The sequence below is a fragment of the Schistocerca gregaria genome, chromosome 1 (assembly GCF_023897955.1).
Source record: "Schistocerca gregaria isolate iqSchGreg1 chromosome 1, iqSchGreg1.2, whole genome shotgun sequence".
Classification (NCBI taxonomy): Eukaryota; Metazoa; Arthropoda; class Insecta; order Orthoptera; family Acrididae; genus Schistocerca; species Schistocerca gregaria.
This window is the reverse complement of record NC_064920.1, coordinates 590854614-590926702: the sequence shown is the minus strand read 5'-3', so window position 1 is coordinate 590926702 and position 72089 is coordinate 590854614. Positions and strand designations below refer to the sequence as shown.

The 72089-nt window shown below is 39.0% G+C and overlaps 2 protein-coding genes across 3 annotated transcripts in view; one reads left to right on the top strand and one right to left on the bottom strand.

Moving 5' to 3' along the window:
* Window positions 1–22250: 22250 nt before the first annotated feature.
* LOC126357696 (kelch domain-containing protein 10) lies at window positions 22251–43770 on the top strand. Its single transcript, XM_050007479.1, has 2 exons — window positions 22251–23212; window positions 42113–43770. Exons 1-2 carry the CDS (start codon window positions 22544–22546, stop codon window positions 42599–42601), a joined length of 1158 nt encoding a protein of 385 aa, XP_049863436.1. The 5' UTR covers window positions 22251–22543; the 3' UTR covers window positions 42602–43770.
* Window positions 43771–62801: 19031 nt separating this feature from the next.
* The window catches only part of LOC126357627 (serine/threonine-protein kinase unc-51), a 141144-nt gene continuing 131856 nt past the window's right edge, over window positions 62802–72089 (bottom strand). For both annotated transcript variants that reach the window (XM_050007474.1, XM_050007475.1), the window contains exons 20-21: window positions 66956–67091; window positions 62802–62961 (exon numbers count right to left, since the gene is read on the bottom strand). In XM_050007474.1, coding sequence (XP_049863431.1) covers window positions 62897–62961; window positions 66956–67091 — 201 coding nt within the window. In that variant the 3' untranslated portion in view covers window positions 62802–62896. The remainder of the gene's footprint in view (window positions 62962–66955; window positions 67092–72089) is intronic.

Below are 72089 nucleotides of genomic sequence, written 5' to 3'. Positions count from 1 at the left end.
ACAACACCGACTTCATAAGCCTGGAGCGACATTGCAACGGATTTGCGGGCAGTGCTACTACTCACATGGCACTTGCGTCGCTGCAATGAGCGCGTTAAACAACGAGCTGCTGCTGGAAATAAGTACAGCGTACAATGGGAAACCATGTGCCGAAAGGACACCTTCTAAGAATTGCCAATGAACAGAAAGCAAATGAGAAAAACAATTTTTAAAACAGGGTGGAAGGATAATTTAAAAATTTTCCTCTGTTCACACCATACAGGTTAACAAATGTAAGGATAAATAACAAACTATGTCGGTAGCACAACATGGATGTGCAGTTATGTAATATAAATCTATGTGAAAGTATTTACGTGTATGAATTTGCAACAGACAAAGAAATGAAGGTTTGTAAATATACTTGTAATAGCATGGGGTATTAAAATTCTATTGACTTTAACCAAGTAACCAAACTATGAACCCCAATGTAAATAAGGCTATTGTGTAGTGTCTCCCTAAATAGTGAGACTTATTTCCGACAGTATACAGTGGGATGGGCATTTGTGATGTACCTTTTGCATTTATTGCTTTTATGTTTTCGTTTTTTTCAAAGGCGAAGAGAAAAGTCGAATGGTAGCCCAGTGTACAGCCTGCGCCTACTATAATGTATTTTTGATTTTCAAATGTTAAAAAACCTAAGATGTTTTTCCTGTTCCTCTGTTAATGAACGAAGGAAGAACCACCTTATTTTAGAGCTTAATCGGCGGTAGCCATTTTGATTGTGAGAATAAGTACAAAGTCTGTATTTTTGATGTGGATAAAAGGAAGAATATAGTTTTATTTCACCAGTGAAAAATTGAGTCATTATTCCAAGTAACACTGCAATATATAAAAACCCAAGAAGTTTACATGTGTACTTAGGAGTTATCACAAAGATCCAATTACAACATGTCGGCAAGCTCTCGATTCGAATATAGAACCAATGTGTACAAAGTTGTAACACAGCCACCACAAGGTGAGTCAGTAAGAGAAGTGAATCGGGCACAGCTTTACCATTTACTATGACAGGAGAGGGCACTAGGGCATGATGTACGAGTGACAGTACTGTCCGCCAGGAGAAAGCGATGCATACTGTAACCATGGCTGCATGCTACAGTAGTATTAGACCACAGTCTCTATAACAAAGTATGATTCAACAAATTGTTTCTAACACGGAAATTAGTCATTTCCGGACTAAATTTATTAGACTCTTTTTGTTCCATATCCTCTCATCGATCAATCCTCAGAGTTTGCACACGGTGGAAAAAAAAATATCCTTCATGTCAGTTGACAAAATTCCACGACATTGTTCCAAAATTTTGATGCTAATGCTAATTTATCTGTCTTAAAGCATTCTCATCTTGCGTTTCTAATGTCAAAGCGTAAAAATCTTAGAATTTCTCCAAAGCGATTCTTCTGCATTGTACCACTGAAGAATTGTGCCCCCGCTTTTAGACAGCAGTTCATCACAAACACACAATAAGGCAATGAAGGCTTCCAGTTTTTTCCAAAATTACGCTCCAAAATTCATTTCTTAGAACGCTTTTTGCTTCCATTCGCATTCCGTACTATTTCAGCATTGATTCACTAATAAAAAGACGCCATGCACTTGTTACACTGACTTCAGAAAAATACTGCTCTGAATATGGAGTAAGTCCTAAATTTTCTTTCAAGATGTGTGATTCGCCAGTCTACCAGATGTGGTCTTTCTAAAATCTGCTACAGTCCACTCTATGATGCTTTCTGTACATAGTAACATATTACATGGTCCTGGGAGATTTGTATTGCTGTGTCCCTTCTGATATCTTGCAATACATGTTACATTTTCTGCAGCTGTAATAGTACAATAGAAAACTTCAAGTTGTAAGAATCCATTCATATCAATTGCAATCTCAACAATGAATTTTACACGAAAGTTGAATGTTGGCATGAAGGTAACATGTACCATTATTATATGTAGGCTGACTGAAAATCAGCTGAATCATTTGCATCATTTGAATAACTGCTTTCAGAATGGACATTTGGTTAACAGTCATCTTCATCCACAGCTTTTTCTCCCCAGTAATCTACACCTACATCCCACCCTGCTTCAGCTAGTTCATCTGGAATTCAAGCAATATAGCAAACAGTACCACATCGGTTAGTGACAGTCATCTATGAGCCATGATTACTTTACCATGACAAGCTGACAAATAAGAACGCTACTGGAGATGCAGGGGAAAGAGTGTATGTAAATAAAATATAGGAGTTTCGTGGTTGTGCATATTACTGTAGTTTAGAGAATAACTATAGCAGTTTTAATCTCAGACAGAAGAAGAAGGACACATTGTAACACAATTTATTGTAATGATTAATAAAGCTGTCAACATGATTTTTCCAGCAGTTCTAGGTATACTTCTTAACAACGTCCTACGCAATTTTCAAAAAATAATGATACTCAGTAAGGTTCCTTCTGAGTGGTAATCTGAAAAAGTCACTAAAACTCATAGCAATACAACAAAAACTGCAGTCAAAATAATGTTCTGAAAATGTGCACCGGTCAGTTCAGCAGTTCTAGTGTTAAGCAGCGCGATAGGAATATCATTCTAGCATTCAGTAACTCCTTATAATCACTTATTTTTGAAAGAGTAATATACCATCGTGTGAAGTAACGAAATGGATTAAAAAGTATTGAAACTGGCAGTGTGAAGTTACTGAGATTCATACTACTGCAGAATGGTCAGGACTGTAAAGGTATGTTGTATTCCAATATAATAATAATATTTTTTGTTGTAGCCATTGAATGTAAATGTTACCATGGAATGCAAATTTATTTGTGGCTTTAAATATTTAAGACTATGTTTGATCCTCATTGAAATCCTAAATAAATATAACATTGTTTGTATTGATGCTATTACTGAGTGATGACTGTACTGCACAGTAGTACAGTGTTTGGTTGCATATTTAAGTATCATGCAGATAAAACAAAGAAGTATTTACAAACCTGTGATTTGTCAGAATCTTGACTAACTCTGAAACTAAAACCAAAGCTGTACTGTTGAGACAAAAACCATACTTACCTATGTACCTTCAGTGCATTGTAGATAACACAAAAACTTAGAAATAGTGCTCTTTGTAATGCTATATGTATATAGCAGTGACTCCAGTTGCCAGATAGTTCAGTGTTACTTGTAATTAATGCGAGCTGGCACAGCATCTCACACATTTGTATTAGACTTTTGTACAGATCCAGATCTAGAACATATGCCCATGGGAGGTTTCTGTTTTATTTTTTATTTTTTCATACTTTTTATTTTTTTATTATTTTGTTTTATATTTCAGAATTTTGTTTTGTATTTTATTGCTTTTCTTAATTTCTGTTGCATAGTTTACACATATTTTATTCATATACATGTGACTATATGCAAACATATGAAAATACTTAACAAAGCGCACAAAATAACAGCAACATAAATAAAATACTGAATGAAATACTAATTACAATGCAAAATGTGTGACAATAATGTATGTAAATAGTTTGTGTTGTCATACATCTGACCTTTGTATCAGCACAGTGAGTGTACTAATGTGTGAAATCTTAGCTTACCACTTAGCATGCAAATGGACAAAACATCCGAACTGTCTCCTCAAGCCCAGGGTGTCAAACAGACATTCTAAATAAATATGAACCAGGCCCTGTAAGGCAGCTAATATCAGGTGTCGATCATAACAAAAATCATTAAAAATGCTGGTTTCATGTAACTAGAATGCATGAATTAATAAAAGTGAAAGTTAAGAGAGTTCACAAAACCATCAGAATAAAAAGAAATGAGACTTTTCACCCATTATTATAAACAGGAACCGACACAGATGTTGTGTAATACGATCTTTAAACAAAACAATTTGATACTTCACAAAACAGACAATTTTGACCATAGTCTCTGAATTAATAAAACAAAACAAAAAAGATTTTAATTCCAATCAACTTTTCTTTCAGTCTTCTAAAAGCAATACTTCAGAGAGGTTAAATTACAATGTCAGCAAGTTATGATATTCCACATCAATATGCTTACTACTTCTTGACTTATGACCAGATAATCATTGCTACTGCACTTTATTTGTCCACACAAAGCATAATTTTCATGTTTTTATTCAGCAATGCTTTCATGTCAAACTTTCATCTCTTGCAACATTGAGCTGCAGATATGTAATAAAACTCCTAACTAGAAGCCAGTGGCAAGGCTTATGTACAAACTGTAAAAGACAATGAAATATTTCTCATTTTCTGTGAGTGGCATCCAAATTGTCTATTTAGTGGGGGCGCATATTGGGACATGAAACAATGTGCCCTAGTCATGAGGTGAAAGAATATATATATATGTGCCAAACCCAATAAAAATCGTCTCACTACTGAACAGACTGGAAGGTACCAAAACTTTAAAGTCCACACTATCAAAAACTCCTACACCAAGCAAGTTTGACCTTGCTGATTTAATTTGTTTAATTTCTCCTCACAGTGAAATTGGAGTTGTTACAGTTTTTTTTTTATTTTTCCGTTATGTAGCTTCTCATCACTTCCTTAGAATATCGTTCTTGGTGAATATAAATACCTCCTTTCGTTCTTTTAATTTCTAGTTCAAATTACAATGTTGGTTCTTCATCAACTATAATGTCAAAATTTTTCTTCTTTTTGCAGGACTTTTTCATGTGACAGATGCCTTCTGCAAATAGAATCCCACCATCACCATGTACAATAAGATACATTTTCTTCTCAATGCCTGATTTGTAAACACATTGGTCAGATGTTGGATGAGTTCTTCATTCTTAAGAAACTCTTTTAGTGTCTTGCTACATTGCAAAGGAGCTTCTTTCAAACCACACAGTGCTTTTTTAAGCAAGCAAATTTACCAGGGGCTTTGTATCTCTCTAGAACTTCCGTGAAAACTTTCTCTTTTAAATCACCAGTAAGAAAGTCTGTTTTGATATCAGATGCGCCAAATCTTCTAGTGCAGGAAGACCAAATACGAATATCAAGGAATTGTTTGTGCAACAGAACTACAAATACGTTTAAAATTTAGTTTTACTCAATCTTGTCGAAATCCTCTTGCAGTTAGATTAACCGTGTTCTTTCCAATATACTTTTTCTTGAAAATCCATTATCCTATAGTTATTTCTTTTCCATGAGCAATTTCAATATCAGCCAGAGTCCATGTTTCATTTTTCTTCAATGATTCTTTCTCTTCATTTGTAGCCTTTCTTTGTCTTCACTTTCAATGCACACCCAGTTTGTGAGCATAACATAATAATCATATCTCTTTGACAAATGTATTTCACATCTTGGCCTCTGATATATTTTTATCTTCTAGTGGCGTTTCTTTACTTTTTTCTTCTGGTTCTTCTCTTCTTCCTTCTTCAATAATTTAATTTTCTACAGTTAGTTTTATTCCTTCTTCTTTGCTTTCCTCCTTTTTGTCTTTATATTGAGTACTAAACCCAACATCTCTTGCTTCAGAATGTTTTCCAGTCTTAGGATTCCATATGACATAGCTGCTGTCTTCATATCCTACAATAACACCTCTTTAATCTCTTACACTCAGGTTTTTATAGACCCACGTTGTTTTGTGAACACCACAAATACAAAAATATCCAATATTGACAAGTTTGGTCTTCTACCATACAACACTTGAACTGAGTCACATTGACAGCTGCAGTAGGAATTCTGTTCATGAGATAAACTGCATTCTGAACAGTATAACCCCAATTTCTTTTGTTTCCAATTTTTGAATAGAACAACTTGACCTATACTTTGTTCATGATAGCAAGATTTATTCTTTCTGCCCTGCCATTCAGTTAAGCTTTTGTGCATTGCATTTAGGAAGAAATTGAGACAAATTTTTGTGACAAGTATTATTGTGTATGTTTTACTGAACTATCAGTTTTATTAGCTATGGCTGCAAAATACTAACATGAATTCTTTACAGACGAATGGAAAAACTGGTAGAAGCCAACCTCGGGGAAAATCAGTTTGAATTCCGCAGAAATGTTGGAACACGTGAGGCAATACTGACCTTACGACTTATCTTAGAAGAAAGATTAAGGAAAGGCGAATCTAAGTTTCTAGTATTTGTAGACTTAGAGAAAGCTTTTGACAATGCTGACTGGAATACTCTCTTTCAAATTCTAAAGGTGGTAGGGGTAAAACACAGGAAGCAAAAGGTACAATTTGTACAGAAACCAGATGGCAGTTATAAGAGTCGATGGGCACAAATGGGAAGCAGTGGTTGGGAAGGGAGTGAGACAGGGTTGTAGCCTCTCCCCAATGTTATTCAATCTGTATATTGAGCAAGCAGTAAGGAAACAAAAGAAAAATTCGGAGTAGGTATTAAAATCCATGGAGAAGAAATAAAAACTTTGAGGTTCGCCGATGACATTGTAATTCTGTCAGGGACAGCAAAGGACTTGGAAGAGCAGTTGAACGGAATGGACAGTGTCTTGAAAGGAGGATATAAGATGAACATCAACAAAAGAAAAACAAGGATAATGGAATGTAGTCGAATTAAGTCGGGTGATGCTGAGGGAATTAGATTAGGAAATGAGACACTTAAAGTAGTAAAGGAGTTTTGCTATTTGGGGAGTAAAACAACTGATGATGGTTGAAGTAGAGAGGATATAAAATGTAGACTGGCAATGGCAAGGAAAGTGTTGCTGACGAAGAGAAATTTGTTAACATCGAGTATAGAGTTAAGTGTCAGGAAGTCGTTTCTGAAAGTATTTGTATGGAGTGTAACCATGTATTGAAGTCAAACATGGACGATAAATAGTTTAGACAAGAAGAGAATAGAAGCTTTCCAAATGTGGTGCTGCAGAAGAATGCTGAAGCTTAGATGGTTAGATCACATAACTAATGAGGAGGTATTGAATAGATTTGGGGAGAAGAGGAGTTTGTGGCACAACTTGACTAGAAGAAGGGATCGGTTGGTAGGGCATGTTCTGAAGCATCAGGGGATCACAAATTTAGCATTGGAGGGCAGCGTGGAGGGTAAAAATCGTAGAGGGAGACCAAGAGATGAATACACTAAGCAGATTCAGAAGGATGTAGGTTGCAGTAAGTACTGGGAGATAAAGAAGCTTGCACAGGATAGAGTAGAATGGAGAGCTGCATTAAACCAGTCTCAGGACTGAAGACCACAACATGTTTTACATATGCCATATGCATTGCAAAAGTTCTTTTGCAGCCATTGGATGAAAAATAAAATAATGATTCCAAAAGGCATCATTGTCATTGAAATTCACCATAAGTAATACTTAAGTTTGAAGTAGTTTGTATAAACACACAAAATCATTTCTTATTTACTTTATTAGAAAGTATTAAAACTTTTTATTGTTTAGTTAAGGAATAAAACAACATGTTACTTTGAATCTTACATTTATTTTTAACACGAAATTATGCAAAAATGTGATTTTTACTGATTTTTTTACAATGAAAATTTCAGAAACTGTTGTGCTGTTTGTTAAAACACAATGCAAGATTGCATTTGGGGCATTTGAGTCTTGAATGGGCCTTTATAAAAAGTGTGCCTTTTGATTTTGAATCTAAATGCTCTGGCCAGTGCCCCACTTGGTCAAAGCAGCAACTGGGCCAATTGCCTCAAGCTTTCTTTTGGAACAGGTGGTCTTAGAGTGTCTGTGGCTGACAGGCTCCTCTTTTTTGCTGGTGAAGCAATCCATTCTTCAGGAAGACACTTGTTATGTCTGCTCAAAACTTCAGCAGTGTTTTGTGACTGCAATATCATCTGTAAAGCAGTCAGACATTCACACAAGCCATATCTATGAACTGGAAGATAATTCTCAGGTAGTATCTCTTGCTTTTTATATTTATTCGCTATATATATATATATATATATATATATATATATATATATATATACTAACATATCATGGAGAACCACTCCTCCCATGTGCATATTATCCTCCTGCACAAGTTGGGACATGGAACTTCTACATAAAATCTGTTTTTTTGAGCCCAAGAGTCCACTTTTGCAACAGATTTCTTACCCTTTATAAGCAGAAGTCAGGTTGACAGCTTTATTGTCAAACTATTTCAAAACTATGGCTTTGTTTGTTTTTTTCATCCACCTTGTAATGCCTTCTTTTTTCATCTCTGCATCACTTTTCGGTTGACATCCATCCAATCTGTTTTTTCTTGTGGTTCCCACAATGTATACAGCATTCCTTCATTTCTAAACTTTAGTGCTAGGTTGAGGGAAGTAAACCAGCTGTACTTAAGGACTTTGAAACTGACATACCTAGGCAAGTTCTCAATCAGCTGCATCGCGACGTTTCCACTCAGTCCTAAATTAGGATTGCTTGTAGTGTTTATTCCCTTCCCAACATACACTTCAAAATAAAAAATGTAGCCACTTAAGCCAACTTGAGTAAATACTTTCATGCTCCATCTGTTTGGGTTTGATTTTATTTACTGGTACATAAAAGTTTTAGAGTAAATATGAATTCAACTTCAGTTTTCAGAAAATTGTTCTTTAATTGATATAAAAAATGGCCTTACCTTCAACAGCTTGTCAAGATATGGGTCACCCTCTGTAAAATATTTGCTTTGTCATTCATGTGCAAAAACCTCCTCAACTGGTAGAATCGATAGAATGGCATCACGTCAGCTATCTGATTATACTTTGTCTCATTTCTCCAATACATCTTGTAACTGGGAACACTCACAACATCACTTCATAAATGAATGCCAATGAACTATCTCATTTCATTGGCATTAGCGCTTATACTTTGGCCTATTACTTGAGTTGAGTGTGGATTAGTCTGTGTAACTAAATTGTCAATTACAGTCCCGTCAATAAAGCTTTGAAAATATTGGAAGGGAATATGTTCTTCACTCGATGGATCTGAAAACTGCATAGCACACTGATCCTCCATAACCTGCAAATTATTGCTTACCCACATATAGCTTGGGCAATGTGCATTTACGAGGGGCATTTGAAAAGTCCATCCAAAAATAAAAACTGTTTACATGTTTGGGGTAAACATTTTTTTATTTTTTGACATAGTCTCCATTTAGACTTATACACTTCATCAAACTCTGTACAAATTTGTTGATCCCTTCCGAATAAGAGGAATTGTCCAAGTCTGCAAAATAGCTATTGGTTACTGCAATCACCTCCTCATTTGAATGAAATCTTTGTCTCGCCAGCTATTTCTTCAAATTGGGGAACAAATAGTAGTCTGAGGGAGCCAAGTCTGGAGAATAGTGGGGATGTGAAACGATTAGAATCCTGTTTCCCTTAATTTTGCGACCACAACTGCTGCGGTGTGATGGTGCATTGTCAAGGACTTTTTTGGGGTCAAATCGCAACTGTTTTTCTTGCAGCTCGGTTTTCAAATGGTCCAATAACGATGAATAATACGCACCTGTAACAGTTTTACCCTTTTCCAGATAGTCGATGATTATCCCTTGCGAATCCCAAAAGACAGTCGCCATAACCTTTCTGGCCAAAGGCATGGTCTTCGCCTTTTTAGTGCAGATTCGCCATTGCTAACCCATTGTTTAGATTGTTGTTTTGTCTCAGGTGTATAGCAATGTATCTATGTTTCATCCACAGTGACAAAACGACGCTTCAAGTCCTGTAGACTCTTCCTGAACAGCTGAAAAACATCCTTGCAACAGTTCACATGATTCCGTTTTTGGTCAAGGATGAGCAATCGTGGAACCCATCTAGCGGATGGCTTACTCATGTCCAAGTGTTGATGCAAAACATTATGTACCCGTTCATTTGAGATGCCCACAGCACTAACAATCTCACGCACCTTAACTCTTCTGTCATCCGTCACTGTATCATGGATTTGATCGATGATTTCTGTAGTTGTAACCTCCACAGGGCGTCCAGAGCATTCAGCATCGCTTGTGCCCATATCTCTTTGTTCTAATCGAAGGTGCAGAGTCACCATAATGTTTATGAACCTTCTCTTTAGTCTCATGAGGCGTTTTGCCTTTCATAAAGTAATGTTTAATCACCACACGAAATTGTTTTTCGACCATTTTTTGACAACCACTCGACTTCCTTGAATCACACGACCAATATGGCCGAAACTTGGCGTGCGGTTTTTCCAAAAATGCCACTAACTAAACAAGACCTCATTATGCGCTGGTGGTTCCATCTCTTCGACTTTTCACGGACTTTTCAAATGCCCCTCATACGGCTCCTAAAGTTTCAAGCCATCCTACTGGGGTAGTTTCATCACCAGATCGGCTAACTATTTAGTTCAACTTCTGTTTATTGAGGCAATGCTTGCTATACTGATGGATCATCGTCAGTTTCATCATCCAAAATAATTTCATCGCCTGGTATTTCAGGTTCATCACCATGCAGATGAAGAGGAAATTCGTCGTCCACGCTAAACCTATAAACAAAATATGATGCAACAATGAAAACTACGAAATATAATAGAGGAACGAACACAATACACTCTTATGATACAAATTCATTTTTGCATACTTCATACATACTAACACATTAATGACTCCAAATGGCGTTTTATAAATTAATTAATAATTACTGCAAACCCATATGTAATGTATTGTAAGCTTGCCGTATTTCCCTCCCTTCCCCTGGCTAAACTAGGTAAAACTGGCCCCATAGCTGTGACTTTCAGTTACACAGAACAAAACAAAACACAATACTTGCTGTTCAATAACGAATGCAGCAGCATAGCTTACGACTCTTCTTTGTGCTGAACATCAAACAAACGAGAAGACACGAAACCAAACGCCACTGCCATCTGTTAGCCAAATGCAGAACTATGTGAAGCCATGCCAAGGGGACCATTGAAACAGTCAAAAGCCCAATGAAGCTGGGAATACGTAATGATACAGGAAGGGTTAAGGAGATTCTTTAATAGTCTAATCAATAATCATACCTTCCTTTTTATGCCATTTCTTGAAGTCAATACTTCTGTTCTCTCCACTCTGTCACATCTTATTTTTTCTGTCTTCATACTGAAATGGCTTGATACTCACTTACATATTTGTTGATGTCTGCTTCATCATTTGTGTGCAGATGCTATAATCATCCATACACACTAAAAATATTCCTTATTGAGGTAAGTTGATAGGCTCACTGTACCACATACATCAGTGTGGATAATCTCAAGGAGTCCCCATGCTCTCTACTGCACAGTATTGAATGGTTTTCTTACTTTCTTTGTGATGATACATGTACCACAATAAGGGGTGATAACTTCCAACACAACTTTGTCAAGACCATCAAACAATTCTGGTATTTTCTTCAGGTAACTGACATTCAGATGTCTTAGCTTTTTATACCAAAGAACTGTTTTCTTCTTTTGTGTCATTAGTGCTTCCTTTTTACAAGTCACTTTTGATGTCAATGGTTTACAGTCCATTTTCTGATTTGTTGTCATCTAAAATACCATCTCCATCTTTTCACAATCTTCACATTTTTCTTGTCAATTATTGCACTCCCAGTTCTTCAGTAATACCATGCACTGACAATAAACTTCTTGACATTTAGGGACATGGTACACATTTGTGAACAAGCCCTTTTATGATTCAACTTCATCAGCAAAATTAGAAAACATGAAATCTCCATTTGCACTCATAATTTTAGAATTTTTGCAGCTCTTCTTTTTCTTTCATGTTACATGTGTTCGTTCTTCAATTACCTACCAAAAACTTGGTATCTATTTTATCACTCTTTTTTCTTTCTTTTCTGTGACAAATACTTCCCAAAGAAAAACCGCCCTTTAATGCTTTCTTTGTCTTGTCATGTTCATCTTTGTACTAACTTTTCCGGGTGGACGATTTCTTTTTTTTTTTTTTGCAGTACTTACAAGGAGGCAGATCCTTTACGTCAAACACTATCCTAGATGATATTTACCACATGCACAGCAGTGCATTTTATTCTTTTTATCACTAAGTTTCTTTTTTCATTCAGTTACATTGCGACCTGAACCTCCACATCTAAACCACTTCATTCATTTGTCAATTTTCTTATTCTGATCTTTCTTCTTGTTGGCTGCAGCTTTGAATGCAGCACATATTCTTCTTTATTTTTCTTCATTTTATCTTTTTCTGATTGAAGTCTTTATTACAGGTTTTCCAATGTTTTCTCCTCCTTACTAGGCGAGTCCCAAGCACTTCCAAACTGTTTATATTCGTCAGTAAGTTTTGTTGCTGTTCTTGTGATCAGTGCTGTTTCGCCAATATTCTGCCCCAGGCGGTTCAGTCTGAATGTTACAATTAGGACATCATATCCAGATTCATGTGATATTGGAAGTTGTAGAACCCTCCAAGAGAGTCAGTTTTCTGTTTTGTACACTGTTTAATGCTGTATCTTCTGCTGATGAAGCTGTGCACACATCATACACAGATCTTCTTACACGAAAAAGTACAGTCACTTTACAGTTGCAAATTACTGTTTTTTACTTCCACAGATTTCCAGTGCTACTGGGCCCATAACCTTTTAAGATAACTATCAAAATTCTGGGGATGATTTTTATTTGTATTTTAAGAGTATACATAAAACCACAAGATTAAAAGCAACAAGAGTCTTCATCCATAACTATCTACATCAACAACAATGATCTTATGTTAATGCACAAAGTTTTTTTTCTTACTTCGGCTATACACCATTCTGTATTGCTATGTAATAATAATGTTCTTGTTCACTCATTGTCAGTTCTCTTCATTCTTTTAGTGTAGCTTCACTTTTCCTGCCCCTTATAAAATACTATTAAACTTGATATCTTTATCTGTCCACCCCAGTAGCTGAGTGGTCAGCGCGACAGAATATCAATCCTAACGGCCCGGGATCAATTCCTGGCTGGGTCGGAGATTTTCTCTCCTCAGGGGCTGTGTGTTGTGTTGTCCTAATCATCATCATCTCGTTCCCATCAATGTGCAAGTGGCTGAAGTGGCGTCAAATCGAAAGACTTGCACCCAGAGAATGGTCTACCTGACGGGAGGTTCCAGTCACACAACATTTTTATTTATTTATATCTTTATCTGTCCATTACATACGAATTCGATTATCTTCATGGAATTTTAATGTTGGCTTTATATAGCAAAGACTGACTGACATTGATTACGAGATTTTATTCTTGATAATAAATGCTAAAAACTCCGTCCTCTCCTCACTATAATTTCTGCATTGAAATTATACATGGTTCTTATCTTGCTCAGTATTACCATCACTGTCACAGGCTGGTGTTTGGTGTATATGCAGTCGGCACAAATGCTCTGGTAATGTCTCATGATTCAGCTTTATTCTACTAAATGTGAATGTTGCTTGTCGGGGTTCATAAATGTACCCCAGGCAAGGCAGTTTGGGAATTTTCAGTTGCATTTGAACAAAGGTGTCTTCTTTGTGTTGTGAGCTATGCGTTCATTCTTGCTGCCAGGATTCGAATGCACTCTTCTGAAAGTTGTCCACATTCCAAACAGGTAAGTTCTTTGTCTAGTGGTGTTGCATTGTTTGTAGCCTGTTTTGCCAATTGATGTATTTTTTCATTGTCTGGGATTCCACAATGGGCTTTCACTCACATAAACACAATTTGTTTCTGCCTTCTAAGGTATTCAGAACATCGATATCTAAATTAAAGTAGGTATTATTGGTTGGTTTTTAGACTTTCATGCTTGATATTGCTTGAAGTACACTTTTAGAGACTGATAATGTTGCACTTGGTGTTTTTTCCTGGTTCATACACCACTGTATCACCTTTAATTGGAAATCTGTGGTAAGATCTTATGGGACCAAGCTGGTATCACCTTTAATATTGCGACTGTTTCAGCCATATAGGTGGAGGTAGTTGCTGGTAATATATATTTGTGGACTATCTGTAGCTGTGGACCAAATATAGCAATCCTATATTGTCTTTGATCCATCTGTGGATTGTTTCCTACATTTATCTTTGCAGTGCTGTAATTGTCTCCAATAAGTGAAACTTTCTCTCTATGATTTGGAACGAGATGTGATCCCTGCTGATGAAGTAACCATATTGGTAAACAAGCCACTGTATACTTGTGACAGTATCTTTACACTCATCTGCCAAATCATTATATACTTCCCACAGAAGTACAGTACGGCCATAGTTTGATGAATAGGATGCTGTGAGCATGATAATTTCTCTACTATGTGTAGTACCATGAGAATCTTCCTCCTTATATTGAGGGGTTATCTCTTGCACTTCCCACTAGGAGTGCATTTGTTGGTATGTATTTCATCACTCATAAGCATTGCATGTACAGCAGTACTACAATCTATTCTGCTTTTCTAACATTTTGCAAGTTGTGTATTTGTAGTATATACATCTATAATCCAATCTGGATCTAATGAGAGAGAAATATAGGAGAAGCAGCATTGAAGGATGCGCTCTGCACCATGTTGTAGTAAGTATCAAATGACACTAAGCATTAACTAACTTGTTTCGATTAACATATTAATATGAGCAATCCAAACAAGTTTGCTGTTTCCTAAGAACCAAATAAGAGCTTTAACTTGTATTAATTTGACGTCTATATGTATTAAACCATTTCTTGGTCCATAACCACTCCTACTGAATATGACTACCAAAGATTTCTTTGGTTCCATCATCAGGCCTTTTCTACAAAGTCATCAACTTAGGTTCTTTATCCATGACGTAAGGTTGTTCATCACCTTCTGTAATACTAAATGGGAAGAAAACACACGTATGTTACTTGCAAACTGTACAATTCTAACTTGTTGAGTTACTGTTCTTTCCTTGTCATAGGTGTAAATTGCATATAGTAGTGGACTGAGTACCAATCGTTGCGGTATTTCATTGTCTGTCACGCACAAGCCCTTAAGCTCAGTACATCTTCTAACATGTACGGTTCGTTCACTGATTACATGACAACATATCTTATACAAACTGAGCTGGAGCTCCTACGTGTAGTAGCTTATCTAACAGCATGTTTGTCTGGATATTATGAGATCCTTTTGCAATATCCAAAAATAGTGCTGACGTATATTTGCTCTCACCAAAGGATACTATTGATGAAATGTTGTCCAGGCAACTTCTACTTCTATGGAACCCAAGTTGCTATCCAGCTAGTAGGGATGAAGATTCTATCCACCATTCCAATCGCCTTTTTATCACTTTTTCCAATGTTTTAGCAGTACATGACGATAGTGTTATCAGTTTATAAGAAATGGACAATAATGGATATTTCCCTTTTTGTATATGGGAATCATGAGATGTGTCTTTCATTCTGGGACTAATTCTTCATGCATCCAAATTCCAGGATAGATTTGAAGGAGTAGTTCTATAGCATTGTCTGGGGAAGTCTTAGGGCTGTCTTTGATAACTGATGTCAACTCATTAATACTGAACTGCATAGTTAACACAAGTTGCATAGCATAAGTCTCTCTTCGTCTCCTGAAAAACGTATTGTAAACACTTGGTGGGGCAATAAGACCACAGAATTCTTTTATCCACTCATATGACTGTATGCTATTGACTGCAGGGGCGAAATTCCTAAATATGTTAACCATCTGCCATGTCTCTGACGATTTAGTATTCTTGATCAAACTATTACAGCATTTTATCCAACTACTCTTCTTGATGGATTTCAGCATTCCCTTGATTCTAGCCGCCATTCGTTTATGGAGCAGGAAACTGTTCATTTTAGGTTGTTTAACATATTCTTCTGCTCTTCTGTCTCATGCTTTTGCTGATAAAGGTCGTTTTGGGACATATTCATTAGCTGGATGATATATGCTCTTCTGTAGTTGTATATAGGCTCTGTGTTGGTTTTTTGCTATTGATTTTACTTCTAATTGAAGAATTTGGTGATATTTATACCAAACCACTCTGTTTATGTCCGAAGTCAATTTGTTGATAACAGTGACTTGGTTATTTCTCTCGTACTGCATATTCATACTTATAGGGAAATTATCTGATCCCCAGTATACAGCAGAACCGACCATGCCGTGGTTTGGTACATACAAGGAGAAGCTAATGTCATATCACTGCAGTTGGTCTCATCCATGGTCCTTAGCTTAATGTTACAGATCCATTATTGGATATGATCATGTTATAATCATCAGTGCAAGATATTAGGTACCCCCTGCCTTATCATTCATATGCTGGCCCCATGCTAAGTGGTGAACATTGAAGTGTCCACAGATTAAAAGGGTTTTGGAATATGTTGCAACATTTTACATTTTGTGCATATTTTGTTCAAGATTCCTATGATCTGGGGGGACAAAATACAGGTGCAAAGGTGAATCTGCATTTGCTAGTACTTACTTTTGTTGCTGTTACTAGAAAGTCAAGGTTAGGTGGCAGCATGGTAGTTGGTTTAAAGTTGAGTTTTATACTAATCAATATGGCTACTCCACCTTTTCCACCCTCTCAGTCCAGTCCTATTACTTTATATCCTCAATATCTAATAGACATGTTTGGTTTAATACAGACTTCATTTATAACAGAAATACAATTGTCATTAGTATAAAGTTCATGCATGAACGACTCTCTATTAGCACAAAATGTCATGGTATTTCATTGGAGAACTTAAATAACTGTTATTATGTTTATATGAGGAGAACATAAGCATGGCCTGCTTCTGTCCTGCTACTTTTTTTATACTATCGAAGCAACCATATAGCATACATTAGCTTGATCCAAACTATCTTTGTGTAACCAGATAAGCTCTGTTATTAGATTTGTTATTCTAGCCACCAGTTGTTTGATTATCGCCATACTCTTATCCTCCCCTCCTGATACAATTGGCTGTTGTGTTTCTGAAGTATGTGGTCATGGTGCATATGGATTCTCTTTCGTTGGAGATATATTAGCAAAAAAAGGACTTGGAGTTGGTGTAGTCTTTATTTGTTTTTGTCTACTGTGGTAAATAGTTGTCATGAATCTGTGCTGAATATTTTTTTCAGTAGTGGAACTCCTTCTCCCATTCTGATTTATTCTTCCCAAGACTCCCTGATATATACGCTTCAGCTTCCTTGAAGGATATATTGTATGTAGGTGATGCATATGTTGGTTACTAAGATGACCGTACTGAAAGAATCTAAAACATTGCCTCACTAGCGGTATGTATGGTCTAACATTACACTTAAACCCTATACTATCACATAGTGTGGTAGGAACTGTGCTGCAGATGTGACCACACATTTTTGCTAGGGAATGTAGCTGGTCATTTATAAATTACTTATTCTCTTGGTCATTCTGCGTACATGAGTGACTAAACGTTAGACTGAATAGCATCCTTCAGCTCCAATCATGTTAGATCAGAATCCACATTTCTAATAACTCCCTGATGATGTGTCCTGTGGTTAAGTATGTATGCTACTACCTGTTTACAGTGTAGTGGGTTGCTCTACATAAACTTGTTTCCAGCCTCCCTTGTTGATAAATCAATAATAATCCTGTTTTTCCCCACCACCCTGAGATTTGTTATTTTCTGTTTGTACTCAGAATTTGGGGGAACCAATATGTTTCCTAAGGCAATGGGGTAGCATTTGCATACATTACCATAAAGACCCTCAATAAAAACATAAAATGGTCCTTTTGCATCACTATGGCATCTATTACCTTTGTTTTGATTCTGTATTACATTTACATTTGTCTGCAAAAGATTTTCGCTCGGTCTGTTACTCTTTTCTAGCATACGTTGTGTGCTAAATCAGTTACCATCCAGTGACATCCTCACAGTTCCTCTGCAGGGAAAGGAACTTGATCCTTCTTTTAAAGTAAAGGTGTCAGACACAATTATGTTGCATGTTGTCGAATTCGTTACCTACTTTGTTATTTGTTGTAGAAAAAAATGGTTCAAATGGCTCTGAGCACTATGGGACTCAACTGCTGTGGTCATCAGTCCCCTACAAGTTAGAACTACTTAAACCTAACTAACCTAAGTACATCACACACATCCATGCCCGAGGCAGGACTCGAACCTGCGACCGTAGCAGTCGCACGGCTCCGGACTGCACGCCCAGAACCGCGAGACCACCGCGGCCGGCATTTGTTACACATGTTGCTGAGTAGTGACAGCTCGTTTCTTCTCTGTTAATTCTTCCTTACGCTCCATTCTGCGTTTCACTGCATAGCTCGTCTTTTGCCAAATATCCAGATTCATATTCAGGAGAGCTTCTGCTCCCTGTAATTCTCCCTCCCTGAATGGGCCACTGTTCAGATTTATTGTACCACTATTTGTTCTGCTTCTGCTGAGCTTTGGTTCTGCTTCATTTACTTAACACGCTCAACATGCATAACTTTTAGTAACTTTTTCTCAAAAAACTAGGGATATTAACTATTGCAGTCCAATTTACTCAGTTGCTAACCAGAGCTGCCCTTTGTTTTGCTTACTACAATCTTTATAAATCTCAAAACAGCATTATACATCACTGCATGTCCCTGCTTCACACAATGCATTATTTTACATGACGTAGGTAATAACGCTAACAATTAAAAACATGCGAATATGTCAAGATGTTTTCATATAAATGTCTTTGAAGCTGTCAGGTAAGTGGAAAAGTTCGTTCCCTTCTTTTAAATTGTAGGGTGGACATGACATTTTAATTTTTGTAAGTTACTGATGTGCACACCAGAGTGACAGCATGTAATGTTACTGTTAAACAATCTTTCATCTTGTGACACAGTCTTTGCCTCTGTGTAGTCTGGCACATTCTTAGTTAAATTGTAGTAGGTGATGGATGTATCCAGTAGTGCTGTATTTTACTTTTGATTGTATCTGTTAGACAAAGAAAGACTTATTGCGAAGGACATAAAGCCTGAATATGATGTATGTGTCGAAATATGGAAAAACCATTTTATTATTGTTATTATTATTATTATTATTATTATTATTATCATAGAGAAGAAATTTGAGATAAGACTGCAGCACTGTGCAGCTAATTTTTCATAACAGTTATTTTGAACCGCTCTACTTTGTTCATTTGCTCGGAGGTGAATCGCGCATTAACATACTAACTTATTGAGCTCTTTGGTTTTTACAGAAATTCTATGTTAACACTGTGCCTTTTTTAAATCATTGTTCACTTTGCAAAGCATGTTATTGTTCAGACCAATGTTGTGTGTGAAGATCATGTGAAGTTTTACTTTGTATTTTTGAATGTGTACTTCATTACAAAATTGTTGTCTTGGAATATCATTTCATAGGAATAGTTACTCTGCCCATCCCATTGGGTAAAGAAGGTTTATCAAATGGTTCAAATGGCTCTGAGCACTATGCAACTTAACTTCTGAGGTCATCAGTCGCCTAGAACTTAGAACTAATTAAACCTAACTAACCTAAGCCCGAGGCAGGATTCGAACCTGCGGCCGTAGTGGTCGCTCAGCTCCAGACTGTAGCGCAAAGAACCACACGGCCACTTGGGCCGGCGAAGGTTTATCATTACACATTACCACACTGCCCCATATGATAACCAACAATTTGGATATTGGCTGCAGATTTTTTGTAAAAATAGAAATCTACCTTAGCAGCTGCCTACTTGCTGTTCACTGTTGTGGTTGTGAGAAATTTGCAATAATTTTGTCACAATGTGAGGTAAATGGAAATATTGACTAGGGCCATATAATAGTTTTACTTCAGTTGTGGATTTATTATAAAAACAAGTTGTATTCAGACCAGTTACAGTCCAGTTCAAATTAGGTCTTGTTTAGTCAAAGGTTAGGGTACAGGTTTAATTTGGATAACAGTTAGTGGGTACATAGTTCTGGTAATACAGAGACCATTTATAGAGTGAGAGGTAAATGTGGACTAAATTTCATACAGAAACACATTTGCAGGGACCTTTCAACATCCTTAAAGGCCAATTTACACTAGCCATCAAGGCTTCATCACATCATGGCACCATCCCTTAAAGGTGTATTCACAATGTCCATCATATCACAACACATCAAGTCAATTCAAGTAAGTGTTCTCATCTAGCATGGCTGTCCTCGACTATTTTTTTCAAAGAGATTGTGACCTTCACAAAATGATTTTCAAGTGTTTTTACATTCGAAATGCACATATACAGTGTGACAGCTTATATACTTGGCTGCTGGAGTCTACATTTGCACAGAAATTACGTTTATTGAGCTCAAATGGATGACAGCTTGCAGGTATAGCTTGCACGTTAAAGAAGGAAGCCAAAAGAGCAAAAACGTGTTGGCCGAAAAATCTCATCATGTGGTACAGATGAGGAATTTCACACACTGTACAAGCAGTTCAAGGAAGATGAATCTGCATTTTGTAAAAATTTAGAAAGTAGAAACAACAGTTTTTTCATTGTTAGAACAAATTTCATGCAGAATTACTAAAAGAAACAGTGTTATGAGCTGAATTGATATTCCACGAGAAACTGATTTGTCTGAAGTTAAGTTAGTTACCAGTCCAGTGCAGATTTTTGTGCAACGCTCATATCCTCCTCACAACCTTTCCCTTCTAGAATGATAGCTTTCCTTTATATGTTGTATTTGGTTTTTATGAGTTCTAGTGTCTTGTTTGTACTGGATATAGCTAGTAAAGCCACAGAAATACTGACATTATTTGATGTTTTCTTCACAAAAACATTTTGCCATTCGTGAGGTGTTTGAAGATTTCAGTCTATTTCTTTATGAAACATTACAATGCCAAACGACATACAAATAAATTCCGCTTACTAATCAATCTGATTCTACCCACAACACTTTTTTCACTTGGTGCAGCCTTATTACAATCCATTCCTTCGTAAAATATTATATATGATATTGGTGTACATAAAAATTCACTTTATAAATGTCGCAGATGGCTAATAATTTAGTACACTCATACCATACACTTCAGACTCCTGCATTACTGATTCAATTACTCTTTCATCTTTTATCATAAAACTATAAATTTTAACAAAACAAACACCAACACAAGTCAGTTTATAACAAATAAGAAAAATAACGATCTGCAAATAACAGATATCAACTGCAGACACCACAAACAAATGAAATAAGGAGATACATGCATAGCCATGTATAGTGATGAAATGAGCTGGGTGGTCACATGATCAACAACAGATGGATGACGCCAGCCATCAAAACTTTCTTTTCGAGAAACCTTGATGATGCTGTACCGTGACGGGTTAGCCAGAATGTACGCTTTGACATAAAATGGTGTGATGTGATGGCCAGTGTGAATTAGCCTTAGCCCATGATATATTCACCTTTTTGTGCTGTGAGAGCAGCAGTTTTCATTTTGGCTTACAGTACATTAATGATGTTGCTATATACAGTTAATAATTGGTAAAATTGCCTACTGGCATAGCTATTTTTTGTTAGTTCAGGGTAAGTGTCTTGACAATTTTTTCAGCATTTTCCGTACTCTTTAGCATATTTTTGGCTTTTCCTAAACGTACGTTTGGTATTAATTATTTTTTAAGCTAAGTTCACACACGCAACGGAAGTATTGACGCAGTTGCAGTGTGAACTACCAATTTTCAGTGACGCGACTTAAGAGACGGAATTTTTGCCATGCCACAAAAGGTTCTCCTTTGTTATGCCACTTTCCTTCTTCCATTGCTCCCTGGTGATTGTATTTCGAAACACAAGCATGCTGTCGCAGTTAATCGTGTAGTAATTGCTGCTTTACTCCATTTGATTTCAGTGTGTTTTCATTTTGTTACTGAAAAAAGTCAAAACAGTGATTGGGAAGTACACTTTCGCAGCTTCTGGACCTACTTGAACAACGACCTATGTTTATTTTTCTGGAGCATTGTGTGTGTGTGTGTGTGTGTGTGTCAGACCAATGAAGTAGTCCAGAACCTCGAAAGATTTTGGGATGAATAAATAAATAAACTTAATACATAACCAAAAAACGAATTATATAAACTTCATGGTTTGTGAAACCAAGCACTACATGAATTGTGTGGTCATGTGTGGTAAACTGCCCCCGAGTATAATGTGGCAATTGAAAATTAGTCGAACTGCCTAGATCAACGTATACAATAACACTCTAAAATCTTGGAAGGGTGGTGTGTCTACAGATAATATTTACATGCCAGCTGTTGGTTAGTTTGCCACAGCAGACAGCATTTTCGCCATCGACTGTTATTTCTTTTGTAAATGTATTTGTGGCCCTTGATTTATCCGTAAGCGAAATCTTTTTTCGGACCTAACATTTATGTTTCGCCTTCCTTGTATTTAACTCTTGTCACTGCTATATTGCCATATCCCGACCATATGATTTCATGGACGCCACGTTGTAAGCCGTGCAACTAACTAGAATTTTGTGGCGTTCCGATTGAACAGTAGCTCATGGTGCCACTACAGAGAGACATGTACTGCGGCGTCACATTGGTTGCTTGTGTCAACCCGGCTTAAAGTTGGCAGCAGTGGTTAATGCTTCGACCAAAGAATTTTGGAAAGCGTTCAAGATCTGAACGTGGATGATTAGAAGAGGTTATGTTTTTAATGAGAATGTTTCTGTAACAACATGAGAAATCGGGGGTACCCGCAGCATGGCTTACCGCTTTGGTTGCATTGAAGGAAAATGATGAAACAAAAACGAGATTTGTATTGTTTTAAGCCTTTCCAAATTGTTAAGTGTAGTGCTAGATATGAATACCCAGTGCCAAAGCCGAGAAGTGGACATCGCATTGTGTGTGATGAAAGTAATATTTATGTTTTTGGAGGGTATAATCCAGAAAATTTGAGAGGACCTCCAGGAACGAACGTTTTATTTAAAGAAATATGGGTTTACAATTTCGCTACCCGCACATGGGTAGTTGTTTACCCACCAAATATGCCAAACGAATTGGCGTCGAGTGCTGTTATATTGAGAGGAAGTACAATGATAATATTTGGAGGAACAGGTTACCCGTTTGGAGCAGTTTCTGGGAGTGAAGTTCACGTCTGTAATGTGAGAGATAATTTTAATATAACTGCAATAACAGCTGAAGGCAGTATACCACCCAAACTGTACGGCCAGGCCCTGGTATTGGATGGTCGTCGGTTGTATACGGTAGGAGGTACGACGGGACACGAGTTTACCACGGATATTCATTGCCTAGACCTAAAAACGAAAGTGTGGGAAGAAGTTTACGTATATTCCGCCAATGCACGATCGCCAGAAGGGAGATACAGGCATGAACTGGCGTTTGATGGAACAAGGATATATGTGCTAGGAGGTGGCACTGTCGATACTACTTTTGGATTCAAGGTAGTTATTATTCTTTCCTACTAAGTGTGTGTGCTAGTGTGTGCAGAGCTTCCTTCCAAAACTTATCAGTAAGTAGTTTCTTCAACGCTGAAGAATAATTTTGGCCTATGATACCAGTTTTCATAGTAAATAAATTGCTGATATTAACATGGCAGATTACTCAGTTCCCACCCTTCATTTACAAAAGCATTCTGTCTTCAGATTATATGAATTTTAAGTGGATCACAGCACTTGATTCCAAAAAATTTGGTTGTACTTCAGAATGTATTTCTTCTCATGATACTCACACACTGATTTTGCAGAAGAACTCACTCGAAATTTAAACAAGTTTGTCTAACTTCATCCAACTGAACCATAAACTGTTCTGCGACACACTTCACTTGCTAGCTGTCCAACAGAGCACTTTTCATCCATGTTACTGCATTCCAGTTAATCTCTCAAAACTGATAACAAACTACACAAAGCACATAACACATTCTAGACCCTCGAAGTACGTACATCGACTCTAACAGAGGTTTCAGAACAGACTGACTACAACAATGCCACACCCAGTAATAATGTACTTCTTTATTGACAATAAACCTAAACGTAAATGGGCATTTTTATTACCATAGAACAAAAGTGAAACCTCCTACTGTTTAATATTGCATTATTAAAAATAAACTGAAAGAGTATTGGGTGATAGTGTTAACTAAATATGTCACAATTAAATTTTATTGCAATGAAACAATAAACCATTTCAATGGACCACAGCCATAATGTCAATTGAAGAGTAATGTGAGTTATTTCCCCATTTTCAAAAATTCGTATCTTTGTTCAGTCAGAAATCAGTGTTGAAATTTTTACAGTATGTTGCTATCATATAGGTGTACAAACTGCAAAAATCATATTTTAATATTCAGTCCCGCCTGGGATAACCAACCCCAAACTCGACCAAAAAAATTTACAGATTTCAGAGATTCATAAAAAATTAAGGAAACATTTGTAAGTGTTCTTGGTCTGTATGGGGCAAGTAGTGCACAATATCTAACTGTAGGAAAAAATAGACTCTCAAATCATTCCTTGCTTGTTATTTTTGGGCCTAAAAAGTGGATTTTTTTAAAATTTGGATACCAAACTTTGGAGATCATTTTGACTGGTTATTTTTGAATTTAGGATATTTTGTGTAATAGGCAGTGTTGTAGAGGACACTTTTCTAAAAACAATCATGTCAGTTGCAATGTTGTAACTTAACCCCGTGCAGAGACATTCATAATTTTGCTAAAATCATTCAGTAAAGGTGAAAGGAAATTTTTTAAAACTGTTTTGAACTTCTCAATTATAGGGTAATCACGTATAAAAAAAATTAAAATATTTAAAAATGGTCAAGCACCCAACTTTTATTGGACCACTTCATTTGGATTGACCCTAACTTTTGTCTTATGTTTGATTCACTGCTGCTCTTGTTTGTTCAGACACCAAAATCCTTTTAACTCTATAGTATTTAAGTGGTGGCCTTGTTTGACACACACAATTTTCTGATCTAGAAATTTATTGTTTTGTGTCCAGTCCTTTGTGTCGCCATGTAAAACTGAATGTAATGCAGGTAAGCTCATTGAGCACAGATATGTAGATTCAAGTTGTAATTAATTCTTTAGCAGTGTTAGATTGATCATTGTCAGCACTCGTAAAAGAAATATTTTAATAATGTGAATGCACGGAGTCCTTAAGCAGTCCTTTAAATGCGCTTGTGTTTGGTTGTGAGTTAGTAGTGAAGCATGACAGATGTTTGCAGGAAACAGTGTTAAGTTGTTAAAAGTGATGTAGTGGGTAGAATTGATGTGCAATGGCAAATTATTATAAGATGAGCCTAAATGGAGAATGAAAAGACGGTATGTGCTCTAAATCAAATTTCCTCTTGTGGAGTTATACTGTTGCGACAGGCCTTTAGCGTTCTTTATGTGTCATACATTTTGTTTGCACTTATAATCTATCCTATGTAAGTGAGCCTATGACAGACATACCAAAATTTAATAAGTGTAGAAAATTTTCTAAGTAGCTGATGGCAAGCAGTACACAGAAACAAACAATATATATTGATTGACTTAATTTTACACACATCAGGAAGTTATGTGCGCAGTTGTTAATGTTAAACTGTAGTTAGTGACGTGGTTCGACTCGGTGGCAACAGTTAATTGGCTAGGAACTGTACAAGCTAGACTTATAAGTTTATGTAACTCGTATACCATTTTGTCGTACTTTTAACAGAAGTATTGTACTGTTGGGTAAATCCAATTACTTCATACGGTGAAGTCTCAGTTTTTTGTTGAGCATTTAGAGGACAAGTTTTAGGAGGTGGAGGGCTTGTCCAAAATGAGATGTGGGTCAGTCTTGATCAAAGCAGCACCCTCTACCCATTCACGGGTGTTACTTGCTTGTAACAAGCAGGAGGATGTTTCTGTAACCATCATGACCCGTAAGAGCTTAAATATGGTCCAGGGTATCATATTTCACAGAGACCTTCTTTTGCAGTCTGACAATGAGCTGCACACAAATTTAGAGCGGCGAGGTGTACATTTCGTCTGGCGTGTCCACCGGGGTCCGAAGGATAATCGGGTTGCCACCGGTGCCTTCATCTTGGCCTTTGAAGGTGATACATTGCCTGAGAAGGTCAAGGTGATGGTCTAACGGTGTGATGTAGAGGCCTATATCCCTCCTCCGATGCAGTGCTTTAAGTGCTGGACATTCAGCCATATGTCTTCCCACTGCACTTCCAGTGTCACATTCCGAGATTGTGGACACCCATCACATCCCAATACTTCATGTGCCCCACTCTCCCATCTGTGTCAACTGTGGAGAGCACTATTCGCCTTGCTCACCTGACTGAAGGATTCTCCAGAAAGAGAGGAAAATCATGGAGTACAAGACCCTGGACAGACTGACCTACACTGAGGCTAAGAGAAAATTTGAATGCCTGCATCCTGTGCGTATGACATCGTCTTGCGCTGTCGCTACAACAGTTATGGCACCATCAGCTCCACCAACCCAGGTCACCTCTTAGAGCTGGAAGACTACACCTGCCCCCTTGATGGTGGGGGGCATTTCCCTCACTGTTGCTCCTGCATCACCTACTGCAGGAGCAAAACCCCACCCCCCCAAACAATCGGAGACCTCTGTCCCCACTTCTAACCCAGAGAAGTGTAAGTCTTCTTTGGCTTCTCTCACTAGGAAGGTGTCCCTTGGGTCACTCTCTTCTCAGGTTTCTTTTCGTGGGAAACAAGACACTCACCAGTGGCTGAAGAGCCCAAAAGCAGCTGGTCGTAGGGCTTCACGCTCAGACCCAGAGGCTGAGCCAGTGAAGTCCTCCCAGCCAGGGAAACCCAAGGAGCAGTGAGAGAAATCCAAAAAGAAAGCCCCTAAGACCAAGGAAATTGTGGTGGCACCCACACCACCACTACCTACAAGCTCTGCGGCGGGGGATGGGGCAGAGATTTTGGCGTCCACTGAGGACCTAGCTCATGCCAGACCCACATACACAATGGAATGGATATAAACTGCTCAGACAATAAATTGTGGCAGCAGGTGACTTTGAGGCGTAAACTGCCTCATTGAATGTTCCATACCTTCCCAGTCTTATGATGTAATCTTCCAGTGGAACTGCGGTGGTTTTTTCCACCGCCTGGCTGAGCTACTGCAACTGTTAAGCTTTACACCTGCTATCTGCATTGCCCTCCAGGAAACCTGGTTCCCAGCAATTCAGACCCCTGCCCTCTGCGGCTATAAAGGATATTACAGGAACGGTAGTGACTATAATTGAGTGTCAGGTGGCGTTTGCGTTTTTGTCCTCAACTCGGTCTGTAGTGAATGTGTGCCCCCTTCAAACCCCTCTTGAAGCTGTGCCTGTCAGAGTAAGGATGACTCAGGAAATAACTGTCTGCAATGTATATCTACCTCCAGCAGTACCCATGAATGTAGCAGCCGCACTGATTGCTCAACTCCCTAAACCTTTCCTACTTCTGGGAGATTTTAACGCCCATAACCCCTTGTGGGGTGGTACTATGTTTATTGGCCGAGGCAGAGAAACTTTACTGTCGCAATTCGATCTCTGCCTCTTAAATACTGGGGCCGCCATACATTTCAGTATGGCTCATGGTAGTTACTCAGCCATTGATTTATCAATTTGCAGCCCAGGACATGTTCCATCTATCCACTGGAGAGGACATGACGACCTGTGACTACTTCCCCATCTTCCTGTCATTGCCCCAGCAACAGGCACACAGATGCCTGCCCAGATGGGCTTAGAACAAGGTGGGCTGGCTAACTTTCACCTCTGCTGTCACCGCTGAATCTCCCCCACACTGTAACATCGATGAGATGGTTGAGCATGTGACTAGCACAATTGTTTCTGCGGCAGAAAATGCGATCCCTTGCTCTTTAGGGTGCCCGAGGTGTAAGGCAGCCCCCTGGTGGTTGCCAGAAGTCACTGAAGCAATTAAGGAGCATCGGCGAGCTCTACTGCGGCATAAGCAGCACCCTTCCATGGAGCACCTCGTAACTTTTAAGCGGCTCTGTGCCCGTGTTCGCTACCTTATCAAACAACAGAAGAAGGAGTGTTGGGAGAGATACGTCTCCTCCATTGGGTGCCACATGTCACCTTCCCAAGTCTGGGCAAAGATCAAACGTCTTTTCGGGTACCAGGCCCCAACAGCTGTCCCTCGTCTTACCATAAATGGCGAGTTACGTACTGACGCAAACGTGATTGCCGAACACTTTGCTTGAGCCTCTGCATCGGAGAATTACCCCCCCCCCCCCCCCCCCCCCACCAGCCTTTCGCAAACTCAAACGGTGGCTGGAAGGAATGTCCTCTCATTCACTACACACTGCAGTGAATCCTATAACGCCCCATTTACAGAGTAGGAGCTCCTGAGTGCCCTTGCACATTGCTCTGACACAGCTCCTGGGCTTGATAGCTTCCACAGCCAGATGATTAAACATCTCTCATCTGACTGCAAGCGACATATTCTCGTCATCTTCAACTGGATCTGGTGCAATGGCATCTTTCCATCGCAATGGTGGGAGAGCACTATCGTTCCGGTGCTCAAACCGGGTAAAAACCTGCTTGATGTGGATAGCTATCGGCCCATCAGCCTCACCAACGTTCTTTGTAAGCTGCTGGAATGTATGGTATGTTGGCGGTTGTGTTGGGTCCTGGAGTCACATGGCTTGCAGGCTCCATGTCAGGGCAGTTTCTGCCAGGGTTGCTCTACCACTGATAATCTTGTGTCCATCGAGTCTGCCATCCTAACAGCCTTTTCCATACGGCAACACCTGATTGCCGTCTTTTTTGACTTACGTAAAGCATACGCCGCGACTTGGCAACACATATCCTTTCCACACTGTATGGGTGGGGTCTCCGGGGACCACTCCCAATTTTGATCCAAAACTTCCTGTCGCTCCGTACTTTCAGAGTCCAATTTGGTGACTCCCATAGTTCCATCCATATCCAGGAGAATGGAGTTCCACAGGCCTCTGTATTGAATGTGTGTCTATTTTTAGTGACCATTAATGGTCTAGCAGCAGCTGTCTGGTCCTCCGCCTCACTTTCTCTGTGTGCAGACGACTTCTGCATTTTGTACTGCTGCTCTAGTACTGTTGTTGCTGAACGACGCCTCCAGGGAGCCATCCACGATGCACAGTCATGGGCTCTAGCCCACGGCTTCCAGTTTTCAGCCGCAAAGTCGTGTGTCATGCACTTCTGTCGATGTCGTATCGTTCATCCGAAACCCGCACTTTACGTTCAAGACGATCCACTCACTCTAGTGGAGACATATCAGTTCCTAGGACTGGTTTTAAGTGCTCGATTGACTTGGCTCCCTCATCTTTGTCAGCTTAAGCAGAAGTGCTGGCAGCACCTAAATGTCCTCCGTTGTCTGAGGACCCAATTGGGGTCAGATCGCTGTACACTGTTGCAGCTCTACAGAGCCCTTGTCCAATCCCGAATTGATTATGGGAGTGTGATTATGGTTCGGCAGCACCTTCAACATTGCATTTACTCGACCCTGTGCACCACTGTGGGGTTCGATTAACGACAGGAGCTTTTAGGATGAGTCCAGTGACCAGCGTACTGGTGGAAGCTGGTGTCTCTCCACTGCAGATCAGACGCGCGAAACTGCTCGCAAGTTATGCAGCACACATTCATAGTTCCCCTGAGCATCCGAATTACCGTCTCCTTTTCCCGCTCGTGGCAGTCCATCTCCTGCATCGGCGGCCCAGATCGGGGCTAACGATTGCAGTTCACGTGCTGTCTCTTCTCTCCAAACTGGAGTCCTTCCCATTACCACCTCTATTTGCGGTCCGTTCACATATGCCTCCATGTTGTATGCCTCGGCTGCAGCTTCGTCTGGACCTTTCGCATGGCCCTAAGGACTCAGTTAACCCCGCCTCTCTCCACTGGCACTTCCTCTCGCTTGCATGTTCCAGGGCTCTGAAGTGGTTTACACAGACGGCTCAATGGCTGATGGTCCCATAGGCTTCAATGTTCATGGAGGACATATTGAGTAGCACTCTTTGCCAGTTGGCTGCAGTGTTTTCACTGCAGAGCTGGCGGTCATATCTCATGTTCTTGAGTACATCCAATCATGCCCTGGTGAGTCATTTCTCCTGTGTACTGACTCATTGAGCAGCCTTCAAGCTATCGACCAGTGTTACCCTCGCCACTCTCTGGTAACGTCCATTCAGGAGTCCATCTATGCCCTGGAACACTCCCGCTGTTCCTGGGTGTTTGTGTGGACTCCAAGATACGTTGGAATCCCCGGCAACGAACTTGCCGACAGGCTGGCCAAACAGGTGATGCAGAAACTGCTTCTGGAGATTGGCATCTCAGCACGCACAGAAACTGCATGTCATTAAGGAGACTGTGAATATGTGTAAGTCTTCCATGCAGGCCTCTCGCAGGGAATCAGTTGTCCTCTGCTGGCTCCACATTGGCCATACATGGCTGATGCATGGTTACCTACTCCGTTGCGAGTGGTTCCCAAATGACAGTCGTCCACCTCTTGCTAGACTGCCCACTTTTAGCCGCTCTGCAGCAGACTTTTAACTTTCTCAGCACCCTGCCTTCGGTGTTGGGCGACAAGCCTCCAGAGCAGCTTTAGCTATATGTTTTATATGAGAGAGTGGGTTTTATACTTCTATGTAGGTTTTAGCACATGTCCTTTGTCCCTCTATGTCCTCCACCCTAGTGGCTGGCTTTCCCTTTTTATTCTTGTGGTTGGCCAACCACTGTAATTTGCTTTCATGTTTTTACTCTCTTCTGTTTCTAGCATATCTCTGTTGTTTTCTTGTCCTCTTTTGTTCCTTTTAGTGTCCGTTGCCTTCCCTTCGTTCTTGTGGCTTTTCCTTTCTTTCCATTTGGTGTCATATGTTTCATCCGTTTTATTCTCACGCTTGTGGCATTGTTTTGTTAGGAACAAGGGACTGATGATCTCGTAGTTCGGTCCCTTCTCCCACCTTTAAACCAACCAATCAACCAACTACACCTAGCCTCTTTGGCTGACTCATTAACTTTCATAGCCATAGTTGATATAATGACATCAAGATATTTCCATTGCATATGGCTTAGCTCCTCAAGACAGTTTTCAGGAAATGTGTTTAATAGTATTTTGTACGACTGTCTGCCTGTACCCCCTGCAATGAATCTGTAGACATTCCAGTGTATACTTTGTAGGTTGAAACCGCTTCCAACTAGTATCACATTATCTGGGTATTTACATGCTACTGACCATAGACTTTCTATAAGTGACCCTAGAACTGTCGCAGCGAAATTGGGAGGCCAGTAAAATTGCCCAACAATTACCTTGGTTTCTCCTAAACCTTTTATACGCTACCAGGTAACTTAACTGTCATGCTGAACTGTTGACCACAGTGGAGATAATATTATTGTAAACTGCAGTAAATGCTCCCCCTTCCATGGCCTCTAATCTGTCTTTCTGATATGCATTCCATGACTCGTTATATATCTCAGAGCTTTCCACTTCAGGTTTCACCCAGCTTTTGTTCCCAAGAATGTTTCTCACTTCTACAAGGAAAGCAAAGTCAGGGTTAGCCGGTCCTCCTATAATTTGCAGTGTAATTCTGTTTATCTGGTGCCTTTAAGTGGCTTGAAGTATTGTTCTAGAATGGATACACCAAGTGAGTTAGCACAGTGGTAGGACACTGAATTCTCATTTGAGAGAACAATGGTTCATTCTGATTCCTGTCTAGCAATACAAATTTAGCATTTCTGCAGTTTCTTTTAATTTTTTTAAAGTCAAGTTCTTGGATGGAATGTTTGAAAAAGATAGGGTAGATTTCCTTCCCCAGTCTGAATTTGTGCTCTCTCTCTCTCTCTCTCTCTCTCTCTCTCTCTCTCTCTCTTTCTCTTTCTCTCTTATGGAGTATATTTATCCCAATCTTCCTTTAACTTTTTTGGTGGTATGAAATGAATGGCCAATCCTTTTTCTGTTGACACCATCTGACAACTTTTGCTGCTCTTTACTAACATATAGTGCATATATCTGATGTTTTTCAGCAATTAATTGCAGGCTGTATCACTTCATAATAGACTGTCAGTCTTAAGATCGTTGTCGTGCATGATCTCGCTTGGAAGTTATCATTGGCCCATCACAATATTTCTTACTTGTCATATCGGTGAAGCTGTTTAATAAATAGAACTTTTGGCACCTCATAGTCATTTATAGTCAGTGAGTTCAGATGGCACGGCAGCAAAATCTACATGGAAGACAATTATTTCTCTATAGAAAATATATTTTTACCAACTTGTGATTTAAAACATGAACTGGAGTTGAGTATTGTAAAAAATTTCACAAAACGAAGTGTAACAGAAATGTTAGCATGAGTAGCATTGTGGTGGCAGTAGTGTGTGGAGGCAATTCTCAGGGTAACTTATCTTTCTCCCCCCATTATGGTTTCTTTTAAAACCTCAGGCATTTTTTCCTTTTATGTTGTTGGATTTTTAACGTACCTTTGTGTTGGTTAGCTTACCATTTCATTTTGCCTATATTTTTTATTTTCAAGCAGAGTTCAAAATTGTAGACAATACCTTGGAAATAGATTTTTGTGAGCAATTGCAATAGGATTTGTAGCTAATTGTCACTTTACTCTTATCTCATTGTTTAAAATTAGTATTACTGCAAGTCTGCAACACGTTACTGGAACAGTTTAGGGTGCAGTAGCTATGGGGTTAAAAATACAAAATCACATAGGAACAGTGGAGGAGTAGATCTAATAATGAATAATAAAATAGGAATGCAAATAAGCTACTATAACAGCATAATGAACACATTGTCCTAGCCAAGAAACCAATGTGCACCATAGTAGTGTACAAGTTTATAAGTCAGCAGGATCCACAGATGAAGTAGTGACTGAAGAATATATGAGGAGATAAAATAAATTATTGAGGTAGTTCAGGGATAGGAATTCATTGTAGGAAAAGAAAGAGAAGCAAAAAAGAAGAACAAAGGAAAATGAATTATAGAGGAAACTGCCTGGTCAAATATTGTTCATAGCGTAATTTAATCATTGCACTTGGCTTATGAATAATATAAGGAGGTTGTATAATTGGAAGAGATCTGGACCCACTGGGAAGTTTCAAATAGATTAAATAATGGCAAGACAGATTTTGAAACTAGATTTCAAACTGTAAGACATTCCCAGGAACATATGAGACTGCAGCCTTAATTATTGGTTCTAAATTGCAGATTGAAACTGAAGAAATAGTAATAATGTAGGGAATTAAGGCTATAGGACATGGGTAAACTGAAGTAACTAGAGGTTGTTGAGGGTGTGACGAAACATTTGGCCACAATTGACTGAAGTAGGAGAAAGATGTGCAATAGAAGGCAATTGTAGTAGTGAGGCAAAAGGGGTCAAATAGATAAAAGCAAGGCCTAGTAGATATCCTTACATAACACAGACACTGATTGTGAAAGCTTGCATATTTCCCTTAAGTTTTATATGTTTATGTAACTTGCATGTCTGAAGGAACAGACTTGTTTACCATCCACAGTTGTATGAAAATACTTTGACCTTTATTCACTGACTGTGAATTCCTTGATAACAGCTGTAATAGGTACAGATGAGTGACACATGAAAATTTGTGCTTCTGAGACACGAACCCAGATTTCCTCTTATCGCGAGTGGTTGCCAAACTACTTGGGTATCCCGAGACCCAACTAAACTGTCACATGTCACACTGTGTGCATCCGCATATCAGAGTCCACTATTTTCAGCCTACATAGCGGACTTTGATGCAGGAAGTAGACAGTGTGGTATGTGGAAGTTTGGGTCAATCCGAGGAGTGTGCATGGGTAGTCGAATTGGGTAAGGCAACCACTCTCAATCAGTGGGAAATCCAAGTTTGTGTCCTGTTCTGGCACAAATTTTCACATGTTACTAATGGGTATACCTAATACAACAAATAAATTCAAAGTAGTTTTGTGTGTTTTTTCTTTTGCCAACACTTTGTGAGTAGATTTATCTATCCACTTATATTTTTAACAGTACATATAAAATTTGACAAAATGAGAAAGTATAAAAATGCAACAAATGAAGCATGTGGAAGGGATTACAGAATCCTAAAAAATGAGCTTGACTGAAAGTGCAAAATGGCTGGAAGACAATGCGAAGATAATGAAGCATGTGTAATGAGGGAAAAGGTAGAGATGCCAGTAGAGTTAGACATCTTTGGAGAAAAGAGAGAGACAGCTGTTACAGTATCAAGAGTTCAGATGGTATGTAAATATTAAGCAAAGAAGGGAAAAGGTGGAAGGAATATATAGCAGGTCTATACAACAGAAGCAGACTTTAAGGCAAAAAATGTAGAAAGCTAAGGAGAAGTTGAATAGGAGATGGGAGATGTGATACTGCAAGAATAATTCAAAAGAGCACTAATAGACCAGAGTTGAAAGAAAGCTCCTAGAATAAAGCATTACTCAGCCATAACAAAACTATTACACCTGGTATACTAGATATGAGGCAGTCGAAACACATTGTCTTCAAGAAGAATGTAGTAATTCAAATTCCAAACACGACAGGTGCTGTAACTTATAAATATTATTCAACTATCAGTTTGACAGTTTATGGTTGCGAAGTACTGACATGAATTACTTACAGGAGAATGGAAAAAGCTAGCAGAAACCAACTTAGGGGAGATACGTCTGGGTTCCAGAGACATGTAGGGACACATGAGGCAATACTGATTTTGTGACTTAGTTTAGAAGATAGGTTAAAGAAAGGCAAAACTATGTTATATGGTGCAGTTTTTTAGGAAACTTATGACAGTGTTGATTGGAATACAAGCTTTGAAATTTTGAAGGTAGCAGGGATAAAATACAAGGAGTGGCAGATCATATAGAGCTTGTACAGAAACCAGACTGTAGTTATAGGAGTGCAGGATGGGGTGTGGGAGGGGCAGGGGGGGGGGGAGGAGATCCTCATGAAAGGGAAGAAAGGGAAGCAGTGGTTGAGAAGTGAGTGAGACAATATTTTTGCCTATCCTCAATGTTTTCGATCTGTACATTGATCAGTAGTAAAGGAAACAAAGGAGAATCTGTAAAGGGAATTCCAATCAGGGAGGAGGAATAAAAACATGGGAGATTTGCAGTTGACATTGTAATTCCATCAGGGATGGCAGAAGAAGTGAAACAGCAGGTGAACAGAATGGACAGCGTATTGAAAAGAAGATATAAGGCAAACATCAAGAAAAGTAAAGCAAGGGTAATGGAATGTCGTCAAATTAAATGTAGTCATTGCCGAGGGATTTAGGTTAGGAAATAGTGGTTGATGAGTTTTGATGTTTTGGCAGCAAAATGTCTGATCAGTGAAGGATTTAAGATGCAGACTGTCACTAGCATGAAAACATTTCTAAGAAAGAGAAATTTCTTAACAGCAAATATAAACTGAAGTGTTAAGGACGTCTTTTCGGGAGGTATTTTTCAGCAGTGTAGCCTTTTATGGAAGTGAAATGTGGACAATATGCAGTTCAGACAAAGAGAGAAAAGAGACTGTTTACATATTGTACTAGAGGAAAATGCTGAAGATCAGATGAATTGATCTAATAACAAATGAGGTGGTACTAATGAGGGAACCTCCCCATCGCACCCCCCTCAGATATAGTTATAAGTTGGCACAGTGGATAGGCCTTGAATAACTGAACACAGATCAATCGAGAAAACAGGAAGAAGTTGTGTGGAACTATGAAAAAAATTAGTAAAATATACAAACTGAGTAGTTCATGCGCAAGATAGAACATCAAGGAAAATGTGAGCTCAGGAGTACCGTGGTCCCGTGGTTAGCCTGATGGTTCAAATCTTCCCTAGACTGAAAATTTTACTTTCTTTATTTTCGCAAAGTTATGATCTCTCCGTTCGTTCATTGACGTCTCTGTTCACTGTAATAAGTTTAGTTTCTGTGTTTTGCGACCACACCGCAAAACAGTGCGATTAGTAGACGAAAGGACGTGCCTCTCCAATGGGAACCGAAAACATTTGATCGCAAGGTCATAGGTCAACCAATTCCTCCACAGGAAAACACGTCTGATATATTGTATATGATACTGGTAGCAGCATGTCCGTTACATGACAGGAATATGTTGTCAACCCATCTAACTTGTACACTTAACAAATGGGTAAAAAGATTCTTCTACCTTGCCCGATTTAGGTTTTCTTGTGGATGCGATAATCACTCCCAAAAAAAGTGATGAAAACATAAGAGTTTGCCACATAAACTGAATATAAAAAATTAAACTTTTCACTCGAGGGGAGACTTGCACCTAGGATCTCTCGTCCCGTAGCTGCCCTCGCTAACCATGGGACCACAGCACTCCTTGACTCCCATTGTCCTTGATGTTGCCTATCTTCGCATGGACTACTCAGTTTGTATATTTTACTAATTTGTTTCATAGTTCCACACTACTTCTTCCTGTTTGCTCGATTGATCTGTGTTCAGTTTTTGAAGGCCTATCCACTGTGCCAACTTATAACTAAATCTGAGGGGGGTGCGATGGGGAGGTTCCCTTGTAAGAAAGACTAGGAAAAAGAAATTTGTGGCACAATTTGACTAAAAGAAGGAATCACTTGATAGGACAGTAAACATTGTAGAGGAAGATCATGGGATGAAGTTATTAACCTGGTTCAAATGTGTGTAGTCTGCAGTTGTTATTCAGAGATGAAGCAGCTTGTGCAAGATACTGTGGGTTTTGTACTGAAAACCTTAACAACAAGGTAGACTGATAAGCAGTGTCTTTAGTTTAATATTCTGGAAGTGCTACAAAAGGTTGTCATTTGGTGAACTGATTAGAAACTTTGTCTTCTTGATACTTATAACTTAAATCATGTTTGGAAGCCATAGCACATGCGATAGAAATCAGTTAAACTTTTGTCCTGGCAGATACAAGTTTTGAAGTTTGATTTGCAGATGCTTTGTGCACTTTTTACTTATATAAAAGTTCAGGGAGACAGAATGGCTGGTCAGTACTTCTCTTCAGGATGTGAAATTCCAGTTCTGCCATTCGGGAGGAGGACGGTTCAATCCCGCGTCCAGCCATCCTGATTTAGGTGTTCTGTAATTTCCCTAAATCGCTCCAGGCAAATGCCGGGCTGGTTCCTTTCAAAGGGCACGGCCGACTTCCTTCCCCGTCCTTCCCTAATCCGATGAGACCAATGACCTCGCTGTCTGGTCTCCTTCGCCAAACAACCCTCCAGTTCTGCCATTTAAAAGTGTAAACACTAATGTTTCAAAACTATAAGAACTTTTTCTTCCTTTTAGAACAGGGATGGGTTGGAGATGATTGAGCCGAGTAGCGGGTCCCTCACACCCCAGGTTGACAGGGCCCATCTGTTGTGTGGACAGTTGTTATTTTCACTTTTAAGTGTGCCTGTTGGCAGTTGGAATTTTGCCTTGTGAATATAAATACTGGTCAAATTGATGATATGAATATAATAGAGGGAAACATTCCACGTGGGAAAAATATATCTAAAAACAAAGATGATGTAACTTTGTGTTTGTAACTTCGTGTTTTTTTTTATTGTGCCTATCTACCAGCGCTTTCCCGCTTGGTAAGTCATGGAATCTTTGTTTTTAATTTATATATATATATATTAAAATGTATGTGCGGATGGATATGTGTGTGTGTGTGTGTGTGTGTGCGAGTGTACACCTGTCCTTTTTTCCCCTAAGGGAAGTCTTTCCGCTCCCGGGATTGGAATGACTCCTTACCCTCTCCCTTAAAACCCACATCCTTTCGTCTTTCCCTCTCCTTCCTGAAGAAGCAACCATCGGTTGCGAAAGTCTTTCCGCTCCCGCGATTGGAATGACTCCTTACCCTCTCCCTTAAAACCCACATCCTTTCATCTTTCCCTCTCCTTCCCTCTTTCCTGACGAAGCAACCGTTGGTTGCGAAAGCTTGAAATTTGTTGTGTGTTTGTGTGGTTTTTTATTGTGCCTATCTACCAGCGCTTTCCCAATTGGTAAGTCATGGAATCGTTGTTTTTAATATATTTTTCCCATGGGGAATGTTTCTTTCTATAGAAAGAAACTTCCACATGGGAAAAATATATTAAAAACAAAGATTCCAAGACTTACCAAGCGGGAAAGCGCCAGTAGATAGGCACAATGAATAAAACACACAAACACACACACACAGAATTTCGAGCTTTCGCAACCGGCGGCTGCTTCGTCAGGAAAGAGGGAAGGAAAAGGAAAGATGAAAAGATGTGGATTTTAAGGGAGAGGGTAAGGAGTCATTCCAATCCTGGGAGCGGAAAGACGTACCTTAGGGGGGAAAAAGGATAGGTATATACTCGCGCGCACGCGCACACACACATATCCATCCATACATACACAGACACAAGCAGACATACACTCCTGGAAATTGAAATAAGAACACCGTGAATTCATTGTCCCAGGAAGGGGAAACTTTATTGACACATTCCTGGGGTCAGATACATCACATGATCACACTGACAGAACCACAGGCACATAGACACAGGCAACAGAGCATGCACAATGTCGGCACTAGTACAGTGTATATCCACCTTTCGCAGCAATGCAGGCTGCTATTCTCCCATGGAGACGATCGTAGAGATGCTGGATGTAGTCCTGTGGAACGGCTTGCCATGCCATTTCCACCTGGCGCCTCAGTTGGACCAGCGTTCGTGCTTTACCGCGTGAGACGACGCTTCATCCAGTCCCAAACATGCTCAATGGGGGACAGATCCGGAGATCTTGTTGGCCAGGATAGTTGACTTAAACCTTCTAGAGCATGTTGGGTGGCACGGGATACATGCGGACGTGCATTGTCCTGTTGGAACAGCAAGTTCCCTTGCCGGTCTAGGAATGGTAGAACGATGGGTTCGATGACGGTTTGGATGTACCGTGCACTATTCAGTGTCCCCTCGACGATCACCAGAGGTGTACGGCCAGTGTAGGAGATCGCTCCCCACACCATGATGCCGGGTGTTGGCCCTGTGTGCCTCGGTCGTATGCAGTCCTGATTGTGGCGCTCACCTGCACGGCGCCAAACACGCATACGACCATCATTGGCACCAAGGCAGAAGCGACTCTCATCGTTGAAGACGACACGTCTCCATTCGTCCCTCCATTCACGCCTGTCGCGGCACCACTGGAGGCGGGCGGCACGATGTTGGGGCGTGAGCGGAAGACGGCCTAACGGTGTGCGGGACTGTAGCCCAGCTTCCTGGAGACGGTTGCGAATGGTCCTCGCCAATACCCCAGGAGCAACAGTGTCCCTAATTTGCTGGGAAGTGGCAGTGCGGTCCCCTACGGCACTGCGTAGGATCCTACGGTCTTGGCGTGCATCCGTGCGTTGCTGCGGTCCGGTCGCAGGTCGACGGGCACGTGCACCTTCCGCCGACCACTGGCGACAACATTGATGTACTGTGGAGACCTCACGCCCCACGTGTTGAGCAATTCGGCAGTACGTCCACCCGGCCTCCCACATGCCCACTATACGCCCTCGCTCAAAGTCCGTCAACTGCACATACGGTTCACGCCCACGCTGTCGCGGCATGCTAAAAGTGTTAAAGACTGCGATGGAGCTCTGTATGCCATGGCAAACTGGCTGACACTGACGGCGGCGGTGCACAAATGCTGCGCAGCTAGCGCCATTCGACGACCAACAGCGCGGTTCCTGGTGTGTCCGCTGTGCCGTGTGTGTGATCATTGCTTTTACAGCCCTCCCGCAGTGTCCGGAGCAAGTATGGTGGGTCTGACACACCAGTGTCAATGTGTTCTTTTTTCCATTTCCAGGAGTGTATTTAAAGGCCTTTAAATATGTCTGCCGGTAGATAGGCACAATAAATAAACACACACACACACACACACACACACACACACACACACACACACACAGAATTTCTAGCTTTTGCAACTGACGGTTGCTTCTTCAGGAAAGAGGGAAGGAGAGGGAAAGACGAAAGGATGTGGGTTTTAAGGGAGAGGATAAGGAGTCATTCCAGACCCGGGAGCGGAAAGACTTACCTTAGGGGCAAAAAAGGACAGGTGTACACTCGCACAAACACACACACATCCATCCGCACATACACAGACACAAGCAGACATTTGTAAAGGCAAACAGTTCGGGCAGAGATGTCAGTCGAGGCGGAAGTACAGAGGCAAAGAAGTTGTTGAAAGACAGGTGAGGTATGAGCGGCGGCAACTTGAAATTAGCGGAGGTTGAGGCCTGGCGGATATCGAGAAGAGAGGATATACTGAAGGGCGAGTTCCCATCTCCGGAGTTCGGATAGGTGGGTGTTGGTGGGAAGTATCCTGATAACCCGGACGGTGTAACACTGTGCCAAGATGTGCTGGCCGTGCACCAAGGCATGTTTAGCCACAGGGTGATCCTCATTACCAACAAACACTGTCTGCCTGTGTCCATTCATGCGAATGGACAGTTTGTTGCTGGTCATTCCCACATAGAAAGCGTCACAGTGTAGGCAGGTCAGTTGGTAAATCACGTGGGTGCTTCCACACGTGGCTCTTCCTTTGATCGTGTACACCTTCCAGGTTACAGGACTGGAGTAGGTGGTGGTGGGAGGGTGCATAGGATAGGTTTTACACTGGGGGCGGTTACAAGGGTAGGAGCCAGAGGGTAGGGAAGGTGGTTTGGGGATTTCATAGGGATGAACCAAGAGGTTACGAAGGTTAGGTGGACGGTGGAAAGACACTCTTGGTGGAGTGGGGAGGATTTCATGAAGGATGGATCTCATTTCGGGGGAATTTTTAGGAAGTCGTATCCCTGCTGGAGAGCCACATTCAGAGTCTGATCCAGTCTCGGGAAGTATCCTGTCACAAGGGGGCACTTTTAGGGTTCTTCTGTGAGAGGTTCTGGGTTTGAGGGGATGAGGAAGTGGCTCTGGTTATTTGCTTCTGTACCAGGTCGGAAGGGTAGTTGCGGGATGCGAAAGCTGTTTTCAGGTTGTTGGTGTAATGGTTCAGAGATTCAGGACTGGAGCAGATTCGTTTGCCACGAAGGCCTAGGCTGTAGGGAAGGGACCGTTTGATATGGAATGGGTGGCAGCTGTCATAATGGAGGTACTGTTGCTTGTTGGTGGGTTTGATGTGGACGGATATGTGAAGCATGTGGACTGTAGTGCTTATATGAAGTTAGCTTAACACATCCTTAACACTTCCTCATCCCCTCAAACCCAGAACCTCTCACAGAAGAACCCTAAAAGTGCCCCCCCCCCTTGTGACAGGATACTTCCCGGGACGGGATCAGACTCTGAATGTGGCTCTCCAGCAGGGATACGACTTCCTAAAATCCTGCCCCGAAATGAGATCCATTCTTCATGAAATCCTCCCCACTCCACAAAGAGTGTCTTTCCACCGTCCACCTGACCTTCGTAACCTCTTGGTTCATCCCTATGAAATCCCCAAACCACCTTCCCTACCCTCTGGCTCCTACCCTTGTAACTGCCCCCGGTGTAAAACCTGTCCTATGCACCCTCCCACCACCACCTACTCCAGTCCTGCAACCCGGAAGGCGTATACGATCAAAGGAAGAGCCACATGTGAAAGCACCCACGTGATTTACCAACTGACCTGCCCACACTGTGACGCTTTCTATGTGGGAATGACCAGCAACAAACTGTCCATTCGCATGAATGGACACAGACAGACAGTGTTTGTTGGTAATGAGGATCACCCTGTGGCTAAACATGCCTTGGTGCACGGCCAGCACCTCTTGGCACAGTGTTACACCGTCCGGGTTATCTGGATACTTCCCACCAACACCAACCTATCCGAACTCCGGAGATGGGAACTCGCCTTTCAGTATATCCTCTCGTCTCGATATCCCCCAGGCCTCAACCTCCACTAATTTCAAGTTGCCGCCGCTCATACCTCACCTGTCTTTCAACAACTTCTTTGCCTCTGTACTTCCGCCTCGACTGACATCTCTGCCCGAACTGTTTGCCTTTACAAATGTCTGCTTGTGTGTGTGTGTGTGTGTGTGTGTGTGTGTGTGTGTGTGTGTGTGTGTGTGTACACCTGTCCTTTTTTCCCCCTAAGGTAAGTCTTTCCACTCCCGGGATTGGAATGACTCCTTACCCTCTCCCTTAAAACCCACATCCTTTCGTCTTTCCCTCTCCTTCCCTCTTTCCTGAAGAAGCAACCGTCAGTTGCAAAAGCTAGAAATTCTGTGTATGTGTTTGTGTGTTTTATTTATTGTGCCTATCTACTGGCGCTTTCCCACTTGGTAAGTCTTGGAATCTTTGTTTTTAATATATTTTTCCCATGTGGAAGTTTCAATGTGTGTCTGTGTGTATTAGTATGGTATGCTACACATATTTGATTTTACTTAATTGTATCAAATTTGTTCTTCATTTGCACTATTCGTAGGACATTGATGCTTTTAACATCGTGACGAAGAAATGGGAAATTGTTTCAACAAAGTGTGACAACAGAGTTCGTCCTCCTGGTTATCCTCCTCCAAGGCAGTTCCATGGGTGTGTGCAGTTGCCAGAAGAAGGACTGCAAGAGCCTGCAGTTTTCATATGTGGAGGATATGGGAATAGTCATAGTTTTCGTGACATTTGGAAACTTAGTCTGAAAACATTGCAGTGGACTTATGTAAGAGAATGTAGTTTTCCACAAACCTTGTATTTTCATTCATCTGCGATCACACCATATGGATGCATGTATACATTTGGTGGTGTTACAAGGGACAATAAAAGAATAAATGACTTGTATGCTACTTGGGTATGCATACCTAAACTAGAAGAAATGTGCTGGGAGGCTATACTTCACTACAATCCAGACCTGTACCTGACAGCGAAAGACAAACTTTTATCTTATGGCTTCCCTAGAAAGTTCGTTGGAAGGTTGTGACAGTGTACATTGTCTCTGATGAACTAAAACAGGTGATGCAAATTGTTGATTATAATTTGTATTTTTGAACTTTTATTTGTTCCTATTTTATCACATTGCAAGAAACAGCTTCAGATTAATATTGAGAAATGAATAGTGATCATAATAACCTTACAAGAGCCAGCAGTTCATAGAATATACCAAGTTGTCATAAGAATCTTATTGGCTACTCGCACTTTAAAAGTGATTGCAGTAGCCATGCTTTTATTAATCAGTACAGAAAAATTGTTTGTTAATTGTTGATGTATGCACCTTTTGATTTAAAAGAAATATTACAATTGTACACATTTGTTGAATTTCAACCATTGTGCAGTTTAATTAATTTCTTCTGGACCTACTGATCACAGAACATTATATGCACAGAGGATGTAACAGAACACTTACAGTGTATATTTTACCGAGTCTCTGACTAATTGTATGCAGATTATTTACTTATGTAAGTTGCTTTTGTTTGGTGCTGTTGGTTCATCTTATATTTATGAATTGTGTCATCATTATGCTTCCAAAACTTTTCCCCATGCAGCTTTCTGATGAGAGTCCAGTATCAGCACCACAGCCTTTCATTATATATTTGTAGTTCATTTCTCCCTGTGCTATTTTCAGTTTTCTCATGTATGTTGTTTTGATGTCTGCACTCCTTCACAGCACAGTTTCAATCTAATGAATGTTCACTGATTAATTTCCTGTGGTACTCCTTTTCTGTTACACATTTTCATGGGAAAATTATCTACTTACATTGCATTATTTTTATGTATTTTCTACATTCTTATCTAGATACAAATATTGAATTATTTGACAGAACAACACATTCGTATCAGAAGGTAAATGATTGTGAAAAAACACCAAATATGGTTTATATTATATGAAATGTGCACTATGAGAAATTACTTGGACACAAAGCTTTTGTGTCACACAAACAAGGCAGTAGGTTGTTGCTACTGTTGTATTGCAGTGAAGTAATTACAAGTAACAACTAATCACTCATTTATAATGTAACATCATTTTCTATTATGATTGTAATGATAGTGTGTGTTTCATGAAGAATAATTTGTGTTTATTTCAAGTAAGGCTTCTTTTTGCCTTTCTACACTTCTCCTCAAACACTTTCTCCTATGCGGCTGATTTAATTTGCAACTTGTCTAGTGCTAGCAAGTAAGTAAAAATAGATCAATTTATTGTTGAAAATAGACTGCAGCTGAATGTCACATGACTTCCGCTTCCACTATGATCAACTCAATGGAGCATGTATGTTGCTGTCATCAGTAAGTGTGTATTAACCCGAAAATCACATTTTCAGTATCACTTCTGTTGTAATTTCTGTATTCAGATTATCAGCACATGTATCCAGACATCAAAAAACTTTTTTAAAATAGTCAGCAAGTGGGCTTTTTTGCAGAACACTGAAATGCACAACACAGGTTGAGCTTTGTTAGCACTCTTTGTAAATTAATTATTTTGTGGCAACAACTGTGTGTGTGTCCAAATAACAGTTGTCAGCAGAATTATTGGAAAAAAGACAAATTAAGAAAAATAAATGGCCTTTTAGTAAGGAGTTAAGATGTTAATTATTTTATTTTTAAAAGACTAAACTGAGTACTAATTTTGTAGTGATACAAATACTGCATTCATCCTTGGTATTACATTATCCACCAAAAACTGTTCATTAGAAAATGAAATACTAAAATCTGTGAGAGTGTCGCAGCTTGTGGTCTTGCGGTAGCATTCTCGCTTCCCACACACGGAGTCCCGGGTTCAATTCCCTGCGGGGTCAGGGATTTTCTGTGCCTTGAGATGACTGGGTGTTGTTGTGTTGTCTTTATCATCATCATTCATCCCCATTACAGTCAGATGAAGACAGTGGTAAACCACCCCCACTAGGACCTTGCCTAGTATGGCGGTGCGGGTCTCCTGTATCATCGCCTATGCTCCTTGGAGTACAGGACCTCACCATCAGGGTGTGCTGTAATGCCTTCGATTCTTTTATATGTAAACTCTTAAAGCGTTTTAATTGATCAAATGTTATTAACATTCTACATCTTTATTCATGTCTTCGTATTTACGCAGACCTTTGCTGCTAGAGGGCTCCAAATCGTAGTGTGTAACATGTTGGTGCACGAGAAATGGTGTGCTGTATTTGAAGTTTGAATTCGAAGAGTTAGCCCACTCAAGGAGCACTCCCTCCTTCAGCATGACATTACCAGGCCACACACAAATGCTACATTTCAATATCATGAGTTCACTGCCATCAATCATCCTCCATACAGTCCTGACCTGGCCCCCATCCAATTTTCTTCTGTTTCCAAAACACCTTTGAGGACTCCACTTTGATAGCAGTGAAGTTGTGCAAGCAGAGGTGAGTTAGTGGCTTTGTCTGCAAAGTCAAACATTCCTCTGTATTGGTATCAACAAACTGGTCTCTTGTTGGGAGAAATGTGTTTGTCACCAGGATGACTGTTGAGAAATAAATATGTAGAATGTTAATAACATTTGTTTTATTTGAAAAGCTTTTAAGAATATGTACATAAAAAAATCAGAGGCATTACTTTTCAGCACACCCTTGTATATACACCAAGGAAACCTCTGGCAGAACGTAAATAATGTGGGAGTAAAGAGACCATTTGCCAAATAGCAGTAGTGTTGAGTAGTTGACAGGTACACACAAAACAGAACAAAAATTTTGCTAACTTTCAGAAGAAATCATTTGATGAGTTGGAGTACACATTTGGTTCTTTCAAAAGCTAATGAAAGTTAACATTCTTTTTTCTGTGTGTGTCTCAATGATAAAACACTAGAATGACTATACATGATGAGTTATGACGGTGCTAGATTCAATTTGCATCTGGACCTAATCTTTTATAGGCAACACAAATTCATTTTTCAGTTAGGGCACACTGCTGGACAGGCTCAATTTCAGTGTAGCATGGGCTACTTCGTTTTCCTTCTCAGTTGTGTGCAGGCAGTACTCCCAAGATCGATGTTCAAATTGTGTCCAGCATACAGGTGCTCTTGTTATACAGTCAGTTCAAAACACTCTCGCCATAAGGTAGAAAGAAAAGTTAAGGTTCTTTCATTATGAAAATTCACTGCACTTACAATTGCTTGCTTTTTCCTTTATCAAGCTTTTACAGTAACCTTACAGATTTATGTTCAAAATATGGTGATTTTCATTTTTCCAGAGGATATTTTCAGTGGAACTACGAATTCTCTCGATTGGGAGTCTTAATAATTTTACTATTGCTTCACATCTAATAAATAGTAATGCTCAGTTGCAGCTCTAATTGTTGGTAAAAAGTGTGAAATACTCTCTTATTGATTTTATCACTGCTTCAGGACCACGACAAATTTACTTCTTCATTAATACCTAGTTGCAGGTAAATTACAAATATCCTGTCTGGTGTTCTTAAAAGCTGTGTCATACAGGGTGGTCCATTGATAGTGACCGGGCCAAATATCTCACAAAATAAATGTCAAACAAAAAAACTACAAAGAACAAAACTTGTCTGGCTTGAAGGGCGAAACCAGATGGCACTATGGTTGGCCCACTAAATGGCGCTGCCATAGGTCAAACAGATATCAACTGCATTTTTAAAAAATAGGAACCCCCATTTTTTATTACACATTCGTGTGGTACATAAAGAAATATGAATGTTTTAGTTGGGCCAGTTTTTTCACTTTGTGATAGATGGCGCTGTAATAGTCACAAACTTATAAGTACGTGGTATCACGTAACATTTCGCCAGTGCGGACATTATTTTCTTCGTGATACATTACCTGTATTAAAATGGACCGTTTACCAATTGTGAAAAGGTTGATATCGTGTTGATGTATGTCTATTGTGATCAAAATGCCCAACGGGCATGTACTATCTATGCTACTCAGTATTCTGGACGACATCATCCAAGTGTCCGGACTGTTTGCCGGATAGTTAAGTTATTTAAGGAAACAAGAAGTGTTCAGCCACATGTGAAACGTCAACCACAACCTGCAACAAATGATGATGCCCAAGTAGGTGTTTTAGCTGCTGTCTCGGCTAATCCACACATCAGTAGCAGACAAATAGCGTGGAAATCGTGAATCTCAAAAATGTCGGTGTTGAGAATGCTACATTAACATCGATTGCACCAGTACCATATTCCTATGGACCAGGAATTGCATGGCGACGACTTTGAACATTGTGTACAGTTTTGCCACTGGGCACAAGAGAAATTACGGGACAATGACAGATTTTTTGCACACGTTCTATTTAGCAACGAAGTGTCATTCACCAACAGCGATAACATAAACCGGTGTAATATGCACTATTGGGCAACAGAAAATCCATGATGGCTGCGACAAGTGGAACATCAGAGACCTTGATAGGTTAATGTATGGTGCGGAATTATGAGAGGAAGGATAATTGGCCCCCATTTTATCGATGGCAATCTAAATGGTGCAGTGTATGCTGATTTCCTACGCAATTTCCTACCATTGTTACTTCAAGATGTTTCAAAGCATAACAGAATGGGGATGTACTTCCAACATGATAGATGTCTGGCACATAGCTCGCGTGCGGTTGAAGCGGTATTGAATAGCATATTTCATGACAGGTGGACTGGTCGTTGAAGCACCATACCGTGGCCTGCACGTTTACCAGATTTCTTGATTTCTTTCTGTGGGGAAAGTTGAAGGATATTTGCTACAACATGTCAGCGCATTGTCAATGCATGTGCAAACGTTACGGAAGGCGAACTACTTGCTGTTGAGAGGAATGTAGTTACACGTATTGACAAATGCATTGAGGTTGATGGACATCATTTTGAGCATTTATTGCTTTAATGTGGTATTTACAGGTAATCATGATGTATGTGTTCTCAGAAATAAGTTCACAAAGGTACATGTATCACATTGGAACAACCGAAATAAAATGTTCAAACGTACCTACATCCTGTATTTTAATTTAAAAAACCTACTGTTACCAACTGTTCGTCTAAAATAGTAAGCCATATGTTGGTGACTATTACAGCGCCATCTATCACAAATCGAAAAAAGTGGTCCAACTAAAAATTCACATTTCTTCACGTACTACACAAATATGTAATAAAAAATGGGGGTTCCTATTTTTAAAAAATGCAGTTGATATCTGTTTGACCTATGGCAGCGCCATTTAGTGGGCCAACCATAGCGCCATCTGGTTTCGCCCTTCAAGCCAGACAAGTTTTGTTCTTTGTATTTTTTTTGTTTGACATTTATTTTGTGAGATATTTGGCCTGGTCAACAAAGGAAATAACTTACAATACATTAGTTCATCCAGTCTTAGAGTAGTGTTTGTCTGTGTGGGAGCCTTACCAGTTGGGTCTGATTCAAGAGATTGAGAAGGTCCAAAGAAGAGCGGCAAGATTGGTGACTGGTACATTTAGCCATCGTGAGAGTGTTACAAATCTCATAGAAAGTTTGAAGTGGGACACACTTGCAGATAGGCGACGGGCTAAACGGAAGGGGCTGCTCACTAAATTCCGAAATCCAATCTTCGCCTAGGATGTAGAGCATATATTATTACCACCAACTTTCAAATCACGTAATGATCATCATTCAAAGATAAGGGAAATTTGAGCTCTTACTTAGCCATTCAGATAGTCGATTTTCCCTCGCACGATCCGCGCGTGGTACAGAAGGGGGGGCATATGACTTTGGCACGAATTGTGACATCCACCCTACACCTCTTGGTGGCTAGTGGAGTATATATGTAGATGTAGATCAATGGACCACCCTGTATATGAAAAGCACTCACTAATAATTAATGAAATCAATTAATTATTGTCTTTGCATTTCTGGTAGAAATACTTTATTAAATATTCTTAAGTGATTAAGACTGTTCATATTTGCTGTGTGAGAGTGTAGTAGGCAGTCAGATTCATTACACTCATTTGATAACTATTTTGTAAATGGAACAAATGCACCAAGCAGATGTGATCAGTCAAGTATGGCATTCTCATAATTGTGAGCTCTCAACTTACTTTCCTGATGTGCAGTGCATTTCAGCTTTTGGTCCTTTAAATTAGGCATAGTTCACACATGCAAAACATTTTAAGCGAATTTTTTGGATAGTATCTTTAACTGACTTGCCAAATTAGATATGGTACCAAGGGTGATTTTTGTGGAAAGGCATTGTAAATAATAGGAGAAACTGTTGTATAGGGATAATGTCTTCAGATATCACTCAAAACATTCTGGTTCTCAGGTAAGCTGCTTTTAATGAGTAATGCTTATTTATTTATTTATTAAAAAAACAACAAGCTTTTAATGTATGCAAATATTCTTTATTGCATCTGATCTAAAGGGTCCTAATAATTGAGTATGTACGAGTATGAAATACTGTACTACAGTTTGCATGTGGATGTTTGCAACTGTAAAGTTTGACAATACACACAGGGTGTCCCAAGAATGTCCCAGTTACAGTGGTACAACAAAAGTTTAATTAAGATTAGTCACAAGATGTCGTATGTCAGATTGGAGGTAAGCTTAGTTGTTCTTGCAAATGTTCAATATGTGCACTTACACAGCACATGTTGTTGTTGTTGTTGTTGTTGTTGTTGTTGTTGTTGTCTTCAGTCCTGAGACTGGTTTGATGCAGCTCTCCATGCTACTCTATCCTGTGCAAGCTTCTTCATCTCCCAGTACCTACTGCAACCTACATCCTTCTGAATCTGCTTAGTGTACTCATCTCTCGGTCTCCCTCTACGATTTTTACCCTCCACGCTGCCCTCCAATGCTAAATTTGTGATCCCTTGATGCCTCAAAACATGTCCTACCAACCGATCCCTTCTTCTAGTCAAGTTGTGCCACAAACTTCTCTTCTCCCCAATCCTATTCAATACCTCCTCATTAGTTACGTGCTCTATCCACCTTATCTTCAGTATTCTTCTGTAGCACCACATTTCGAAAGCTTCTATTCTCTTCTTGTCCGAACTAGTTATCGTCCATGTTTCACTTCCATACATGGCTACACTCCAAACAAATACTTTTAGAAACGACTTCCTGATACATAAATCTATATTCGATGTTAACAAATTTCTCTTCTTCAGAAACGCTTTCCTTGCCATTGCCAGTCTACATTTTATATCCTCTCTACTTTGACCATCATGTTATTTTACTTCCTAAATAGCAAAACTCCTTTACTACTTTAAGTGTCTCATTTCCTAATCTAATTCCCTCAGCATCACCCGATTTAATTTGACTACATTCCATTATCTTCGTTTTGCTTTTGTTAATGTTCATCTTATATCCTCCTTTCAAGACACTGTCCATTCCGTTCAACTGCTCTTCCAAGTCCTTTGCGGTCTCTGACAGAATTACAATGTCATCGGCGAACCTCAAAGTTTTTACTTCGTCTCCATGAATTTTAATACCTACTCCACATTTTTCTTTTGTTTCCTTTACTGCTTGCTCAATATACAGATTGAATAACATCGGGGAGAGGCTACAACCCTGTCTCACTCCTTTCCCAACTACTACTTCCCTTTCATGCCCCTCGACTCTTATTACTGCCATCTGGTTTCTGTACAAATTATAAATAGCCTTTCGCTTCCTGTATTTTACCCCTGCCACCTTTAGAATTTGAAAGAGTGTATTCCAGTCAACATTGTCAAAAGCTTTCTCTAAGTCTACAAATGCTAGAAACATAGGTTTGCCTTTTCTTAATCTTTCTTCTAAGATAAGTCGTAAGGTCAGTATTGCCTCACGTGTTCCAACATTTCGACGGAATCCAAACTGATCCTCCCCGAGGTCTGCATCTACCAGTTTTTCCATTCGTCTGTAAAGAATTCGCGTTAGTATTTTGCAGCCGTGGCTTATTATACTGATAGTTCGGTAATTTTCACATCTGTCAGCACCTGCTTTCTTTGGGATTGGAATTATTATATTCTTCTTGAAGTCTGAGGGTATTTCGCCTGTCTCATACATCTTGCTCAACAGCTGGTAGAGTTTTGTCAGGACTGGTTGTCCCAAGGCCGTCAGTAGTTCTAATGGAATGTTGTCTACTCCGGGGGCCTTGTTTCGACTCAGGTCTTTCAGTGCTCTGTCAAACTCTTCACGCAGTATCGTATCTCCCATTTCGTCTTCATCTACATCCTCTTCCATTTCCATAATATTTTCCTCAAGTACATCACCCTTGTATAAACCTTCTATATACTCCTTCCACCTTTCTGCCTTCCCTTCTTTGCTTAGAACTGGGCTGCCATCTGAGCTCTTGATATTCATACACGTGGTTCTCTTCTCTCCAAAGGTCTCTTTAATTTTCCTGTAGGCAGTATCTATCTTACCCCTAGTGAGATAAGCTTCTACATCCTTACATTTGTCCTCTAGCCATCCCTGTTTAGCCATTTTGCGCTTCCTGTCGATCTCATTTTTGAGACGTTTGTATTCCTTTTTGCCTGCTTCATTTACTGCATTTTTATATTTTCTCCTTTCATCAATTAATTTCAATATTTCTTCTGTTACCCAAGGATTTCTAGCAGCCCTCTTCTTTGTACCTACTTTATCCTCTGCTGCCTTCACTACTACATCCCTCAGAGCTACCCATTCTTCTTCTACTGTATTTCTTTCCCCTATTCCTGTCAATTGTTCCCTTATGCTCTCCCTGAAACTCTGTACAACCTCTGGTTCTTTCAGTTTATCCAGGTCCCATCTCCTTAATTTCCCACATTTTTGCAGTTTCTTCAGTTTTAATCTACAGGTCATAACCAATAGATTGTGGTCAGAGTCCACATCTGCCCCTGGAAATGTCTTACAACTTAAAACCTGGTTCCTAAATCTCTGTCTTAACATCATATAATCTATCTGAAACCTGTCAGTATCTCCAGGGTTCTTCCACGTATACAACCTTCTTTCATGATTCTTAAACCAAGTGTTAGCTATGATTAAGTTGTGCTCTGTGCAAAATTCTACTAGGCGGCTTCCTCTTTCATTTCTTAGCCCCAATCCATATTCACCTACTATGTTTCCTTCTCTCCCTTTTCCTACACTCGAATTCCAGTCACCCATTACTATTAAATTTTCGTCTCCCTTCACTATCTGAATAATTCCTTTTATTTCATTGTACATTTCTTCAATGTCTTCATCATCTGCAGAGCTAGTTGGCATATAAACTTGTACTACTGTAGTAGGTGTGGGCTTCGTATCTATCTTGGCCACAATAATGCGTTCACTGTGCTGTTTGTAGTAGCTTACCCGCATTCCTATTTTCCTATTCATTATTAAACCTACTCCTGCATTACCCCTATTTGATTTTGTGTTTATAACCCTGTAGTCACCTGACCAGAAGTCTTGTTCCTCCTGCCACCGAACTTCACTAATTCCCACTATATCTAACTTTAACCTATCCATTTCCCTTTTTAAATTTTCTAACCTACCTGCCCGATTAAGGGATCTGACATTCCACGCTCCGATCCGTAGAATGCCAGTTTTCTCACATGTCTGACCTAAAACCCAATTCTTCCCTCATGTTGGTTAACAAGTCCGGTGTAATGGAAGCAATATCCTTTTTAGTTCTATATCTCAGCTCTGGCAAATCATTAGTGGCAGAACAAAGACACTATTATTTATAAAGCCCCCAAATAATTAAAAAAACTGATGGTTTGATATTAAATGAATGCGAGGGACAACAGAAAAACACTGTCATATTGAGCATTACAACCAATCCAACAGTCAGGACTCTTGATATTCAACCACTCTCTTACAAAGACATGCCGATGGAAAGGTGCTCCATCTTCTTGTTAAATAAAGTTGTCCGGTTCATCACCTACATGATTACTCTGCTATTTACAATAAAGTGCCTGGCAAAGGGTTCAATGGACCACCTTAAAGCTGTCTCTCTACCGTTCCACTCTCGAACGGTGCACGGGAAAACCAAGCACTTAAATTTTTCTGTGCGAGTCCTGATTTTTCTTATTTTATCATGATGATCATTTCTCCCTATTTAGATGAGTGCCAACAGAATGTTTTTGCAACTGGAGGAGAAGACTGGTGACTGAAATTTCATGAGAAGATCCTGTTGCAAAGAAAAAGCCTTTGTTTTAATGATTGGTAGTCCAATTCATGTGTCAAGTCTGTTGCACTGTCGCCCATCAGTCCCACCTGATACAGATCCCACACCACCCAGCAATATGCCAGAATAGGGTGGACAAGCGTGGTGTAAGCAGTCTCTTTAGTAGACCTGTTGCACCCTCGAAGTGTTCTGCCAATTCTGAATAATGTAGATTGTAATTATCCTTGCATACTCCTGGACTCAATCTCCACTAGCTGCTGTCCCACACCCTTCTTTCCTTCCTAATTTCACTAATACTGCACTCACGCCCTCCTTCTCTATTCTATCCCCCTCCCCCAATCCACTTCTTCATGTCTTGTGTACAACTCTGCTTGTCTGCAACTGAAACGAGTTTACTGGTGTCACATTCCTACTCAGTGTACCTATTATCTTACCCCTCCAGCTTCCTGCCTCCCTTGACCACTCTAATTAACTCAGCCCTAGATGACCTACTATGCTGGCATAACATAGAAAGACAGGACATAGTAGCTGTACAAATGTATGAGAACACTATAGCTCTGGAGGTGGATTCAACCAAAAGCTAGCAACATCCTATTTTACATGTCTGTCAACAGCTCAACTATTCAGCAAGTTGGTAATTTTACTTGTTAAATTATTTATAATCTACCAAAAACTTTCTGTTACCAAGATTGTAATTTATTTTAGGCTAAATATAATTCATTTTCAACCATGACAATATTATGAAAAGGGTCATTACTACTCACCTTATAGTGGAGATACTGAGTCACAGACAGGTACAACAAAAGACTCAAGAATGAAGCTCTGAACCAGAAAGGCCTTCATGAGAATTAGACAAGACACACAAATGAAACTTGTGTGTGTGTCTGTGTTATAATTCCAACAAAGGCCTTTTTGACCACAAGCTTACTTGCTGACAGTCTTTTTGTTGTGCCTATCAGCAACTGAGCATCTCCACTATATGTTGAGTTGCAAATATACTTTTTATAATATTGTCCCTCGATTTCCCATTCTTTTTCCAACCCTGATTTATTTAATACTTGGATTTGTTGTAAAGGTTCACCTGTCCTAGACTCATAGGCGTACTTAATACCTAATCTTGTGCGCGATCTAACAAATATTTGTGCTTAATAGCCAGGCATATATATTTTGTTTGCTTAAAGTTTCAAGACAGGCACTGTCTAGGTCACATGTTTTAAACATTGGATATTATTTTAATATCAGGCATTGGTCATTATAGGTCTCTTTGACAAATTTCATTATGTCATGCTAATAGGTTCTTAAGCTTTTGGTGTCCTGATTGTCTTTTTACCTTTTCTTTTATGATTTATCTGTTCTTGTTGGCAGGTTTGATGCAGCTCTTCAGCCTAGTCTATTCTGGGCAAGCCACTTAATCTCTAACTACCGCACCCTACATCCACTTGAACCTGCTTACTATAGTTAAGCCTTGGTCTCCCTGTACAGCTTTTAGTCCCATCCACTTCTCCATCCCCCACCCCTCCGAACACACATTTCCTTCCATTACCAAACTGACAATTCTTTCAGAATGTCCTATCAATCAATCCCTTATTCTAGTAAACTTTCATCCAGTACCTTCACTTGTTATTTGATCTATCCATCTAACATTCAGCAGTCTTCTATACCATCATGTTTCAAAAGCTTCTATTCTCTTCTTGACTGAACTACTCATCGAACTTTCACTTCTGGACAAGGCTACACTCCAGACAAATGCCTTCAGAAAAGACTTCCTAACAATTAAATTGATATTAGATGTTAACAATTTTTTTTTTCATAAATGCCTTTCTTGCTATTGCCTGCATGTCCTTGCCTCTAGCTACGTAATATTTCTCTGCTTTTGACCTGTTGTGTGAACATGGACTAAAGTGTCATCTGTTTATGATTATTTCCATTACAGTTGGTGCAAACTGAAGAAAGTGAGTAATTATGATATCAAACATTTCCAAGTGTGGCTCTGGAACAATTAACAATGTTTAGACACACAAAAAAAGAAATATGCATCAAAATCATTACAAGATGCTACAAATTTATTTTTTGTAATACTATTTACTGAGCAGTGTCATTAAAAATATTTATTACATATGCATTTTATACAGAAAATTAATTATATTTTTGTGGACACAATAAATTAGTCAGTCATAAATGATTACACTCTGGGTCCTGAATGTAATTAAGGAACATGGAAAAACAACTCTTCTAATACTTTTTTTTGTTCTTTGAGAGAGGTTACATAGATTACAGGTTTTCCCTCACTTGGACAGAATAATTCAATGTATGAGATTCTTACATGTATCTATTGCAAATACATCTACAATAGATATATATGTTCATATACATAGTATAGTTTCTTTAAGAAAGACAACATGTCAGTGCAGGGAAAAAGCTTTTTTAATGCTGACAAATCCCACAACTTATTAAAAACAGGCACATGTGACTCATCTGAGAAAGAACTATGATTTTGCCAACAATGCCATATTCAATCCACATTCACAGACTGAAGGATAACAAATTCATCGTTAACAAAATTAATTCTGAATGTGTTCCCAGCAATAAAGCTTGCTCTTGAAACAGTGATTCAATTTTTTTTAAAGTCAGCATGGTGTATCTCTGCAGTCAGACAGTGTGAACAACTGTAACTTCATACTGTGCACAACAATACAAATGTGAAACAATTATGGAAGCCCAGATTAAAGTGACACAGCAATTACATCTCAAGTTAATCTTTGAAAAACAAACAACTTTTCACTTTTATCTCCACACTTATCATCTCAAAGCATCCTTTTTATTGTGTGAAATTTTGATCTAGGTGCAGTGAAGTGAAATATTTTTATTCAAATTTAGGGCCAAATGTTTTGCCTCTTTTTTTTTTTTTCTCTCTCTGTCTCTCGTACCACGATAAAGAGTCCCACTGCAACAAAATGGCTTATGATTTCATCCAGGATAGAAAACAGATCCACTCACTTAAGGATTTTTATAAACATATCCAAATAAAAATATGTCCACACTCTTATAAATGTGAACATAACAACAGATTATTGTCTAAAGAGATCCAACATTCAAAAGAGAATAAAAGTACCCACACAACAGGAAATTTGGAGCAAGACTTTTGCATCTATATGAAAGATGTAGTGAACTTTTAAGTCAAATTTGCTCAGTGTCGCATTCTATGAATTACATTTATTATTTTGTTTTACCTTTATAATATGCCGACAATGCACATTCATTAAATTTTTAATATATTTAATGAATAGCATAACACAACACGACAGTTATCAGAGTGCAGGGCACCGTACTTCTTCAGTATGTTGTACATATATTTTTCAACCTTTGAAAATGGACAATAACCACATCCTTTATCCAATTCACCTAAAAGTAGGTAATCACTGACACAAATAGTAGAATAAAAAGCATTATTCAGTAAATCGACAAATAATAATAATAACAATAATAATAAGGCAATGCAGTTAAATATCAGACCTTAAGAATTAAGGTAAATATTTCAGTTTGACTTATTTCGCTGTACTGTGTACTCATAACAACAAATATTATTTTGGTATTGGCCAATGGTTAATTCTCCTTATTACATTTCTTGATAATCACTACAAACTAAATTCATAATCCCAAAGTGCATTTAACTGTATTATGATACAATTACTCACATATGATTAAAATTATCTTTGCAATGACAGATTAAAATTTTGTATGATTAACTACAAATAAATATTGTCCAACAACAGCATATATCCAAGAAGTCGACAGCTGACACACTAAGTGTTTCCTCAGTCATCACTTTTCCCAGTAATGTCATCAAATACAAAACACTTAAATATAAACTAGTCATAACAATCATATTTACGATAAGAATTCTGAGTTTGATGATGAACAAGAATCACCTACAGAAAAATTATTATTTGATTTATTTAGTTTGGTAGCACTAGTGAAGTTGGAGCATCCTGCTGATATTCATTGCTGTAGTGGCAACACCCCCCCCCCCCCCCCCCCCCTCCATCACCTGCACCGTCGGTGCAACCCCAGCAGAGGGGTATCTGTTGAACAACAAAAACAGCAGTGCTGTGCTGGTACTGCGAATGGGTGAAAGCAAAGGGAAACTACAGCCATAATTTTCCTGAGGGCATGTACTGTAATGTATGGTTAAATGATGATAGCATTCTCTCGGGTAAAATTTTCCAGAGGTAAAATAGTCCCCTATTCGGATCTCTGGGTGGGGACTACTCAGGAGGACATCGTTATCAGGAGAAACAAAACTGGAGTTCTATGGATCGCAACATGGAATGTCAGATCCCTTAATCGGACAGGTAGGTTAGAAAATTTACAAAGGGAAATGGACAGGTTAAAGTGAGATATAGTGGGAATTAGTGAAGTTCAATGGCAGGAGAAACAAGACTTCTGGTCCGGTGAATACATGTTTATAAATACAAAATCAAATAGGGGTAATGCAGGAGTTGGTTTAATAATGAATTTTAAAAAAAGGAGCAACGGATAAGCTACTAGGAACAGCATAGTGAACACATTGTCGCCTAGATAGACATGAAGCCCATGCCTGCCACAGTTGTACAAGACTATACGCCGACAAGCTCTGCAAATGATGATGAGATTAAAGGAACGCATGACGAGATAAAAGACATTATTCAAATAGTTATGGGAGGTGAAAACTTAATAGTCGCGGGGGACTGGAATTCAAAAGTAGGAAAAGGAAAAGAAGGAAAAATAGTAGGTGAATATGGGCTGGGGGTAAGGAATGAAAGAGGAAGCCGCTTGATAGAATTTTGCACAGAGCATAATTTAATCATCGCTAACACTTTGTTTAAGAATAATGACAAGAGGTTGTACATGTGGAAGAGACCTGGAGACACTGGAAGGTTTCAGACTGATTATATAATGGTAAGACAGAGATTTAGAAACCAGGTTTTAAATTGTAAGACATTTCCAGGGACAGATGTGGACTCTAACCACAATTTATGGGTTATGAACTGTAGATTAAAACTGAAGAAACTGCAGAAAGGTAGACATTTAAGGAGACAGGACCTGGATAAATTGAAAGAGTTACAGATAGTGGAGTGTTTCAGAGCGAACATTAGGGAATGATTAACAAGAACAACAGAAAGGAACACAGTAGAAGAAGAACGGGTAGCTTTGAGAAATGTAATAGTGAAGACAGCAGAGGGTCAAGTAGGTAAAACGATGAGGGCTAGTATAAATCCTTGGGTAACACATGAGATATTGAATTTAATTGATGAACATAAAAATGCAGTAAATGAAGCAGGCAAAAAGGAATCCAAATGTCTCAATAATTAGATCAACAGGAAGTGCAAAACAGCTAAGCAGGAATGGCTAGAGGACAAATGTAAGGATGTAGAAGCATATATTACTACCGGCAAGATAGATGCTGCCTACAGAAAATTAAAGAGACCTCTGGAGAAAAGAGAACCACCTTCAAGAGCTCAGATGGCAAACCAGTCCTAAGCAAAGAAGGGAAAGCAGAAAGGTGGAAGGAGTATATAGAGGGTCTGTACGAGGGCAATGTACTCGAGGGCAATATTATGGAAACAGAAGAGGACACAGGTGAAGATGAGATGGGAGATATGATACAGCATGAAGAATCTGACAGAGTACTGAAAGACCTAAGTAGAAACAAGGCCCCGGGAGTACACAACATTTCATTAGGACAACTCGTAGCCTTGGGAGAGCCAGCCATGACCAAACTCTTCCGTCTGGTAAGCAAGTTATGCGAAACAGGCAAAATACCATCGAACTTCCAGAAGAATATAATAAACCTGATTCCAAAGAAAGCAGGTGCTGACAGGTGTAACAATTACCAATTTAATAAGTCACAGTTTCAGAATACTAACACGAATTCTTTACAGACGAATGGAAAAACTGGAAGTCGACCTCTGGGAAGATCAGTTTGGATTCTGTAGGAATGTAGCAACACGTGAGGCAATACTGACCCTACGATTTATCTTAGTAGTTGGGTTAAGGAAAGGCAAACCTACATTTATAGCATTTGTAGATTTAAGACAGTTATAGTGTTGAGGGGCACGAAAGTGGAGGAAATAAAAACCTCGAGATTTGTTGATGACATTATAATTCTGTCAGAGACAGCAAATGGTGTGTGTGTGTGTGTGTGTGTACTTAAAGTAGTAAATGAGTTTTATTATTTGGGAAGCAAAATATCTGATAATGGTCGAAGTAGGGAGGATATAAAATGTAGACTGGCAATTGCAAAAATAGCGTTTCTGAGTAAGAGAAATTTGCTAACTTCGAGCATAAATTTAAGTGTCAGGAAGTCTTTTCTTAAAGTATTTGTACAACCTGTATACGATATCCCACAAACAAGGAAACACGTTAGATCATTTGTTCGCATAATATATAACAAATGAAACAAGATAAAACCAGAGAGACAAAAATAAATGGTTACTAATTTTCTGTGCACGCAAAGTAACATATTACATAAACAAACTTGACAGTACCAATCAGAGGTAGGGTGTAACAAAACTGGGGGCAGGCGGGAGGTAGCGGAGGAGGTGTTTTGCTGTGTATAGAACCAATGCAGTGGAAAACTGTAGCGCCTTACAGTAATTTGAAAATGAAATAACAGAAATTTAGAATGGAAGTTCAATACAATTGGAACTTAGCTTTTCATGTTACTGACACTATGGTCATGGTATTTAAATTCAAGTCACTCTTCCGCAATGGATTGTGCGGTCTGTATTTTCAAGATCTAAACCTTAGCACACAATCTGGTATGCTGTTTTCAGTCACAAAGGAATTTATTTATTGTTTTGCTGTAAATTGACTGTGGCTGGTCTATTTGTGTACCAAGATACATAAAAATACAGAAAGTTATAATACTGTCCAATAATTACATAAAACAAAAGTTTGATAAGGAAATGTACAGCCACTGCTCAATTCTCTTACACTTAATTTTAAAAACTCTGAAAATGAAATGGTACTCACTTTGTTGGCAATTGAAACGATCATAGTTAGCAACAGATGCAAAAAAAAAAACCTTGGTAGAGAAAAATTTCAGGTTCATCTTTTAAGAGCAACATTCTAAAATACCGTAGATGCTGAAAGCAGCAACAAAAGACCCAGTGCAGGTGACATAACATTATAAGAAGATCTTAACAGGAGAGTGCTCCAAATTAAAGAGTATCTGTAGTGTAGAAATAAGAACTGAGATCTAAAACAAACAACAAAGATAAAATTTTAGCAGGAAGTGAAAATCAAGCTGGAAAATTTGAATCGGTAGTTAGGAAAAAGAAAATTCAAAGAAACTGAAAATTAGAAGTATAATAAACAGTTGGAATTTGCAAATTCAGGAAAGCAGTTCGACAGTAAAATTAGTTACTGAACCATGGACATGAATATTACTTCCCATAATCATAGACTCTATAGAGTAGTTTATACCTAAAGTGAATTAGAAGCAATTGTTAACATCCGAGGTGCATTCTGTTAATATGACATTTTTAATGCAGTTCCCTGTCATGTGGATTCATAGTTAAGTGTGTGTGTCAGCATAAAAATTTAAAGGTCCAGAGTTCAATCCCCAACTGATTCCGACATTTATTTTTCTTTGTCATGTTTTGCTCCTTTCACCTGAAATAACAATTGGTATGTGTGAAAAACATCATATTGCACCACAGATCAGAGTCAATGTCAAACTGTAGGTTCTCTTATAACTGATTGGGTTAGTTTAAAGGTTGAAGGATGGCAAGGAGACACCACCTCTAATAGAAAAGTGCTTAGTAAAGCACTGCAACATTCAAACCAATCTTCAGACTAAGGACAGCTTTTACTGTAGTCCCTTTCTCAAATGCTCTCTTTTTCCTACATTAATGCTGTCTTATAATACTTATGTATAATGTTCCATCTTCTCCCCAATCCAGTTTTATTCTAACAACTCTTCTAAAATCAGTACAGTATCTGTATTTCTTGCTACTGTCTGCATATCTTTTGCTTTCTATATTTTGTTCTGTCTCAGTTTTTTAGTGCATCAATTATATTTTATTATACTTTTGGTGATAACTGCCAGGCAATAGTTTCATTTTCTTGTCATCAACTCTGTCACCTCTGACAAGTACAAAACTCAGGTGTTGTATGAACACACTGCTTTTGCCCCCCCCCCCCCCTTTATTGTATTGATTTACGTATCAAAAGATTCAAATATCTGGATAATATGGCCGGTACATATACAGGCTGATATAAATAATTACTGTAGCTCCAACATGTCACTTCCTTTCTGCAAGGTGATTAGTATGTCAGACATACACTGCACACAAAAAAGAATAGATGGAAAAATTTTATTTATAAATGACTGACCTCTACGTTTATCAGTCTATGGTTATATGAAAACGGAAAAGATAACAACTAGTGCACATAATTATAATGAGTTGTATCACACAAATTGTTAAGGCAAGGTAAGTAGGCTTGTTGTAAAATATTGCAACTTAAAATAAGTACTGAAGATTTTGTTAAAACTTTGGCAATGTTTTTCTTGCCTTATATAACAATACAACATTGGAATTAAATGGTGATATCATCTAACAGAGCTTCCATCCATTACAGATGGAGAAAAAAAGGGGGCGAGGTCTTGTCACAAACTCAGCAAATTCAAACTGTACTGTGACCAACACATACTATTTATGATCGTAAGAGGCAGTTTTGATTTCATATGCACCACTGATATTTCTGTCTTAGCTTTGGAACTATTTCTTTCTCCTTGAACTCATTTCAAAAATGCTTTTTCAAGTTTTGATAATTACTGAATTTGTGTGCAGATTTATGCAACAACACAGATGAAGTTCTGATATTACTTTTACAATGTACAGTGTGCATAGTAATCAGTTTTCCAACCTGATATGTAGTTAGAACTTTTCCATATCCTCCTGCCACAGGAAATATTTAGTGTATGCTAATAATTGTAACAGCTAATAACTTGATAATTTTGAAGAGATTGAAACTTAGATATTTACACCAACACAAATGTAACCAAAAGTTTTCCAATAAAACTGCAGAGTTGTCATACTAGGTATTTTTTCCTACCACACTTTAAATACTTCATAACTCGAGCATCGAGCAGCTGTGACAGCTAAGGTTCTGATGGCAACAGTGTTAGTGATGGCATCTAGTATATATGACAAACACAGGAAAACATGCAGAAATAAAGAGGAAGGAGTAACAGGTAACATCAAATATGAAGCAAGTAATATGAAATTTATAATGTTATCTTTGTCCTGACTAGCATAGCAAGTTCAACAGAAAATTAAGTTTTTCTATGCATCAGAAAGATTATTTAAGGAATACTAATTAAATATGCTAATTTGGGCTGAATAGTTGAACACAGATTCACTTAATATTGATATAAAATTTGTTCTATTGGCGATAAAATTACAATCATTCACATTATCACAATAATTTAATTTATACAATGTCTAAAAATAAATATGGAATTTAAAAACTTGTAATACTACATGTTTTACAAGATTCAAAGGGAACATTTTATCAATGGACTAAGTAATAGAGGAATTCTTATTTGTATTGTGTTTTCTTTTATAAGTTACATTTAAACATCAAAACCCTATTACACATTTCCAGGCTTACTCTCACCATGCTTCCAAAATCTCCAAATTTTACATACGCATCCTCAGTAAGACACAGTTCTTTGTGAATTGATATTCAGAATCTTGTAATAAAATTACAATAGTAATGTGAAGCTCATATATTTCAAAGTAAACTTTTAGAAATGTGTGATTATTTACACAGCTCTTGTAGTTACACAAATAGCCCGTTTAATGGTGACATCCCCTCCACATACTCTGCTTTCAAACTATTATCACGTTACTGCAAATACTTCTTTGCACAGCTATTTAGATTTTATTTTTTTACATATATGTACATATGCACATTGATGCACACACTACAATTATTCAATTGTACAAAAGACAACCGATACACTTCCTGTAACATACACAAATACATTAGCATTAAGTGTCCATGTTTTACTTTTATAAAACCATTTGCTCTACAACAGCAGTAAAAAAAAATGTTATGTCCAATCAACACAACAGCACAGTTGAATAGTTTTTGCACTGTTAGCTGCCAAACCTTCAGGTACCGGAATGATCCATTTGTTTCTTGAATGGGACAAAATGGAATATCCACACAAACTGGTTAGGTCAAGTAGAGTAAATGTAGCCTTGCTGTTGTAGGACGAATAACCTTTTCTCAACAGCATCTTTGTCTGTAAGAGATGATAGACTTATTAATTAACAGTTATTTGAGGAAAGGAAGTACCTCACTACAGCCTTATGTTTGTTTCTACAGAGCAACGTAAAAAAAAAAGAAGGAAAGAGAACTGCTCCAACATTATAATACAGTATTAAATAATTAGCAGCAGCTGTTTTCCACATAGTTACTCCCTACTTGATGTATATAATGGGGAAAAAACTAGCAGTTCCACAATCATCTACTGAAAAGTGAAATGTTGCTATTATGAAAAGACAAAGAACTTTATATGCTTGGCATGGTTGGTTGGTTGGTTTGGGGGAGGGGATCGACCAGCGAGGCATTGGTCCCATCAGATTAGGGATGGAAGTTGGCTGTACCCTTTCAAAGGAACCATCCCAGCACATGCCTCAAGTGATTTAGGGAAGTCATGGAAAACCTAAATTAGAATGGCTGGAAGTGGATATGACCTGTCAGCCTCCTGAAAAGCGAATCCAGTACACTAGCCACTGCACCACCTTGTTCGGTTTGTTGGCACATTATGAGTACTGTGAGGAAAAGTGATATGCGTTTTGTTCTTGTTCATAGAATTATAGAAGATGCATACTGGAAATATTAATAAAAATACAAATGTTTAGATTGTTTAAACTGTTTAGATTGATTAAACTGTGAGCATTTGACAAAAATATTCATAACAATTACACCAATAAACATTTCTCTCTTTTGATGGTGTTCAGTAAAGCCCCCACCCTGGGTTCCAGGTTACAAGTCCATCATCAAGAACACCAACAATTAATACCACAAAGTTATTACAGCCTAGTGGGGACACAGTGCCTAGAGAAAACAGAGGCCATGTGTAATTTTTGTGTACAAGTTGTGCATGTATATTTATTTATTCATCCTGAGATCATCTCACACTGATATCGGATTTGTCATCATAATACAGTGAACATAGACAGCTAACGCTGTACATACACACAGAATATATAATTAAGTGTATATCCAATTACATTATATTTTCAAAAATTGATTATTTTCATGACTATATAATAAGTATGTTATCATGAGGCTAGCACACATGGTGTGTGTGTGTGTGTGTGTGTGTGTGTGTGTGTGTGTGTGTGTGTGTGTGTGTAAAGGGGGGGGGGGACATATAGCAATAAATGCTAATCCATATCATTACAATATTGTATCACATTTAAGAATAACGTGTGTGTTCTGTATTATCATTAAGTTGTTGTTAGAATATTAGCTTGTAATATATGTAGAATATCTGTTTTTATGTGTAACAGAACAATAACATCACGTTAACAAGTGTTGCTCTAGATTATGGACTCAATCTGAAACCTATTTTGTAAAAAGACAATGGTCTCCACAAAACAAGCCCAAAATGCATTGAAATGAATTCAATCTGTCAGTATAATGGAAATTTCCTTTTCTATCATTCTTGGCACAGCTACAATAATACATTTTCTTTGCAAGGTTCTCCTTTTCTTATAATGTCTTGAGATTTTTCTTTGCAAGGTTCTCCTTTTCTTATAATGTCTTGAGATTTCAATTCTGAAAGGCTGAGTTTCTTGCTGTCTTCAGTGTTTACGATCTTCTTCTTCTTCTTCACATCCCATCCCATCACTCTTTTTCGTATGCAGATTTTTCTGCTAGTATTATGTAATCTACACTATTGACTATAATTTCTAAATTTATATCATTCTTAATTTGTTTAGGCCACTGTTAGACATGACATGCTTTTGTAAATATTTATAAGTCTTTTTTCCAATTATACATTATGGTAAATACATATTTTACAACATATTTACTGGTTTGTCATATAGGTAAACATGCCAACAACAGAAAAGAAGAAAACAGAATTCACTATGCCTCAAATCACAAAGAGTGCTTATTAATATTATTATTGTTATTAAACTGGAACTGACTCGATGTGATGCTGCAATATGTTACAAATATACTTAAAAAACCTCATCATGAAGGAATTATTTAAATGGGCTGGAAATACTGGTATATTCTGTGAGTCCATCTTTATGCATACGGTTGTGGGACCTCAACTGCCCAGTATAAAATGTTGAATCAAAACACCTTTCACCGGTCTAAATTTCCATTTGTTATTTTATTTTAGCAACCAGTTGCGGCATTTCATCACGCTATCTTCAGGCCTAGATCACATTTAAGAAGAATCCCACCTCTGGTCCAGTCAAAAACATGGGCCAGCATTCAGTGACTGGTACCTGCAGATTTTTGACACAGCGATCCCTTCGATCATCACTTGCCGACTGTTAGACAAACATTCCAAAACATTTTTTTATTTGAAATCAAGAGATGTTACGTACATGCACAGATAAACAAATGACTACAGTTTCAGAAAAAATGGATGATTTATTCAAGAGGAAGAGCTTCACAAATTGAATAAGTCAACAATGCAATGGTCCACGTCTGGCCTTAGTGCAAACAATTGTTTGATTTGGCATTAATAGAGTAGTTGGACGTCTTGTTGAGGGATATCATGCCAAATTCTGTCCAATTGACTTGTTACATTGTCAAAATTCCAAACTGGTTGGAGAGCCCCACCAATAATGCTCCAAATGATCTCAATTGGGAAGAGATTTGGCAACTTTTCTGGGCAAGGAACAGTTTGGTAAGCACGAAGAAAAGCATTAGAAACTCTCCTCGTGTATAGGTGGGCATTATCTTGCTGAAATGTAAGCCCATGATGGCTTGCCATGAATGGCAACAAAAGGGGTGTCGACAAATTGCTGTGCTGTAAGTGTGCTGTGGATGACAAGCAAAGAGGTACTGGCAGCCCAGATATCAGGCCATGTGCTGGCGACAATCAGGTTGGTATCCCACAGCTGTCTGGAGCGTCTCCAGACAGTTCTTTGGCCTTTAATCAGATCGACTGGAGTAGAACTGTCTTCATTGATTAGTCCACTTCAAATGAGCCCAGATTACCAGATAAGCCATGTCTGGAGATGCTCTGGCCAGCAGTTGGATACAATCTGACAGTCACCCTCCATCCACCCTGACAAACAGGAGCGACGGTCTGCTGTTTCATTTCTTTTCTAGCAGGACCCCTTTAGTTGCCATCTGCAGCATCCTTACAGCAAAGCAATATGTTGACGATATTCTACACCCCATTTTGTTGTCCTTTACGATAAGTCACCCTGTGTTCACATTTCAGGAGATAATGCCTGCTCCCACATGGCAAGCGTTTCTAGTGCTTGTCTTTGTGTTTCCCAAACTTAACATGGCCAGCAAGGTCGCCAAATTTCCCTCAGACAAGAACGTTTGGATCATTATTGGTAGGGTCCTTCAACCAGTTCAGGATTTTGATGATCTAACATGCCAATTGGACAGAATTTGGCACAATATTCCTCAGAAGGACATCCAACAACACTGTCAATCAGTGCCAAACCCAATAACTGCATGCATAAGGGCTGGAGGGAACAGACACATTAGTGACTTGCTTAATTTGTGACACTCTTTCTCTTGAATAAATCATGCAGTTTCCTAGAAATTATAATAATTGGTTTGTCTGTATATGTGCATCGTATCTAGTAATTTCTATCCCATTCAGATAATATCTTTGTAGTGCAATTTTTTCCTCTTTTCCTAGAGTGTATAAAAACACAAAAGTTGTGGCAAAGAATATCACTCGTTCTTATGTATTCATAAATGGTGAAGCTACACGTTAAAGTAGATGTTCTGTAGAAAACATACTTCGTCTTATGAACAGACATGAATTTCCTCTCATCTCGGGGCGGGGGGGGGGGGGGGGGGGAATACTTTCCACACCATCAAAGGCTCTAGAAATTTAAATTACTTTCTTAGTAACAAGACAATGGGTTGGATAAAAAATATTCTTGAAGATGTCAATGGTTTATACCCCCCACCCCCCAAATGGCAACATAGTTATTCCATCAGTTGTTACAGCAAGTACAAATGAATTATCAGTTAGAAAAATTACTATAAATACAAGAAAAATAGAAACTACTTACACTTTGTTAATAAAGCTCTATCTTGTTGGTGGCTCACTTGTTGTGAAAGGCTATGCAGTAAGATCTGAGCAGTCTGGTAACGCTGAAAGCATTCCTCAGGCTGACCAAAAAGCTCATCAAGCGCCGCTGACTGGCACTGAATCATAAAAACATCCATATTCTATCAACAAAATGACTGTGTATGTGTGAAGGAACAAATTACAGATAAGGAGTTACGCCATCACAATATTAAAATTATGTCATTAATACATTTGATATAAGCATAAAATATAACAATAAAGTCACAAATGAAGCCTAAAAATTACTGGAAAAAAAAAATGATGCGCAAATAATAACAAAGACGACACTACTGTAATTTCCATAAAAGATGTAACAGCTGTCACTGGAGAGATATTTGCAAGTTGTTGTTGTTGTTGTTGTTGTTGTTGTTCTTGTCTTCAGTCCAGAAACTGGTTTGATGCAGCTCTCCATGCTACTCTATCCTATGCAACTTGCAAGTTAGCTCACCCTAATGGTTAATAATAATTGAGTGTGGTCTTCATAAGAAAATGAAAGTAAAAATGTATTGTTAAAAAAAGTTTAGATTCTGTTTTTTTGTATGTATTACTTTGTTTTGCAGAATTTTCACAGTGGCAAGGTACAGACGTGTAATACAGCAACATGTCTTGCAAGTTTGATTAGCTTGCATTTGCCACCAAGTTTCCTGCACTCTGGCCAAACCCCCTTCCCAGATCTGTAAGCTCAGCAACAATGATCGAGAACCTCAAGAAGGTTTTTCTGAGTGAAAAGTATTTTTTTTATATTATAAGAAGTTAATTGCAGTAGCTGCAATATAATCTTTATTTGCTTGTGTATGGATATTTCTGCACAGCAAGCTTGCCTGTTTCAGTTTACAATGCCATTTTCAAAAGCATCAATGGGTGTTGTGAATAGTGCATCTTATTTACTCCTTACTTCTGATCATAAACATTATTTTTACTTACATCTTGATGGAGTTGACAATCATATGGCGTCCAGGGGCCAACTGTTAGCTGTCTGTTATGATACAATACAGGGTGTCTCAAAAAGAATTATACGATTTAAAAAAAAAAAAATCATAACTATACAACTATTACATTATTTCAGATATGTATGTGAGCAACATACAGTTGGAAAGATCAACCTCTCAAGTTTTACATGGTTCCCACTAGGTAGCAGCAGTGTTCACTCACTTCAGTTCTAGTAAAAATTGTGTCGGGGCAACAGTAAAAATTTTGTGTTCTACATATTGCGCAGTGTGGGTCAGTAATAACTGTTCAGCATAACTTTTGTACTAGGCTTGGTGTGAATCCTCCTCAGCACAGAGCATTAGATGAAAGCATGAACAGTTCCAAGAAACAGGTTGTGTGTGTAAACGCAAATCACCAGGTTGTTCCCATGTGTTTAACACAGACGTCAAATGCATTTGCCAAAGTTACACAAGGAGTCCACAGAAATCTGGAAAGATGAAACATCAATGTGAGAATATGGGGTACAGAACAATCACATGAAGTCATACAACATGAGACGGACTCTCCAAAATTTAACGAGTTTTGTGCAGTTTCATGCGAAAAGGAGTATGGTCCACTTCTCTTTGCTGAGAACACTGTTACAGGAAGCATATACAGTATCTCGATATGCTTGAGAACTTTCTTTTCCCCACAGTTGGAGACTGAATCAAACGATTTCATTTACCAACAGGATGGGGGCCGCGACATTGACATCTGGAAGTGCGGGAATTTTTAAATCAAAGGATTTTTGAAAAATGGATTGGTCACCCTGAACCAAATGATTCAGCCTTACGTTATTGGCCTTCAAGATCACTGGACCTCACTGTATGTAATTATTCTGTGTGTGAGTGTGTGTGTGTGTGTGTGTGTGTGGGGGGGGGGGGGGGGGGGGGTTATAAGATTCTGTTGATCTGCCTCTATTACCAACAACAATGAACAAACTGAGACTTCGCATAACAGCAGCTGTGGAAGCTGGAACTCGAGACAGGCTCACACTGCAGTGTGGGAACAATTTGAATACCGCATTGACATATACCATGCATCTCAAGGGGGCATACTGAACACCTATGGAAAGGTATGAAAGAAACCTTTTTGAATTTCCCATTAATCAAAAAACAAAATTCATTGTATATGTTGATTAGTTTCAGAAATAAAGACATGCCAAATCAGCTGATACTTTTTGATACACCTTGTATTTTAACAATCAAGTAGTTTTTATGGCTCTAAGCACTACGGGAATTAACATTCAGGTCATCAGTCCCCTAGACTTAGAACTACTTAAACCTAACTAACATAAGAACATCACACACATCCATGCCCTAAGTAGGATTCGAACCTGTGACCGTAGCAACAGCGCAGTTCTGAACTGCAAATTCCTCATTGTGGACACCCTCCTGCCATTGTTCCCATCTACTAGTACCTGCAATAATCCTAGCTACTTTCATATCCGTAACCTCAACCTTGTTGATAAGGTAACCTGAATCCACCCAGCTTTCGCTCCCATACAACAAAGTTGGTCGAAAGATTGAACGGTGCACAGATAACTTAGTCTTGGTACTGACTTCCTTCTTGCAGAAGAGAGTAGACCGTAGCTGAGCGCTCACTGCATTAGCTTTGCTACACCTTGCTTCCAGTCCTTTCACTATGTTGCCATCCTGTGAGAATATGCATCCTAAGTACTTGAAACCGTCCACCTGTTCTAACTTTGTTCCTCCTATTTGGCACTCAATCCGTTTATATTTCTTTCCCACTGACATTACTTTCGTTTTGGAGATGCTAATCTTCATACCATAGTCCTTACATTTCTGATCTAGCTCTGAAATATTACTTTGCAAACTTTCAATCGAATCTGCCATCACAACTAAGTCATCCGCATATGCAAGACTGCTTATTTTGTGTTCACATATCTTGATCTCACCCAGCCAGTCTATTGTTTTCAACATATGATCCATAAATAATATGAACAATAATGGAGACAGGTTGCAGCCTTGTCTTACCCCTGAAACTACTCTGAACCATGAACTCAATTTACCGTCAACTCTAACTGCTGCCTGACTATCCATGTAAAGACCTTTAATTGCTTGCAAAAGTTTGCCTCCTATTCCATAATCTCGTAGAACAGACAATAACTTCCTCCCAGAAACCCGGTCATATGCCTTTTCTAGATCTATAAAGCATAGATACAGTTCCCTGTTCCACTCTTAACACTTCTCCATTATTTGCTGTAAGCTAAAGATCTGGTCCTGACAACCTATAAGAGGCCTAAACCCACACTGATTTTCATCCAATTGTTTCTCAGCTAATACTCACACTTTCCTTTCAACAATACCTGAGAAGATTTTACCCACAACACTGATTAAAGAGATACCTCTGTAGTTGTTACAATCTTTTCTGTTTCCATGTTTAAAGATTGGTGTGATTACTGCTTTTGTCCAGTCTGATGGAACCTGTCCCGACTCCCAGGCCATTTCAATTATCCTGTGTAGCCATTTAAGACCTGACGTTCCACTGTTGTTGATGAGTTCCGACTTAATTTCATCCACCCCAGCTGGTTTATTGCACTGCAATCTATTGACCATTTTCTACACTTCCTCAAATGTGATCCTATTTCCATCATCATTCCTATCCCATTCTACCTCGAAATCTGAAACACTGCTGATCGTATTTTTACCTACACTGAGCAACTCTTCAAAATATTCCCTCCATCTGCCCAAGGCATCCATAGGATTCACCAGCAGTTTTCCTGACTTGTCCAAAATACTTGTCATTTCCTTCTTACCTCCCTTTGAAAGACTGCTAATTACACTCCAGAATGGTTTTCCAGCAGCTTGACCTATAGTCTCTACCCTGTTTCCAAAGTCTTCCCACGATTTCTTCTTGGATGCTGCAATTATCTGTTTGGCTTTGTTTCTTTCTTCAACATAACTTTCTCTGTTTCTCTGTCTACCTGAGTTCTAGTATGTAGCCATTTTTGATACGCCTTCTTTTTCCTTTTACAGGCTGCCTTGACTGTGTCATTCCACCAAGCTGTTTGCTTCATCCTACTTTTACACACTACTGTTCCAAGACATTCTTTAGCCACTTCTAGTACTGTGTCCCTGCACTGTATCCATTCCTTTTCCAATGACTGTAATTGACTACATTCAACTAACTGGTACCTTTCTGAGATCGCTGTTATGTACTTGTGCCTGATTTCCTTATCCTGAAGTTTCTCCACTCTTATCCTCCTACATATGGACCTGACCTCCTGCACTTTCGGCCTGCAGGTCTGCAGATTAAATAATGATCAGTGTCATCAAAGAATCCCCTGAATACACGTGTGTCCCTCACAGCCTTCCTGAATTACTGATCTGTTATTATATAGTCAATGACAGATCTGGTTCTCCTGCCTTCCCAAGTATACCAGTGAATTTTCTTATGTTTAAAAAAGGAGTTTGTGATTACTAAGCCCATACTGGCACAGAAATCCAAGAGTTGTTCCCTGTTCCTGTTGGCCTCCACATCCTCTCCAAATTTACCCATAACCTTTTCATACCCTTCTGTTCGATTTCCAATCCTGGCATTAAAATCACTCATGAGCAGAACACTGTCCTTGTCCTTTACTCTAACAACTACATCACTGAGTGCCTCATAAAAACTATCCATCTTATCTTGATCTGTCCCTTCAAAATGCGAATATACTGACACAATCCTAATTTTCTTGCTAGACACTGTCAAATCTATCCACATCAGTCGTTTGTTTACATACCTTACTGCAACTACGCTTGGTTCCATTTCTTTCCTGATGTAAAGCCCTACACCCCATCTTACTTGCAACCTCTGCCAGCTCTATCATATTTAAAGTATCAGGGAAGCAGGTTGCTAGCCTTACTTGCCCCGAGTCCCATTGAGTTTTACCCCTAACGGTTGAGGGACTAACCGGTGGATTTGGTAGTCTTTGCCGTATGAGCACAAAGGTGACCACGACTCAGAATATGTCCCAGATGCCCAGCCTTATTCCAAAGTAACTGGTATCCCGACTGTCGGGACCACTTACTTGGCCACTCATACGTTGCCCGTGGTTCATGAACTAGGACATGACTACAGGAACCCACACCATGAACCAT

Coding starts and splice junctions, on each gene's coding strand:
- LOC126357696 (XM_050007479.1), top strand. CDS start 22,544: ATGATGAAACAAAAACGAGATTTGTATTGTTTTAAGCCTTTCCAAATT. Junction 23,213..42,112: donor ATACTACTTTTGGATTCAAG/GTAGTTATTATT, acceptor CACTATTCGTAG/GACATTGATGCTTTTAACAT.